This window comes from Sturnira hondurensis, unplaced genomic scaffold (genome assembly GCF_014824575.4).
Source record: "Sturnira hondurensis isolate 20B ecotype Veracruz unplaced genomic scaffold, ASM1482457v3 Scaffold0008196, whole genome shotgun sequence".
Classification (NCBI taxonomy): domain Eukaryota; kingdom Metazoa; phylum Chordata; class Mammalia; order Chiroptera; family Phyllostomidae; genus Sturnira; species Sturnira hondurensis.
The window spans coordinates 21,131,827-21,203,104 of NW_028080827.1; the positions used below are offsets into that span (position 1 = coordinate 21,131,827).

General features: G+C 46.9%; 1 protein-coding gene and 1 pseudogene across 2 annotated transcripts; one reads left to right on the forward strand and one right to left on the reverse strand.

Moving 5' to 3' along the window:
* Nucleotides 1-10,630: 10,630 nt before the first annotated feature.
* NOX5 (NADPH oxidase 5) lies at nt 10,631-52,569 on the forward strand. Of its 2 annotated transcripts, none has more exons than XM_037054232.1 (17): nt 10,631-10,994; nt 14,847-14,970; nt 16,322-16,472; nt 20,683-20,893; nt 22,145-22,379; nt 26,609-26,762; nt 26,984-27,162; nt 28,232-28,414; nt 29,943-30,075; nt 35,281-35,423; nt 37,673-37,867; nt 39,562-39,606; nt 39,966-40,090; nt 40,386-40,470; nt 41,159-41,258; nt 48,087-48,253; nt 49,303-52,569. In XM_037054232.1, the coding sequence occupies exons 1-17, from the start codon at nt 10,975-10,977 to the stop codon at nt 49,432-49,434; spliced, it is 2,382 nt and encodes a 793-aa protein (XP_036910127.1). In that variant the 5' UTR covers nt 10,631-10,974; the 3' UTR covers nt 49,435-52,569. The 2 variants fall into 2 exon arrangements, with proteins under 2 accessions (XP_036910127.1, XP_036910126.1); XM_037054231.1 differs by having other exon boundaries at nt 10,631-10,947.
* On the reverse strand, nt 17,236-18,150 carry LOC118992361 (nucleophosmin-like; annotated as a pseudogene).
* Nucleotides 52,570-71,278: the final 18,709 nt, after the last annotated feature.

The window sequence follows — 71,278 nt, forward strand, 5'->3', positions numbered from 1 at the left end:
CCAGCAACCGTCCCTTGACATGGTTGGGATGGTTGAGATGCATCTGCAAGGCAGAGGCAACTGTGGCTGGATTCCCTGTCTATCTCTCTTTACATGTTTGTTTCAGTGGTCAAAAGGTGGTGAGATCGTTAGACACCTGTATTTCAGGTTCATTGATTCACATAATTCCAATGAAGTTGTACAAAATAATTTTTTGACCAGAGAACAAAGTTCCCTCTAATGAAATAGCCCCTGAATGTCTAAAAGTTGTTGGAGTAACAGCTCCTCCTTTACCTTCAATAGGAATATATATCAATTAGAATTAGACAGGCAAAGAAATAAGAGAAGCTGGTTAGCTATTACAAACTAACAGGTAGAAACAATTACCAGGGAGTCAGAGTCCATAGTACACAGAGAAACATTTTAGAAAAGATAGATGGCTAAGTTAGACATCACAAAGACCTTATAATAAATTCCCTATAACCTCTATTCAATCTAGTATATCCTTTTGCCCCATGACAAATTCTGAGAACTTAATAAACAATAAGATATTCAAACTCTGTACATACAGCTATTTCTAATTGTCTGATTTATGGCTTACCTGGTCAAAACAATCTTTGTTTAATATAACTGAATCTATAGAGACTTTCGTACTTTTCCTGGTTACCTTTGTATTGATTTTTCCTACTTAACTGATCATGCTATGACCCTGTTTCCTTGATGATATGTAACAATGTTTATAAAAATAAAGCCTAAATCAAACTCTGCGAGTTTGGTCAGTCCCACAGAAGCTGGCTGTTCTCCGGTATCCAATTGGGTGTCTGACTCATCATTCGTTGCCTGCACTGTCTATCCTTCAGGGACCCTGAACCCTGCACCCTGCCGAGGCTGGACCCCGGCAATTGGGAGCCCCACTCATAAAAGGGTCGGAGCCCTTAGGCCCTGTAGAGGTCTGCAGCTTACCAGGGGAAGCTTTCATGGCACAGGTGGGGAAACTGAGGCACCCAAAGGGTTATGGTTTCTCTGGTACTGGACTCGTAGCACAGGGCTCTTTTCTAGGACCCTACTGAGGTATGATCTCCTGCTAAAGACAAAGACTTGTGAGAAGGGTAAGATGGGAGTGGAGGAGGAGGATCTTTTTTGCATTGCTTTCCAGAACCACACTGGAAATAAAAATAATGAGGGCAACAGCCACCCGAAATTAACAACCAAAAACTACCTGAAGAGGAGATTCTTGATGAGGATGGGCAGAAATCACCTCGAGACTGAGACCGGTAGGAAGGGTAGGGACGCAGAAAGGGCTGGCACTTCTCCCACAGGCAGCAGGCTGAGGTTGCGGTACTGCTGTGAGACTTCACCCTAAGAGGAGAGAAGCCTGGACCCCAGATGGGGCTCCAAAGCACAGGGTGCTGGGATCAGCCATACACATGGCATCTGGCAGTGAAAGGCCCNTGAGGTATGATCTCCTGCTAAAGACAAAGAATTGTGAGAAGGGTAAGATGGGAGTGGAGGAGGAGGATCTTTTTTGCATTGCTTTCCAGAACCACACTGGAAATAAAAATAATGAGGGCAACAGCCACCCGAAATTAACAACCAAAGACTACCTGAAGAGGAGATTCTTGATGAGGATGGGCAGAAATCACCTCGAGACTGAGACCGGTAGGAAGGGTAGGGACGCAGAAAGGGCTGGCGCTTCTCCCACAGGCAGCAGGCTGAGGTTGCAGTACTGCTGTGAGACTTCGCCCTAAGAGGAGAGAAGCCTGGACCCCAGATGGGGCTCCAAAGCACAGGGTGCTGGGATCAGCCATCCACATGGCATCCAGCAGTGAAAGGCCCCAGGGTTTTTGTCTGCTGGGGAGAGACGGAGCCTGCTGGAGACAAAGCCACAGTTTTGTCTTTTTTTCCTAAGGGGCCAAAGCACAGGTTTCCAATTCGCAGCCACCCATCTTGGGCTTGGGCAAAGAGGGTGCGGTGCAGACTGGAGTTTTCTGAGGAGAGTCTGGAGTAGGAAGGTTTGGGGAGAAACATCGGGGAACAGCTGCTGGGCTCCCTGTGCCAAGACACAGCACAGCACTCATTTTCCTTGGAAAAGAGCAAGCCCCTCCCAGGGGAAAAACAATTGCTCCATCCTGTGGGAAACTGCTCATCTGACCTCTGGAATGCCCTTCACCCAACCCTGCATCTTTTTTTTTTTTTTCCACTTTTCCCCACCCTGCATGTTAAACACTGTAGAGGAGACAGCCCCATAGGCAGACTCATCGGGGTGTCAGAGGATGATTTTAGGGTGTGGGCATTCCATGCAATTTCCAAGGAACTAGGCTGGCTCTTCCCCCTCATGGCAGAGACGTAGAAACACCCTTCTGGTTTCCAGCATACCCGAACACTAGGCGATGGTTGCCCCATTTACTTTCTACTACAGTTAAAGGAAATAATCTGGACAGACCCAGACATGTGTCACAGGGATGGAGGAACACATCCACCATCTTCCCTGGAGTCTGAACAGAACCTCCCAAGGGAGATCCAAGGGTCCAATTCTCCAAATTCTGACAGGAGCCCTCTCAGAAACAGTTGGGTGAGTGGCGGGACTAAGGCCGACAGCAGGCCAGCAGATAGAAGCTGGTGGATGCAGATCCTGTGGTGGCTTTGGCCATTTGCTGACCCACCCCTGGGCCCTGTGCTGATAAAAGCAAGCCTTACAATGCAGTGTGGCTCATCCTGGGCACAGCCAACCTTGGAGGAGACAGCTGCAAACAGTGGATTGCTTGTAGCTTCAAACAGGCTGCAAAGGCTAGACATGGACAGCATCTGACTTTGGCTTACACCAGCTTCAGACAACGTCAGAGCCATATTCAAAGGGAGAACCCAACAGGCAAGCACTAAACTTTGCTGAGCTGAATTCTGCTTTGTTCTTTTTCATTGCTTTGTTTTGTTTAGCCTTTTTATTATTTTTTCTTTTTCTTCTATTTTTCTGACATATTTCTTACTTTACCTGTCCCTGTTCTTACTCCATTTTCTCTTAAAATTTTTTTCTTTTCTTTTTTGACAATTGCCTCCCTCTATTCCTTACTCTTATTGTCTCTCTTCCTTCTCTCATAATCATTTTTCTTTCCTTTGGTCTTCTCATACTATTTTTTCTTTTACTATTTTATTACTCTTTCCACTTTTATTTATTATTCTTTGCTCTATTGTCATAGATTTTGCTGTTGATTTTTTTGTTTGTTTTGGTTCTGGTTTTTGTGTTGCTATGTTTTGTTCTGTCAGCACCTGTACAACAGCTATAAAATGTGGCAGAGGGGGTTGGAAGTTGAGCCTTGCAATCAGCCAGCCAGAGAGAAGAGCCCATGAATGAATGGGCCAGAAACAATCAAGACCCAAATACAAGAGCAGAGCCCATAGAACTCACATAAATGACATTCCTAGAGCATCCAACTCCTGAGATCAAGGAGGCTGCACCACTGGGTCCCACAGGACTCCTACCACATAAAGTCACACCACAAAGAGAGCAAAGGCAGAACTATTTAATATGTAGAAACAAAAAGAGTCAGCTAAAATAGGGAGACAAAGAAACAATTCCCAAACTAAAGAAAAAGAAGTATCTTCCCCCAAAGAGTTAAATGTAATTGAGACAAGCAATTTATCAGACATAGAGTTCAAAGTGTAGGGGACTGGAATATGCTTCCACAGACACTTCCCACGAACTCCCAACAGTCACTTCCACAGACACTTTGAGAGATGTCATGCAAATGCTGATGCTCACTGTAACTCCAGGGCTCCCTGAGAAACCTGTTGCTTGAGACAGGCACAGGGTCTGCTCCCTCCATGTTTTCCTCCAGCTGAGGAGCAGGGACCCTGGGCACAGGGGACTGATGAGGACCCACTCGGCCCACACTGATGGAGCAGCACCCACTGGTGGGCTGAGCCGTTCAGGAAACACAAGAGGAAGAAGACGGGTCCCAGCCATCTGGGGCTTAAATAAAAGATACAGAAAACTGGTGAAACTTAATGTCCTGAAATTTTATATATTAGTGACCTTAACTGCCCTGTTTTCCTGAGAAGTTCATTTCATCCCAGAGGGATGGGCAATGATAATATTTAATTTCATTAGAATAAATCCTAGTTACATCAGCATTCTGCTTGTTTTTATGACTCCATGGATACCAAACTGATGGACAAGCCTCTAGGGGGAAAATTATCCTTAGCAAATGGCCTGTAAACAGCTCCTTGTGAGCCTTCCTCCTAGACATGAGTTGCATAGTGTAGAGGACAACTTTTTTGGCTTTAGAAATGCCTATCCCTGTCTGCTCTGATATTATGTCCTGAGGCAGGGAGTACAGGAAAAAAGATCTCCATCGAGCAGACAAGAGACTAGGTCCTGGAGAGAGGAGGTGACTTTCCCAGGCCCTGTAGTGAGTTAGGCTGTGTGTAGAGGTCACCTTTCCTGATTAATGCCTGGAGCTGGTTGGTCCTCTGTTCCTGCTGACATCGGGACTCGCTGACTGGAGTGTGGAGCTTCCTCTACGTAGCCAGCCCACTTCAGCCATTTACTAAACGTTGAGCGGGTGACTATTGTAGTTCAGGCACTCTCCTAGGATCTTGAGATTCATCTGCTAATAAAATAGACCTAAGTCCCTACTTTTACAGAACTGACATTCTAGGTGGGGAGGCAGATATAGAACAATAAATGTAACAAAGAAGCACATGATACAGCATGTTAGAAGACGATTCATACCTGGAAGAAAGAAAGGAAAGCAGGGTAATAGGGATCAGGAGTTCAGGGTGAGGTGAGACCCAATTTTAAAATACAGTGCTCTGGGCAGACTTCATTGAGGAAGTGTGAGACAAGCTTGAAGGGGGTGAGGGAGTTAGCCAGGTAGCTCTCTTGGGGGACAGTATTGCAGGCAGAGGGAATAGCCAGTGCAAAGACCCGGAGGCAGAAGTGTGCCTGCTCTAATAAAGAAATGAGGGAGCCAGTGTGGCTAGGCCTGGCTGCTGGAGGGGAGAGCAGGAGATGGGGGCATCTGGATGGGGATGGGGCCAGCTTGTGGGGGGACTGTAGGGGGCACTATTCTAAGTGGGATGAGAAAGCATATGATGTTAAGCAGGGGAGTAATCTCAACTAACTAGTATTTGAACAGAATTGCCAGGGCAGCTGAATAAAGAACAGACTATAGAAGGTTAAATGTGGAACAGCAAGGTGAGTTAGGAGGCTGTCAGAATAGCCCAGGTGAGTGGAATATTCTGGCTTTGGCTGGGGTGGCAGCTGCAGAAAGGCAGTCAGATTCTGAGTATTTCTAATATAGAAACCCCAGGATTTGCTCGCAGATTGGACATCAGGCAGATGGGGGAAAGGAATCAATGAGTACTCCATGATTCTAAAGTTAGGTGAATGGGCAATGGGTCATTCACTGAGATGGGAACACAAGGGTGGTTCAGAGTTAAGGACACCATGGGTCCAGTTTGGGGCATGTTGAGTTTGAAATGCATATCGAATTTCAAGTGGAGATGGTAAATAAGCAGTTGGATCTATTAGGCCACAGTTCAGGGCCAAGGCTGGGGTAGGAGACATGTTCTTGTTGATGCACTTGAAAACCATGGAGATAAATGAACTTAATCTAGATAGGGTGGGGAGGGGGAAGAGGTCTAAAGACCAATTTCAAAGGTTGGATAAAGGAACGGGATGTATCAGTAAATCAGGACACTGAAAAGGAGTCAGTGAGTTAGAAAGGAAACCAGGAACCTGGAAATCAAGTAAAGACAGGATCTAGAAGGAAGGAGTGCTCACCTTTATCAGTGCTGCTGACACTGAGAGTGATCACTGGATTTGGCCATGAGGAGGTTACCGATCATCTTATTAGGAAAGGTTGCTTTGGGGGGTAGAGGTCTGATTGGAGTAAGTTTTCTCCCAACCAAAAAAAGGAAATGAAGAAGTAGACACTGAGTTTAAGTAACACTTTCCGGATATTTTACTATTAAGGAAAAGTTGGTCAACAGCTGGAGAAAGGATGATTGAGCAGAGAAGGGGAAAATAATGCAGAAAATGAGGGGGTAAAAGCAAATGAAAACTGCAAGGTATAGTTTCTATTTTAGCCTAATTGACAAATATTTTAAAAGCTATTTCTTAGTATTTGGAAGTGTTTCATGAAACAGGCATTCTCTTCAAAGGTCAGAGTGAAAACTGGTTCAAGATTTTAGGGACCCAGTTTGACTATATTGAAAGACTTAGAAAAATTTGTACTTTTGGGGCTCAGTAATACCTCTTTTGGGAATCCAATCTAGAGAAACCACTGAAAACTTGAAAAAAAAAGGTTTAATCACAAGATTTCTCACAAACGTGAGAAAGTTACAGTTAATAAAATAAATATAAAGAAAATTAACTGTCTAAGCATAGAGGACTCATTGATAGCATTTAACACATTCATATTTCATATTATGCTTAAAATATGTTGGTAAGTGTTGGGAATCGCCCTGCCTGGTTTCAGAAGCTGTAACCCCCCATGGCTAAGGCTGAGTGAGAGACCAAGGGACCATAAGCCACTAAGGAGACAAGGCTTATCTCCCTTGCAGGGGTACTGCCTTTGCTCCCTTTCACTTCACCCTGCTTGGCCCCAGGCAGATGACTGGTTAGCCGATGCTGGATAAGATTCCTCAAGGGAGGGATGACCTAAGACAAGCATGGTCACATAGAGGCCCTTAGGGAAGGGCTTGGGGGGCTATAGAAAAAGGGGGTGAGGGACCCTCACCCCTCAACTTTGACATAACCTGAGTCCTCAAGAAGGAGACTTCTGTCTGCAAGAAGTCTCCTAATCTCTTGGCTGCCTTACTTCCCCCACTTAACTTAAACTGGAAACAATGCCAGAGGTGGGTGTGGCCCTGTGTTGGAAAGGGCGGGTTCCCTGGGGGTGATCAGGGAAAGAATGCATAAAAGAAAGAATGCATAAAATCCTGTGAAATCTGCTTTGCTCTGAATGTCCCCAATTTTCTAATAAGGGTCCACGCATGAAATGAGTTTGCTTCCCAAAGTTTTATGGCCCTTTAGCTATCTGACCTTGACTCAGAATAAGCCTTCAGAGTTCTTTGTATGTTATCCATTGTTTGATCCTTACTGCCTGACAATGATTGATGAGCTTTATCTGTATTCCTGTGCAAAAGCCCATTGAAGAACTGGCTCCTGGCCCTTCTCCTTTGAGAGATTGGCCACCTTTCCTCCCCAAGCAGATCATGTCTTGGTAGACTTATTCTCATCCACAGCAGCTGGGAGGGCTCTGTGGGCAGAGCCCCCCCCCCCAGATAAGTGAAAAAAGTTATAAAATTATTCCAAGTGAATACTATCTTAGGGATTGTACAACCACTTTTCAACTATGTCTAGTCCAAAAATTATTCTATTTATTGAATTATTTAAAAATTTTAAGAATCATATATTTCTCCACATGTGTAGTTTGGGTTTTCTATAAGACCAGCTGGAGCTGGTTTAATTTCTTCCCACTTTTATTTAAGTTCTTATCCTTTTTTAAGTGGATATTTTTATTTCCTTTCTCTCTTTGAAGATTCTAAATACATATGCTTGAAGTCTATTATCTTCACTTCTTAGAGAAGAAATTCTCCCTATTATTAATTTGATTGACTATAGCCCTGGCATTCATTATTTTTGGTCTTTTGAAGTACCAGCTTGCTGGCTCATCTCGCATAGTGTAAGTGTGTGCGTGCTTGCACATGTGTGTTCATGTTCAGCCCATCTCTAGAAGTTTTGTGGTTGCTTCTACTCAGCTTCCCAGTCCCCTCAGTTCAATATGAGCCATACCTTGGTGGCTTGAGGCTCCCATCCATGAACATTTGAGGATATTGTGGGTTCAGTCACCAAGGAGCAATGGTCTCTTGTGCATTTAGGTATTTTTATAATTTTTGAAATAATTAGCCTTTTTTGTACTTTTAGGTATTTTTCTAATTTTAAGTATATTTTATTAATACACTTTATTAATTAATATAATATTAATTTTATTAATATAACTTAAATTTTATTAATTTTAAGTATATTTTATTATGTTATTACAGTTTTCCCAATTTTCCTCCTTTATCCCCTCTCCCTGCACCCTCAATCCTCCAGCACTCCCCACCCTTAGTTCATGTTCATGGGTTGTACATATAACTTCTTTGACTTCTCTGTTTTCCATACCATTCTTAACCTCTCCCCGTCTATTTCATGCTTACCAATTATGTTTCTTATTCCCTATACCTTTCCTACCATTCTTCCCCTCCCCTACACTGAGAGCCCTCTGAGTGATGTCCATTTCTCTGATTATGTTCCTGTTCTAGTTGTTCACTTACTATTTGTTTTTGTTGTTCTTAGCTATTTTTAAGTTTAGTTGTTGATAGTTATGGGTTTGTTGTCATTTTACTGCTCATAGTTTTTGATCTTCTTCCTATTCTTAGATAAGTCCCTTTAACATTTCATATAATAAGGACTTGGTGATGATGAACTCCTTTAACTTGACCTTATCTGGGAAGCACTTTATCTGCCCTTCCATTCTAAATGATAGCTGTGCTGGATAGAGTAATGTAGGATGTAGGTCCTTGCCTTTCTTTCCAGCCTGCCACGTCTGATACTAACCAGGTCGGCTGACACAGTCACGGCTTGGAGATGACGGCTTCACAGAAGCATTTTCCAGCAGGACGGACGTGGCATTAATGGATATATGGTGTTGCTTTTATTCTTACTGTTTCTTAGTATTCTAACCTTTATACTTCTGATAATTTGGAATCTCCTAGAATTAATGACCACTCTCAGAGAAAAAACAACAGTTGGCTCAAGTCCTAAGCAATATCACCCTGGCTGAATTAAGGCATCATACTTTACTTATTTGTTCCTGAGAAAGCCACCCAAGAAAGAACAGTTCAGGGAAAAATATGTATTCCCACAGAACTGCCTCATAGAATAGCAAAACCCCCTTTAGAAAATAGCCCCTGATTGTTAAAGAGTTGTTAGAGTAACAGCCCCTCCTTTACTTGGAATAGATATCAATTAGAATTAGACAGGCATAAAAACAGAAGAAGCTGGTTAGCTATTACAAACTAAGCACTTAGAAACAACTACCAAGGAGTCAGAGTCCTCAGTATACAAAAAACATTTTAGACAGCAAGATAGATAGCTAAGTTAGATATTACAAAGGCTTATAATGAATTTCCTAACCTCTGCTCGGTCTAATCGTACCTGTTGCCAATGACTATTTCTGAGAACTTTAATAAACAATAAGACATTTAAACTGTATACATAGAACTATTTCAAATTGTCTGATTAATGGTTTTCCTGGTCAAAATAACTTTTGTTTAACATAACTGAAACTATGGGAACTTTCGTATTTTCCTGGTTACCTTTGTATTGATTTTTTCTGCTTAACTGATCATGCTGTACACCTGTAAATGTTAATCTATGCCAAAAATGAAAATATAAAAAATCAGCTTGTACTTGCAATAAACGGAACAGTGCTTCACCTGCCTTTGAGCTGTGTAGTTGCCTGTTACCCAGCGCCGACGCCTACTCTCACCTGAGGACCCTTAGATGGGCTGCGGCTGGACCGCGGCACCAGCCCCTTCTAGCCTGTAAGGTTTCTTTTGAGAAATCAGCTGAGAGTCCTCGGGGAACTCCTTTGTAGGTAACTGTCCCCTTTTCTCTTGCTGCTTTTAAGATTCCCTATCTTTAGCCCTTGGCATTTTAATTATGATGTGTCTTGATGTGGTCCTGCTTGAGTCCAACTTGTTTGGGACTCTTTGTGCTTCCTGGATTTGTATGTCTATTTACTTCACCAAATTAGGGAAATTTTCCTTCATAATTTTTTCAAATAGGTTTTCGTTGTCTTGCTCTTCCGTTTCCCTTCTGGCACCCCTATGATTTGGATGTGGGTACATTTGAAGATATCCCAGAGGCTCCTTAGTCTATCTTCATTTTTTTTGAATTCTTTTTTTCTTCTTGCTGTTCTGATTGAATGCTTTTTCCTTCCTTATGTTTCAAATCACTGGTTTGATTCTTGGCTTCATCACCTTCACTGTTGTTTCCTTGTAGATTTTTCTTTATTTTGCTTAGTATAACCTTCATTTCTGCCTGGGTCTTCTTTATGTTGCTGTACTCAGTTTTTGGAGCATCCTGATAAAGCAGTGTTTTGCACTCTGCATCTGATAGGTTGTTTGTCTCCATTTCATTTAGGTCTTTTTCTGGACTTTTCTGTTATTTCATTTGAACTATATTTCTTTGTCTCTAATTTGCTAGCCTCTCTGTGTTTGTTTCTGTGTATTAGGTAGAGATGATTTGACTCAGTCTTAGTAGTGTGGTCTATTATTGAAAAGTGTACCCTGTAAATTTTGTCAGGCAGAACCTTAGGTAATCCCAGGGCAGGCAGCCCATGTCACTGCACTGTGGCTTTGTGGGGGGGAGGACTGAGAGAGAGGACAAGGCTGCAATATTGCACAGTATGTGTAAAGTCCTTAGCACAGTGCTCAACTCGGAGTAAGTGCCTATTGCTTAACGTTTTTGTTGGTAATTGGTGTTATCATTGAAGTCTCAGGTAGCTCATTGGTACCAAGCAGTGCCTGCCTCAAATTGTTGGTAAATTTTTTCATTGTAAAAATGAAATTTTTTACATTTCCAGGTCTCTTGTTTGTACTCTCCCCTTGAGAGAGGGAGAGTAGAAGACACTCAGCCAGAAAGCCAACATTCTTCCCAGTGAAAGTCTTGCCCCACCCTTGCACCAGGCTTGCTAGTTGGAATTTCTTATCACATGGATGACAGAGGGACTATGGGCGTGAGCAGCTATTTAGGAAAGTCGGAAAAGGAGGAGTTGGGGAGAGGTGAGCTGTGGGCTCCACCATACAGGCTGCTGTGTGGACAGCAGCTTCTTTGGCACCTGTTGTTAAAAGACAGGAGAAAAAAATGAGCATGCCAGGAAAGCCAGCCCAGGCAGATTCTGAAGGCTGCACAGGGTGAGTGGCTCATTTGTCAAGATTTCCATGCCAGAGACAAGGGAAAGGTAAGGGTTCATTGCCTTTTGGGGGACCAACAAAGGGTGACTGTGTCTGCCTGGGGACAGAAGTTGGGAAACCTGAGCTCTGTTCTTGCCTGGTTACTAACAAGGTGTGCAATCTTGGGTAAGTCACTAGTCCTCCCTGGTCCTGTTTTCTCATCTGTAAAATAAGAAATTGGCCAAGTCAGATTAATAAAAGGAGCTAGCATTTGTACAGTGTTTGCCAGCTGTACTTTCCCAAATAGCATTGCATTTGGTCCTTAGGGCAGTCCCCTGGTTGGAGGAATGCTTGTCACATTTTGTAGCTGAGGAAACTACAGTGCAATGGAGTGAGTTATTCAACTGGTGCAAAGCAGTGCTGGGCCTAAAATCTTGGTCTCCTGGGGTCAGCTCTGGCTTCTGGGAAGACATTATTCCCTGGAACTCTGGACTCTGAAGATCTTCAGTTCCTTGTCAGGACTTTGTCTTCCTCGGTGCTGCCTTCTTTCTCCCCACACCCTCACCCCCTACCTAAGGCCAGGTGTTCCTCTTCTCCATCCCCTTCCCAGAGTTACCTTTCTCATTCCACAGGCTGACACACTAACATTTCTGAGAAGAGGGAGGTAAACACCAGATACCCCATCTCCATCTTCCCTGGGTTAGGACTTGCATGCAGTTAATTTTCTAGAGCTCACTGTGCTGTGTGGAATGTTTTCCTATGGGGTCTCAAGAGGTGAAGAAAGTGGGGGTTGATTAACTCTCAGGGTAGCATTTCTTCAGGTGAGAGCAAGGACTACCTGGCATGGGTCATAAACCCCCCAGGGTATTGGTTAATTATGCAGATTCTTGGGCCCCAGCCCAAAGGTTGCGTTTTAGCAAGCTCTCCCTGTTTCTGACAGGTACTTATCAGTATTGATTTGGAAACCAATACTCTTTTTTATTTTTTATGGGCTTTTGTTTTGTTTTTTTCTTTTTTGGGGGGGATGGCAGGGGACAGTTTTTAGTTGACAGCACTGTTGGGCTGCAGATGGCCACTGATAGATTTCTTAATAGTGACTATCCTCATATTCCTGGAGTAAGCCTTTCCTGATCCAGGTGGATTATTAGTTTTTAAAATAGACTTCAGGATTCATGTTGGCTATATTTTAGTTTGAGTTTTGCATCTCTGTAAGTTAAATTTGTGTAGAATTTTCTCTTTTATTATTATTTTTGTATGCAATCTTCATTGGGATTGGGTGATTCTATCTTTGTAATATAAATTGGAACTCGTAATATTATTTTCTACAATTAGAGATGGTTTGATATTGAACTTATTCTTTGAAGATTAGATAGACCTCAGCTATAATAACAAGGTGGGCCAGGCATTATTTTAAGTCACTGGCATTTAAATGCATATCTAATTTCTTAAATGATTATCGGTTGGTTCAGGTTGTCACTTCTTGAAATTAATTCATTTCTCTAATGTCACCAAACATTTGCCCTTGTTACTTACTCTTACGTCTTTGTGCCCCTCCATTTTGAGGGTTCATTGTCTTTATCAGTGATAATATATGTTTTTCTTGACTTTTTCTTTAATCATGATTTTTTATTTAGTCCTTTCAAAGAACCAATGTAACTATATATGTAAAACCATTGTCATAATCAAAACAAATGGATCACTTGGACCATTCTTAAAGTTTTCTAGTTTTTTAATAATCTATTCCTTTATTTGTATATTTTATTCTTTTTCTAGTTCCTTAAGTGGAAGTTAGCTCATTTATTTTTAAACTTTATTTATAAATACAGTCAATCCATTTTTGAATTAATTTTTCTGTATTGTTTAAGTAAGCTCCAACAAACAAAGCCATTTTTATTTTAGGAACAAAGTGCTAGAAGAAAGCATGGGGACGTTAACAAATCATAATACTCAGGTTGTGGTGACAACGCTAGGAGCCTTTTGCTCACCCAGCCTGAGAGCCTGTCAGTCAGAGGGGAATAAAAACGTCCTGATCGTTTAGCCCAGTGCGGCTCCTTTCCTGAACTGGCATTTCTTCGTGTGCAACTGCACCGGTTCTGATAGAGGAAACTCCTAAGCTCTGGGTCCCTGGAATTTACCTGCACCTGGGTCTGCCATGTATAAGCTGTGTTCTGTTGGACAGAGAACAACCCCCATGGGCTCTTTGTTTCGTCATGGGTAAAACTTCTCATTTTCGTAGCTGAGAACATTCATTGCTGAAAGACCTGGGCTGAAGACTCAGCTTTGCCTTCCTAGAACCTCTAAGGGCCTCGGACCTCGCAAAGCTCAAGTAAACCAGGGCCAGAAGTGGTGCACTTCGTAGCCGGGTATCCAGTCTACATGGTGTGCTCTGATAAGTCGGTCAATTCTTGTTGTTCATGTCAGTTATGTTCTATAAAGTCACTGCAAACAGTACAGAATTCTGAACCATTACTGCTAGGGAAAATACAGGCTTTGGTTTTTGTCATCATCTGGGCACAAGTTGTCATCCCACAATCAATACATAACCTTGTTTTATGTGTGTTTCTATTTAAAGACTCCTTTGAAAATATAAATTGTTAACTCATTTACACAGAACTCGCAGTCAACAGCACTAGAACTCATGTCTGAACGAAGCTTACCTAACATGTGTTTTCTCCGTAAAGCACATCCCAGCCTTTTTGCGCTTAGGAACAGAACACCAGGCAGCACCTTAGCACAACTCTATGGGGCCATTTTAAAGGCCAAAATCACCAGCAGAAAGCATAAAAATGTGACACATGCAGTACTAAATAGATCATAAAAAGGACACTCCTTCCCTGAGGGCTGAAACAAGGTGGCAGAATGTTGCCTTGTTCGACCTCAGCTGGGAAGGTGTGCATCCGGAGACTCAAATTAGTGTCTGCTCTGCCCATGTCCGTGATGACGACGGAAGTGCTGCAAATATTGATTTGGGGGTTACAAATAACTTTTACCAAGTAGGTGAATTCACAAATACGGAACCTGCAACTAATGAGGATCAATTGTAACTAAATCATTTAAGGTTACACTAAACTCATGGGGTATAGACAAAGCCACTCTCTCAGAAGAAAATTTATAGCAACAGGATGCTGTAAATTCTCACTTACTGCCTCATTTCAGTTGGCTGGGTCCTGATGTCCTCGTTGCACTACTAATCTCTGTTCAGATCTCTAGACCACTAGCTCCTCTGGGGGCGTTTTAGACAGCTGATACCCTTCGGGTATCGTAGAAGATGCCCTGGACCTGGAGAGTCCAGGCCCGAGGTCCGAATCCTGGCATGACTTGTACTGGAAGCATTCAAGCAGAGGGTGGAGGTTCGGGGGTATTATGGAAAAAACACTGACCTTGGATTTGAGCTCTGTCTCCCACCTGCTGAATAAATTTCTCTGAATTATTCAACTACTCCGAGCCTATTTCTTTCCTGTAAAATGTCGTAGTCCACCAGATTGTCACAGAGGCCAAAGTAAGAAGTGGGTAGGAAATATTTGGAAACTACACAGTTGTGTAAATCTGAGTGGAAAGGTCATTGTCATCATGTTAAGAGCACTCTGGGAGTGTGTCATTCCCAGACACACTGTGCCCAGTGTTCTGTGTCACCCCAGACCTTATACCCACAGTCTGGGGCTCATCTCACCGAAGCCCTATCATTCCAGGATCTAAAGAGGCACGAAGCTGGGCCAGATGATGCTAGATATGCTAGATGGAAAGAAGAGACAGGTTCTTAAAGAGATAAAGCAACACCTGTGAGCAGGCTCCTCTTCCATGGCTGAAACCGACTCAACCCCATGGGGGACCTGAGGTCCTAGTTAGAGGAAGGCAGAGGTTCTGAGACCACTAAAGGGCTAGACCATCCCACCCATAAACCTGTCTCCTTTGTCTCTCAGCACCATGAGTGCCAAGGAAGATGCCAAGTGGCTTCAGTGGGTGACACACCAGTTTGAGACCATTGCAGGGAAAGACCGGGTGATCAACCTGCAGGAATTCAAAACAGCCCTGAATGTGAAAGAGGCAAGTGTCTACTCCGGAAGTGGGGATTCTGCATTTATAGAGGATGAGCGACCTGGTTCCCAGGACACTGTGGATTCTCTGGGTTTCCTCTGGGCCTGAGGCCCCACTTCTAAGCAGCACTGGGGGGTATTTCTGTTTCTGTTACCAGGGCCCTTCCACCCCTCTTGGTAGCCATGCATCATACGATCTTCAAAACAACACATGAAGCTGGGAATCAGTATCTTGTCAAATACTAAGAAATGTTATTGATTTGATCTCACAATGTCCACTAGCCTCGTGGGTGGAGTTGATGTTCTGCTGTAAACCTCCCTCCAGGAAATGAGCTTCCCACGCTGCCACACCATTCTCGGTCCTCCGTCAGTGCTGTGGGGCCTCTGCCCACCTTCACAACAACCTGCATGCCTGGCAAACAGTGGTGACATTAGAGAGAAACAGCAGGAGTGAGCCTGCCAATGACAACTTCTCCCCAGTTGTGCCCTGGGCTACCATCTGTGGGTGGCCTCTGTTCTTGATAAGGGCCCGCCCATGAGCATTTGAATGCTCCTTTTTTGATTGGAGAGTACCTCACTTGCTGGGTGCTTCAAATTACCCAGGATACTTCAGAGAACTCTAAATGCTCTGCCTCCTTCCGTTGCAATTATGGAGAGGGAAGAGGAGACTTTCTGCCTAACAACATGTTACCATCATAATAGGAGGCTGTAAAATGTTTTATGATGAAGGGCATTTCAGGAGGGTAGAAAGTGATAAAGGTATTACTCAATGCCTGGTAAGCAGGGGCTCTGCAGTACTTGATTGTCAAGTGAATGAATGAATGAACTGGCACTTAAGAACAAGCCTTAATTGCAGGCTGTAGGTAGCCTAAATATGTAAAGGAGAAAACAAATGACATTGAGCCCTTCCTGGGCTCACTTATCCCTCCTATACCCCAAAGGGAATGGAAAAACCTGGGAGAGCCTTTAGGAGGACCCTATGTCTGACCCTTTTTCCATTTTGAGTGAGGCGCCACTAGAGGTCTGGACTGCAAGGCTGATGGGGGTGATGGCATGTAGGGACAGAGAGCTTACCACAAATGACCAGGCCCAGGGGCCAGAAGGGGGCCTGAGCCCCACACACAAGTCCATTCTTGCTGCGGGGCTCTGAATGGTTCTTCCCCTGGAGCGCAAACTTGCTCTCAGGAGGCTGGAAGGGCCATGGACACTGCACCCTGGTGTGGCCTTGTGGGAAGATGACAACTAGAGCCTGCCTGAGTACCACCACCCTGTGATACCCGCACACACATGCACAGCGAATGAGTTCAAAGCTCAGGCCCTGTATCCATACTTGTGCTTGTCTCCACCCTTCTTGGCCACAGTCCTTCTTTGCTGAGAGATTCTTCACCCTGTTTGACTTGGACGGAAGTGGCACCATCACCCTCCAGGAGCTGCAGGAAGGACTGACCCTGCTCATCCACGGCAAACCCATGGACAAACTCAAGTTCCTCTTTCAGGTGTATGACGTCGATGGTAAGAGCTCTTTGTAGGGAAAGGGGGGACTCAGTGGAAGGGGATAAAGAGAATCAGCTTGTCCCAGTGCTGTGACCAACACAGGGCAGTTTTCCTCAGGTGAGGCTGATGTGTCTCCCTCGCCCCATCTTTCTGTCTGGTCCCTGCCTCCCACATAAGGGGGGTGGGGGAGAAGGAGAGACTCTGGCCCAGGAGACAAATGCCCTTGATTCAGTTCACTAGAAACTAGAAATTTCTTTTGTCTTTTTCTGTGTTTGAAAAAAAACTGTTGCCTTTTTCTTATAATAATAATTATACAAGCCCATTGTGAACATTATAGACAATACAAAATGGCTTAAAGAAGAAAGCAAAAACTACCCATAACATTTTTCTGTACTTTCTTCTAACTGATTACACATATGCACCACACACACATTTTTTAAACAAAATGGGGTTATATTATACATGCTGCTTTCATCACTAAACAATCCGAACATTTGTTCAGGAGAGACTACAAAGCTTTATAATGTTATAATGTAAATATACACAACATTAAATTTATCACCTTAACCATTGTAAATGTACAGGTCAACAGGATTAAGTGCGTCCATATTGTTGCCCAGCCATCACCACCATCCGTGTCCGGAACTTTTCGGTTTTCCAAACTGAAACTGGAATCCATTTATCAGTCACGGCAGGGAGAGTCCCCACTCTGCTTTATAAAAAGGACAGCCAGGGAATGAAATTAAATGGGAAATTTTAACAGGCTGTTTAAAGTATTTTCTTAAAGAGACTTCCTCCATGGCCAGGGATCTGGAATGGCCTCCTGGTCAGTCATCTGGAAGCCATTCTTCACATAACTGACGAACTTGCCTTCTAGTCTGGGAAGTGAGCCACCTTTTCCTACGCTTACATTTTTGCTTTAATATCTTCCACAGAATCAGGGCCTTTGGGTGTCTTTGGAGTTTTTTCCTGATTTTTGAAGGATTCTTGACCTTTTGTTCTTGGTGTGGTTGGTTTTGAGTCTTTTCCATTCTAGTTTGATTTTTGTGCTTTTTTGGCTGGAGTATCTCATATAGATTCCTTTATTGGAGCTTTTTCATCAGCTTCCTAATCCTCAAAATCCTCATCATCTTCTTCATCATCGTTGTCTTCACCATCTCCTTTTTTTTTCATTTATTTTCTCAATGTGTGCATTTTATTTGTTTCATAATTCACCATCTTCTTAAGCAGTGAGTTTTATTTTCTCTGTGGAAGCTGGCTACCACCTCCAGGGGTAAAATGCCTCCCAGACACACTTAGGAGTTTCATGTCCTCCTCTTCTTCACCATTTGACTCTGCATCATCCTCCATAGCTACTAAGTGCTGCGCTACGCACAGGCCCTGAACCACACTTCCACCAAGACCACAGGTGGCGTTATTTCAAAGTCACCAAGGGAAACCATTGTCTGTACAGGCATTTCAAGGTTACCAGTGTTACTTCAATTGGACTGCCTTCACAATTCATGGCCTCTGCTGCAACAATGTGCAGTTCATCCTTCGCACCAGCCCCTAAACTGACTGTTCATAAAGATAATTGGCGCTCATTTTCACCATTATCCATCTTCAAGTGATAATCTTTGTTAGCTTTGAGTTCACCACTGGAAGGACAGCTCTGGGGCCGCAGAGGGCTCATGTCCATGTCCATCACGTCTTCCATGGGGTGGCAGCATGCACGTAGGTGGGAGAGAGGGCAGATGGAGGCAAATGACTTCTGCTCTTCAGAGCAAACATGCAGGACAGAATCACACCCTATTTTTTTTTAAATAATAGCTACCCTAGTAGTTTTGAAGTGGTAACTCAACGTAGTTACAGCATCAGTGTAGTGGCTGTGTCATATTCCACCATACGCATGCGATCCTAGGCTCCATATGGCATAGCAGAGTGGTAAAGATCTCTGACCCTGAGGCCAGGTTACTTAGGTTCAAGTCTCAGATCCACCAGTTACATACTCATGAGGTTGATCTGAGGTTTAAATTAGTTAACTTCTCTGAACTCAGAACAGTGCCTAGCACAGGATACGCTCTCTATAGGTGTCAGCTGTTACTTATTATTATTTACTCAAGCCCTATTACCAAAATGGAGAATTCCATTCTGCATTATGAATGACACTGCAGTACACATCCTAGGGTTTCCATCTTTGGTGACTTTGTAGCTTAAAGCGTTTCTGAAGGCCTAGAATCATCAGGACAAAGGAGGCTGAAGTGGGAATAAGGAACCCAATGAGACCGGAATGTTGAGTGGAGCCAGACTCTGCTGGCCCCGGAGGCCATGGTTTGAAGTCTCAGTACAATGAGCAATGGGGAGCCATCAGAGACTGTTAAGCAGAGGACTCACAAGGCTGGATTTCCAATCCGAGAAGCTCAACCTACCTGCAGACTTGCAAGTGGGCAAACCCCTCTGGCCTGTGGGGTTTCTTTCACTCCCATTCCCACCTGACTCAGTCTAGCCACACCTCATTCCTGGAACCTACTCCCCAAGCTGACCTGCCTGTCCACCCCATGGGCAGTTGGCCATGCTGCTTCCTGGGATTCTCCTCAGACCCCAATGCAATCATCATGGGACCCTCTTCACTGACTGCTTTCTGACCACCAAGCACTGGTCGCATGTGGGATATTTTGACAACTTCAGATGGAGAGATTGGCCTGAAACAGGAGGAAGCAACACACTCCTCCTCTTGCAGATGAGGTGGGGAGGAAGACAGGGCAGGGCAGGTTTAGGAGGTTGTAGTTTTACAATAAGATCTAGAGAGCATTCCTTTCCAATGGCTCCCATTTTCATTGAGAGCTTGGGAGAGGTTGATTGGATGGGCATGGAGGTGAGAAGTGGTCCTTGCTGATACTAGGAGCGACCTCGCCGAGGAGCAGGAGAGGACTGCTGGGCAAGTTCAAGATCTTGCCGTGGCTGGGGATCAAACAATTCCCACCCTCTTGGGCGATTTTCTTGAGCAGTGTTCACTTAGTTGCCCTGGTGCAGAAAAGGAGAAAACCGATGGTTGTATTCACCCAGGGATGGGATATTTTTAGGGTCAGTGGAATAGAAGAACAGATGAGTGAGGAGGAAGAGTGTGTACGTGGTAATAATTGTGAAGGGGGACTCTGGATTTGCAAATGGCCAAGGAGAGAACAGAACTGGATGAACGAGAGGGTCTGAAGGGGAGGGACGAGCTCTGGATGCAGTTGGAAACCCGCTGCATGGAGGCTCTTGACTAGGAAAGTGGAGGAGAGGATGAGTGGTGGAGAGGGATGTTAGCCTCTGCTCTGTAACATGATCACAGACTTCTGCTTTGGCCCCAGTGATGATCACAGCCGATAAGACTTTTCATTTATACGCAGCTACCTCCTTTTAGATACTGTGTTAAGTACTTTATAATTAAATCACTCATCCTTGAACATAATTAATTCTGAAAGGGAGGATTTATTACCCCCCTCTTTCAAGATGAGCAACATAACATTCACTACTCTAAGGGACTGACAGCTCACCATCACAGGTAGAAAGGGGCAGAAGCATGTTGCTGCATGCGTGTCTACATCCAAAGCTGGCCAACAAATTGCTAATCGATGGTCCTGCTGTTTTGAAGAATAAAAATATATATGGAAAAAATGCCCCAAATCTCATCTTAGTTGATAGTTTGGGCTTCCTTTTCACATCACTTCACTCATGTTCACATAAGGCCACACGCTGGATTGAGTACCCAGCCATGGCCTCTCAGGACACTTGGATGAGCAGAGCCTGCCACAAGTTGGGGAACAACAGGGACCTCACCCCTCACCATCACCTCATATAATTTGCCTCTGGATAGTTGAGACTCTGGGCACACGGCTCCTTGTAGATTAAGCAAACAAGTGCATCTTTCATACGGCTGGTCTTGGACATTGAGTGGTACTTAAAGAGGAGGCTGCAGATCCTGCAGCCAGGCACACATTAAGGCCAAAGAGTCTCCATGCTTGGGGAGGGGTTTGTCTCTGTTGAGCTTGACACTAGGAAGCCATGGAGGGTGTGAGAGCTGAGGGTGACACATGTCCTTCGTTGGGTCTATACCCGGAAGGCAGATTGGTTAGCAGGAACATTGAGGGGATGAACAGGAAAAGGTCACCACTCTATTCAATGACTGAGCAGGGCAGGGGTGTCTGCAGGTCAGAGTGGGTTCCTGGAGCAGGTGCCCACTTGGCCCCATCCTCTCTTGTGACAGGCAATGGCTCCATCGACGCGGATGAGCTGCGCACAGTTCTCCAGTCGTGCCTGCAGGAGAGTTCCATCTCCCTGTCGGATGAGAAGCTAGACCAGCTGACGCTGGTGCTCTTTGAGTCTGCAGACAAGGACTGCAGTGGCGACATCACCTTCGAGGAGCTCCGAGATGAGCTGCAGCACTTCCCTGGGGTCATGGAGAACCTGACTATCAGGTATGGCCCTGTCTCTGGCACCGCACGTGCTGGTTTGGGGCTCCAGGTAGGAAGAGTGGCCTGAACTCCCCTGTGATTCCCCGAGATCCCTAAGCCCCTCAGCCCTGCCTAGTCCTGCCCCAAGTCGGTCAGGCCCCAGTTCAGCCCAGCAGAGACCAGCCACAGTCTTGCTCACTCTAGCCCACCTCACCACGCCCTAATCCAACCCAGCCCAGTCTTGCCCGCTTTCCCACAGAGGACAGCCGTAGTCATGCCTCCATGTTCTACTGTCTTTTTAGAATCAACTCACAGTATTAAGCACCTACTATGTGCTGGACCTTTTACAATTATAGCAGTGCATTTTACAGCACTGGTATACTTGTAAAAGGAAATTAAAGGTTATTTCACCTGAAGTAACATACCTACTAGGATCATACAAGTAATTAGCAAAGGCAGTCATTTACTCGACTCAGCTGAGCAGCTGCTGTGTACCAGGCACTGTTCTGAATAAGGGCATTGCCCTGGTGGGGTTGCATTCTGGGGGGAGAGATACAAAATTTATACCAATAAACAAATACATAAAGTAGAGAAGTACAAATGTAAAAAGGGCTGTGGAAAAATAATGTAAATAGGATGTAACAGAGCCAGGTTTCTCCCAAGCTCTGAATTGTGCCAGTTTTGTAGTTTATTCTTTTGGTGTATTATTAGCTTTCTTGTGGGTTATTCAATGCAGCACATTTCAGATTCTTTCTTTTTTTTAAAGATTTTATTTATTTATCTTAGAGAGGAAGGGAAGGAGAGAGAGAGAGAGAGAAACATCAATGTACGGTCGCCCCTCGTGGGTCCCCTGCCGGGAACCGGGAACTGGCCTGCAACCCAGGCATGTGCCCCAACCAGGAACCGAACCGCGATTGTGTCGTTCGCAGGCCTGCGCTCAATCCACTGAACTACACCAGCCAGGGCTATTTCAGATTCTTTCATCCTTTCCAATTCCTGGCTTTTGTTTTTATTTTGTTTTTTTTCAACTGGGAAGTAAGGACAGGTGATAGAAACAGTCCCAGATGTGGCATCAGATAGACCGGAGTTCCAACCCAGCTTTCCCTAGTGTGGGACCGTAAACAGGTCTCTTGTCCTTTGTTTCTTACTGCAAAAGGAGGCTGGCCTGCTAGCCACCAGGCTCCAGAGCATCGGTGGGCTGCGGTGGGGTTCCCATCACATCCCACATGGATTGCTCCCCTCCCCAGCCAGTCCCACCACGTCCTTCTTCTGTAGTGCTGCCCACTGGCTGACACCCCCCACCACCCAGCGGCGCCTTCACCGTCCTCGCCCCCTGACTTCTGCCTACTGGCACAATCACCGCAGCCAGCTCTTCTGCCTGGCAACCTACGTGGGCCTCCACGTGCTGCTCTTCGCACTGGCAGCTAGTGCACACCGGGACTTCGGCATCAGCGTCATGGTGGCCAAGGGCTGCGGCCAATGCCTCAACTTCGACTGCAGCTTCATTGTGGTAGGGATCCGAGGCACGATGCAGGGAAGTGGGCAGGGGGATTGATGTAGGCTCCTCATAGACTAAACGACCCACACGTGGATGCCTGGAGTGCCAGGGCAAGATGGCATCCTAGAAATAGGGTCAATACTCCATGGTGGAGACTGAGGCCCAGTTAGGGGCAGTGACTTGTCTGTACTCACACAACCCACAAATGACATAGCCGGCATTTTTGTGTCCTTTACTGTGTATCAATCAGTGTGCTAAGTACTTTTCACTTGATCTTCACAAGAAAGCTGTGGTGGATCTGGAGGAGGTGGGACTAGATCCAGGGCAGGGCTTCAACCAGAGAGGACCTTTCAAGAGCCTTGCATGCCAGACTAAGGAGTCAATGTGATTGATTCTCTTGGCCAGGGAGTGAGGTCTCCAAATGTTTTTGCACACTGCCACAATTAAAACAAAACAAAAGACCCTTCCAATAACCCAGTATATTCTCACTTACTTATAATTATATATATGCCCTATTATCATTAGCTAATAGAATTATGGCGCAATATAACAATAAGACAAGGTTTATTTTTTGTTTTTTTAAAATTACATTATATTATTTATGCTATTACAGTTGTCCCAATGTCTCCCCCTTTGCCTCCTCTCCATACAGCACCCCCACTTCAGACAATCCTCACACCATTGTCCATGCCCATGGGTCATGCATATATGTTTCTTGACTACACTATTCCCTATACTGTACTTTACATCCCCATGCCTATTCTGTAACTACTAATTTGTACTTCTGAATCCCCTCACCTTTTCACCCATCCCCCCAATCCTCCCTCCCATCTGGCAACCATCAAAACATTCTCTGCATCTATGATCTGTTTCTGTTCTGCTTGTTTGTTTATTTTATTAGATTCAGTTGTTGATAGATTTGTAAATATTGCCATTTTATCACTCATATTTTTTTCTTCTTCTTCTAAAAGAAGACCCTTTAATATTTCATATAATACTGGCTTGGTGATGATGAACTCCTTTAGCTTTCTCTTGTCTGGGAAGCTCTTTATCTGTCCTTTGATTCTAAATGATAGCATTTCTGGGTAGAGTAATCTTGGTTGTAGATTGTTGCTTTTCATCACTTTGAATGTTTCTTGCCAATTTCTTCTAGCCTGCGAAGAGTCTTTTGAAAAATCAGATAGCAGTGTTACGGGGGCTCCCTTGTAGATAACTAACTGATTTCCCCTTGCTGCTTTTAAGATTCTCTCTTTATCTTTAACACTGGCATTTTCATTATGGTGTGTCTTGGTGTGGGCCTCTTTGAGTTCATCTTGTTTGGGACTCTGTGCTTCCTGGACTTGTTTATTTCCTTCACCAAGTTAGGGAAGTTTTCTGTCATTATTTTTCAAACAGGTGTCCAATTTCTGCTCTCTCTCTTCTTCCATCGCCCCCATGATATGAATGTTGGTGTGCTTGAAGTTGTCCTGGAAGGTCCGTATACTGTCCTCATTTTTTTTTATTCTTTTTTTCTTTTTGCTGTTCTGATTGGTTGTTTTTTGCTTCCTTATATTCTATATCACTAATTTGATTCTCAGCTTCATCCGCTTTATTGTTCATTTCCTGTTAATTGTTTTTTATTTCAATTATTGCATCATTCATTTCTGGCTGGATATTTTTTATGCTGTTGAGCATCCTTACAACCAGTGTTTTGAACTCTGCATTTATTATATTGCTTGTCTCCATTTTTTAGTTTGTTTTCTGGAATTTTGATCTGTTTTTTCATTTGGACCATGTTTCTTTGCCTCCTAATTTTGCCAGCCTACTTGTGTTTCTATGTATTAGGTAGAGCTGACATGCCTCCCAGATAGAGTGGCCTAAGGTATTAGGTGTCCTATAGGGTCCAGTGGCATATCCTCCCCCATTACCCAAGCTGGGTGCTCAAGGTGCATACCCTTGTGGGCTATGTACACCTTCCTATTGTAGTTGAGCTTTGATTTCTATTGGCACATGCAAGATCAACCACATCCTGTGTTCTATGTGGGGTCATACAGCATAAGCTACAAAACAATCTGTAGATGGCTGCTACTTGTGCTGGGCTTGGAGGTGTCCAGGTGAGGCCAAGCTGTGAACCAAGGCTAGATGCTGCTAGTCCTGGGTCTGGGACAACTTAGCACCTGAATCCAGATTCTGCTTGTTTGAGAGAATTTAGGAAAATCTGAAGCCTGGGTTAAGATTAGCCATTGGTATGGAAAAGCCACTGGAAACAGCTTGGGTAAGCCCAAAAGTTGGGTGAAGCAGCAGCTCAGGGAATCATCAAGGTGGAGCAAACAGTGTGAGCCAGGTTGATGGAGTCTCAGATATGGCACCCACTTGCTCTGTAGCTCTGTGGGTGGAAGGCTCAGAAAAGGGAGTTTGGCCTCTGCCAGCATTTCTGTTTGGGAGAAAGCTGCCCCTCAGCTCTCACACTGATGCTAGGCAACTTATTTCCTGCCCATATGTCTCTGATGCCTTTCAATCTCCCCCTACACTGGAGCTCAGAGGGAGTGAGTCCAAGTAAGTCTGTGTGTGAGCCCTTTAACTGCCTGGGACTCTATAAATTTCTGTCTTCCACAGCCTCAACCCCCACTGGTTTTTACAGATAGAAGTTACGGAGACTTACCTTCCTCACACTAGAACCCTGGGTTGGGGGGCCTGGTATGGGGCTGGGACCTGTCACTCCTGAAATATCCTTCCTGGTTTTTATCTGCCACATGTGGATGTGGAACCAGACTGTTGGTTGTGTGGAAAGGCGAGTTATGTTTACATATGCAGACATCTGTCCTAAGTGGGGTGTCTGAGGATGGCTGGCCCACCAAAATTCCAATCTATGGATGTGGATCAAGATTTCTGGTTGCAAGAGCAGTTGCACTGGCCCTCTTCTCTGAAAGAGGTTGTTGAGGGCCAACTCTGGCCAGCATGAACTCTGCCACCAGGAGCAGGGCCATTCTACCACCAGCCCAGTCAGTGCAAACTTGCTCCTGCTGTGCCCTGCCTGTGCCCTGGCCTTGGCCCAACCCCAAGCTTCATTTTTTTAAAAAGTAGAAAGCCAAAGAGAGTTTTTAAAAAATTATTTAGAGGAGAAGGAGAAAGAAAAAAACATCAATGTGTGAGAGAAACATCGATTGGTTGCCTCTTGCACACACCCCAACTGGGGATGAGGCCAGCAACCCAGGCATGAGCCCGGACTGGGAATCGAACTGGTGATGTTCCACTTTGCTGGACGACACTGAACCAACTGACCCATACTATTCAGAGCAGCCAAGGTTCATTTTTAATGGTCAGAAATGTACATTTCCAGTCCAAACACTCTTCTTCTTTTTTTTTTCTTTTTTCAAAGATTTTATTTATTTATTTTAGACAGAGGGGAAGGAAGGGAGAAAGGGAGAAAAACATCAATGTGTGGTTGCCTCTTGCATGCCACTGCCCTCTGGGGACTTGGTCCACAACCCTGGCTTGTGCTCTGATTGGAAATCAAACCAGCAACCCTTTGGTTCCCAGGTGGCATCCAATCCACTGAGCCACACCAGCCAGGGCCAAACACTCTTCTTGATAACATCAGCTTCTTATTAGAGTGGATTGTAATTTGAACCTCATAACTGGGACAGAGTTCCTATCGAGGGTGGGAGATACGTGATTCATTTTCTTGGTAACTTGCTATTGCATTATCAGCACTGTTTTCAATCTTCATTTTCTTTGCAGAAAATCTTTTTAAGCTACTTGTCACTTCTATGAAGAGTAGTTATCTTAAAGTTAAAAATAGATAATGTAATCTGCAAGTCCACATATCTGGATGCACATAACTACATTGAAAGCAATTAAGCAAGTGAGGGAGCCCTTGTCAAAAGTCCCTTGGAAACCAAGTCTTTCCCCAAGATACCTTGAGAGCCACATGTGACATGTACCCATCTAACATACAGACTAAAAGGGAGCACCGTGTCAACATAGATATTCAGTGTTAATAAAGCCATATGTGCTTCTCATGTGTTTAGATTAAAGTAATGCCAGTAAGCATTCTGTAACATTTTTTCTTCACACCCCTGGGGTCTCAGAGACCCCAGCTGTGGACCCAGAAGAGCAGGGAAGGCTTGGGGGCAGGGCGGATGGTGATGGGGCCTCTTCGGGAAGCACAGCTAGGTCAGAGGGCGGCGGGGAGATAACTGCTGGAGAAGGTGGACAAAGCAGAGAGAGCCAGATGGCTTTCCGCCCCTTGTACCTGCCAGGTGCTGATGCTCAGGCGCTGCCTCACATGGCTGCGGACCACGTGGCTGGCTCAGGTCCTGCCACTGGACCAGAACATCCAGTTCCACCAGCTTATGGGCTACGTGGTGGTCGGGCTCTCCATCGTACACACTGTGGCCCATGTTGTGAACTTCGGTGAGTAGCCTGGGGCTTGAGGATGGTGGGACTGAGTCTTTCAAAAATCACTTAGTTATCCAGCCCCCATGTGTCCTGCCTGCCTAGTGGGTGGAGAAGTGTTGCCCTTGATAACCAGAACTCTGGACAAAAGTCCCTGCTTGCATGGGTATATGATGGGGGGACTTGGAGACACAAAGGGAAGGTTAAATGGGAAGAGCTTGTCTTGTGCTTGCCTCCAGCGCTCAAGGCTCAGTCTGAGTCCAGCCCCTTCCAGTTTTGGGAACTGCTGCTCACCACAAGGCCTGGCATTGGCTGGGTCCACGGCTTGGCCTCACCGACCGGTGTGGCTCTCCTCCTGCTGCTGCTCCTCATGTTCGCCTGCTCCAGCTCCTGCATCCGCAGGAACGGCCACTTTGAGGTGCGCAGTCCTTGCTCCTCTGCCTCTCCCAGTCGGGGCTCCCACCCTCAGTTCGTGGCATGTGCCCTCTAACTCACTCCAGAGTCCAGGAAGGTCCCAGCCAGCATGCGCATTATGTGCATGTGATTTGAGCTCTGCCATTCGGCTGTAGCTGATGTCTGCCACATGCAAATGTTTTGCTCTAGAAGATTCTCTGGCTCATCCCCTTGACCTAATTGGATTCAACTGGGCTCAAAATGGCATAGAGAGGGGAAGGAACATAGGCCCCCAGGGTTCTACTCCTCACCCCTCTATTTTCAGGCCACTCAGCTTCCTCAACAATAAAATGAAGATATACTCTACCTTTGAAGTTTTTTTAGGAATCAAGTGAGATAATATACGTGAAGCCAGTAACTCCCTACCCGGAACACAGGAGCTCCAAAAATGTTATACTAGTTTCATTTTTGCTTCCTTCTCTCTAAACCTCCTCAAGACACAGGAAGTCATAGAGGATTTAGTCTGGAGACCCTGGCTGTCCCCTGGACTGATCTCGTCACCTCAGAGATAGACATACACCGAGCACCCACTCTGGGCCAGTGACAATCCTTTCAAGTAGGAATCAGCATCCTCACTCAACCGACAAGGAATCTAAAGCTCAGAAAAGTCATTTACTAGGACCGTCCCAAGCTAGCCGCAGGGCACATGCTAAACCTCACTGCTCAGCTCTTTTCTTTTCCGTTCCCAGGAAACCGCTGCTGTCTTTTCTTTCTTTCCCATGAGGAAGGGTCTGTGTGATGAGACATTACTGTCGATGAGCCCTTTGGGGGTGCTCTACTCTGCTCAGAACATCCCCAGGGGAATGTTCCAGATGTTCGCCTGCTGGCACCAGGAATCTTCCCTTACAGGCCCCCTGGGTCAGGCCCCCAAAACAAAGAAGCAAGGAAGCTTCCCCCCTCCAGCCTTTTACTCAGCCAGGTGACCAGGAGAGGGAGTGTATGTCCAAACCTCTGGTTTTAAGGATGACCCGAAGCCCTGGCTCTGTTCCACCCCAGGCTTTGAACCCCAGCAGCTGTGTCCCCCACCCCCACAGGTGTTCTACTGGACCCACCTGTCCTACCTCCCCATGTGGATCCTGCTCATCCTACATGGGCCCAACTTCTGGAAGTGGCTGCTGGTCCCTGGCATCGTGTTCTTCGTGGAGAAGGCCATCGGGCTGGTAGTGTCCCGCATGGCAGCCCTGAGCATCGTGGAAGTCAATCTCCTCCCCTCCAAGGTGCAGAAATGGCCTCAGTAGCCAAAGGGAGATGCAGGTGGTGGTAGGGTGCAGCGGCTGGATACCCTGTTCTACCCCTAAGGAAATGGGGAGCCCCGGCACAGTGGGGAGGACAAGCGAAGTACATGACCCAGTCCAGCCCTTCAGGAGTGACACTATAGGAAGGGGAATGACAGGATACCACTAAAGGCCAGGTATGCATAGAACATGCTCAGACAGCGTATATTAAATGCCTATAAGGTGGGAGGCCCTGCGCTAGGTGGCAGAGACACAGGGAGGGCTCAGGCACTGTCTTGCTCTTCGCAGATCCAGAGGCTAGCAGGGAATCGGCCCTTTCACTGTAGTGCAGGGCTGCGTTGGTGAGAGAAGTCCGGTTCCAGGGGGTATCAAACTCGTTGTCTTGGAGACGTCAGAGGAGACTTCTGAATGAGGGAGGAGATGGCGTATCAGGGTTTCCAGAGATGTGGAGGAGTTTGGTGGATAGACAAGACAGGAAAGGGTATTGCTGCAGGCGTGGGCAGGGCCTGGTGGTGAATGGAGCCTCACTTGCAAGCCCCAGGGAACCCTGGACCAGGCAGGGGTATTAAGCTGCTTTATATTCCACACAGATTTCTTTAGTTTCTCTATGGAAGGTGGCTTGGAGAGGATCGTTAGGGAAGCTGTTGCACATATGCAGATGAGAACTCATAAGGGCCTTAACCCTGAACTTAGGTAGTGGCTTTGAGGTGGGAAGGGGGGCCTATTACAGTAAGACTCAAAAGGTAACTGGAGGCATTTTAGGGCAGAGAAAGGAGGCTAGGACATCTGCCAGGTAGTTGGGGAGTGACTGGGGCCATTTAGGGAGAAAGGGAGGGCAGTTCTGGGTAGGCAAGACTCTGGACAACTGGAGGACATGGAAGTTAGTAATGAGGCTGTGGTTTATGTTCAGGCTCTGGCATCAGACAGCCAATACTGGATTTGAATCCCATGGTTTCCTAGCTGATGGTCTTGAGCAAGCTATTTAACTTCTTTGAGCCTCAGCTTCTCATGCAGAAAGTGGAGAAAGTATAACATTAGTCTCAGAGGGTTGCTGTGAGGACTAGAGATAGCACTCAAAGTGTTGCACACAGCTCGGGCACACAGTAAGTGCTCAATAAACTGACGCTATCACCGGGGTTGTGTTATTGTTACAGGGGAGATGACCATTAGTGGTTTCAGTGCTGGCTGAGTGCTACAGAAGTACCAAGAAAGGGGCTAGAATAGTCAGGGAGGGCTTCACAGAGGCGGGGGCCACTAAAAAGCAGCATCTACACCATAAGACATGGCATCAAGCTATGAACCCCTTCCTGACTCCTCCCTTCTCTGATAGTTGCCTTGCCCTAGTTGGAAGATATGCTCAAGGGTGGCCACCACTTGCAGGCACAGAAGGGTCTCATGTCTGAGCTGGCCTGGTTTATGGCAGAGGATAGCCTGGCCTCTACCCTCTGGTCCCAGGGCGGCTGACAGCTTTGGGTCTGCACAAAAGATGCTGATTTCCTCCTTTCCCCAGGTGACTCATCTCCTCATCAAGAGGCCCCCTCTTTTCAACTACAGGCCTGGTGACTACGTGTATCTGAACATTCCCACCATTGCTCGCTATGAGTGGCACCCCTTCACTATCAGCAGTGCCCCGGAGCAGAAAGGTATGCCAAGTGGTCCAGTCATTCAGGCATTTGCTGAGTTCTTCTGTGTGCTAGGCACAGGCTGGGAGCCAGGCACAGAAAGGTGAACAGAACCAGAGGTGCAAAGTTGACTTCCAAAATATCCCTCTGAAACAAGGAGGCAGACGGGCAGACACTCACTGAATAGTGTGGTCAGGGCTGACCAGCTACTGTGAGGGTAGCAAGGGAGGGCCCCGCATGGAGGGATAAGCGGGCCAGACTTCGCAGATGCGTGGCATTGCAGCTGAACTTTGAAAGGTTAGTAGTTTCGTAGGCAGGGAAGGAGACGCAGGAGGAGGCAGAGGGAGGACCAAGGTGAAAGCATAAAAAACTGGAAGTGTGGGACATCCAATGTTGTTAGAGCTAAGTGTGGGGGTGGGGTAGAGAGAACGGAAGGGAGGGACAGAGAGAGAGTGATGAAAGGCAGTGGCCGGAAAAGATGGTTAGAGCCCGTGTGAGACCATGAGGACTTTGAGTGCAGATTTAGAAGCTGGATGGCACAGGCCGTTGGCAGCCCATGAATGTCTTAAGCAGAGGAGTAGCCAGCACACAGGAAGGGGTGCTTGGACACTTTCAGGGGGTCTGTGACAAGAAACCAGGCTTTCTTGCTCCCTGTGGGCAAGAGCCCAGCGGAGCCCCCGGGCAGCAGACTCCCTCTCACCCTCTGCCGTCCGTCCTACACTACCCCCATTTCTCTGTGGGTCCCCAGCACCCATAGAACTGCTCAGCCAACCCTCCCTTGGCCCAGCTGTCCTCTGACCCCCACCATGCCCGTGCCTTCCTTCCGGTGCTAGGCTGTTGTTGGAACCAGCACCCGGACCTCTGCCCTCCTGGCCAGGCCAAGGATTGGCCTTCCCGCCTCGGGTGGTGCTTCTGACAGGAAAGACATGGCGTGGCAGGTCATAATGAGACCCTCGCTTGGCTTCATGAAGGGTAAAGGGGTTCTCTGACACATCCCCTTAAGAGACAGCTTCACATAGGACGCCTCCTAGCCTGGGCCCAGCAGGACCCAGCTCCCACAGCTTGGGGTGCAGACCCCAGGCCAGGGCTCCTCCCACTCAGGCTGCACACCACCTGCCCTGGAATGTCCTGGTTGGTGGCCTGGACATACAATGGGACAAACACAGGGACAAGGTCTGAAGAGGGTGGACTGTTTCCTTTCTATTTTTCTTCCCTTTCTGTTGTTTTAAATATATTTTATTGATTATGCTATTTCGGTTGTCCCATTTCCCCCCTTCATTCCCCTCCACCCTGCATACCCCCTCCCACCCACATTCCCCCCCCTTTAGTTCATGTCCACGTGTCTTAAGTTCTTTAGCTTATACATTTTCCATACTATTCTTGCCTTTCCCCTGTCTATTTTCTACCTACTGTCTATGCTACTTATTCTCTGTGCCTTTCCCCCCTCTCTCCTCCTCCCACTCCCCTGTTGCTAATCCTCCGTGTGGTGATCTCCATTTCTGTGGTTTGGTTCCTGTTCTAGTTGTTTGCTTAGTCTGCTTTTGTCTTAGGTGTGGTTGTTAATAACTGTGAGCTTGCTGTCTTTTTAATGTTCATATTGTTCATATTTTTATCTTCTTTTTCTTAGATAAGTCCCTTTAACATTTCACATAGTAAGGGCTTGGTGATGATGAACTCCATGAACTTGACCATGTCTGAGAAGCATTTTATCTGCCCTTCCATTCTAAATGAAAGCTTTTCTGGATAAAGCAATCTTGGATGTAGATCCAACTTGCATTTCATGACTTGGAATATTTCTTTCCAGCCCCTTCTTGCCTATAAAGTCTCTTTTGAGAAATCAGCTAACAGTCTGATGGGCACTCCTTTGTAGGGGACTGTCCCCTTATCTCTTGCTGCTTCAAGAATTCTCTCCTTCATTTTAATCTTGAATAATGTAGTTATGATGTGCCTTGGTGTGTTCCTTCTTGGGTCCAACGTCCTTGGGACTCTGAGCTTTCTGGATTTCCTGGAAGTCTATTGCCTTTGCCAGATTGGGGATGTTCTCCTTTATTATTTGTTCAAATAACTTTTCCACTTGTTGCTCCTCCTCTTCCCTTTTTGGTAACCTATAATTCGAATGTTGGAACATTTAAAGATGTCCTGGAGGTTCCTAAGCCTCTCCTCCTTTTTTTTGAATTCTTGTTTCTTCATTGTTTTCTGTTTGGTTGTTTGTTTCTCCCTTCTGGTCCACTCCATTAATCTGAGTCTCAGTTTTTTTCCCATCACTATTGGTTTCCTGTGCATTTTACTTCATTTCACTTAGTGTGGCCTTCATTTTCTCATCTAATCTGTGACTAAATTCAACCATTCTGTGAGCATCCTGATCACCAGTGCTTTGAACTGTGCATCTGATAGGTTGGCTAACTCTTGGTCACTTAGATGTATTGGCTCTGGGACTTTGATTGTTTCTTCCCTTTGAGCCTTTTTTTTTTGGTCTGGTCACATCTGTTACATACGAGGGGCAGAGCCTTAGGTGTTCACCAGGGCGGGGCAACCCAGTCACTGGGTTGTGACACTGTATGTGGGAGCGGGGTCAGAGAGGGAACAATGGTGCTTGCTCTGCTCAGATTTCAGTCCCTTCTGCTGCTTCCCACAAGCAAACTGGGCCCTTCTGGTGCTGGTTCCCAGGTGTGTGGGTTTGTGTACATTCTAGGACCCTGCGGGTCTCTCCAACAACCTCTCCTGTGAGGCTGGGAGTCTCTCCTGGCACCTCAACTCCCACAAGTGTTTTCAATCAGTGCTTTTAGGCTTTATTTCCCTGCGCTGGGGCCCTGAGTTGCACGGTTTGTCTCACTGCTCGTTTTTTGCCTGGTTTATTTGCACACGAATGTGTGGCCACGGTCAGCCAGCCACCTTGTGCACCACACTGGGTCTGCCTGTTGCCACCTTGCGCCCGGGGTCTGCCAGCCACTGCTTTTTCCTGCTGGGACCCCTCTCTGCCGGCCAGTGACCCACCCCTCTTACCGGTCTGGATGAATGTTTGTCGGACTTGCATACAGTTCAATTTTCTGTCTGTTCTGGTTGGTTTTTTGTTTCTAAATTTTTGTTGTCCTTAATTTTGGTTGTGCGAGGAGGCACAGTGTGTCTACCTACGCCTCCATCTTGGCTGGAAGTCCCTTTCTGTTTTTTTGATGAAGATATAGGCTCTTGGAAAATTCAGGCAACATAGAAATTGGTACAAAAGAAAATTAAAACGCCTCAAATAATTCCATGCAAAGAAAAGTATTGTCGATCTTTTGGTGAGCGGTGTCCAACCTGTACACCCACGTGGGTAATCGGATGCAGAGATGGTTTTACATGCGTGGGATCACACTGTTCATACTGTGTTGCAGCCAACTGTTTCTCAGTGAACAGTATGTCATGAAAATCTTTCCATGTTGGTTCTTTTAGAAAGAACTTACCCTTCTCATGGCCGCATAGTATTCCAGTGTGTAGCTACTAGTCTGATGATAAAGACTATGTTTATTATATGGACAAGTCATTTATTTGACCAGTTTTTAAAGGGGTTTCTTCAGGGTCTCAGCAGGATCTGCCTATCTCTTGAGCCCTGAACCTCCGGCAGTGAGGTGAGTCCTTATGGGGAATGGTAAATGCTCTGTTTACAAAGCTGGGTTACAGAAACCAGGAGTGGGACTTGGGCTGGCAGCTGTAGCTGGCTGAATGCAGCTGACATTTAGGAAGGCTTCCTTTGCATGAGACACTGTGTGAAGCACCTCAGGGTGCATTTGTGTAGAGAAGGCATAGCCCAACCCCTACAGACTCTCTCTCTCTCTCTCTCTCTCACACACACACACACACACACACACACAAAAGCACACACACACATCAGAAAGGGGGAGGAAGGTTGAGAGAGAGGCATAGGAGCCAGAGTCTGAGGAGCTGAGCTCTGGTCCTGACATTTTAGTTCCTTCCCCACAAAGCAGTGAGAGCAGGTCACATCACCCAGGTTCTCTGCAAATACAGGGTTGAACCAGTTTATTCATGAACTTGGATGGGGGAAGATCTACATCTTTATTTTCACTAACCTCTAACTGAAATCTAGCCTTTTCTTCAATTAGGAACGCAGATAACAACCCAAGGTAGTGTTAGCAATACCTGCGACTTTTTCTAAATAAGAACTGTATGTTCCTTTATATCACACAGCAGCCGTGGCTGATACCTCATCACTACTATAGAATTCCGGTGGCCATGCCACTCCCCACTGTTACTTCATATGGTAACAAAGAAGCACACGTATTTCTAAACCACACATTTGGGTTTTTAAAAAGATTTTATTTGTTTATTTTTAGAGAAAGGGGAAAGGAGAGAGAAAGAGGAAGAGAAACATGAATGCGTGGTTGCCTATTGAGTGCCCCCTACTGGGGACCTGGCCCGCAACCCAGGCATGTGCTCTGACTGGGAATCCAACTGGCAATCCTTTGGTTCGCAGGCCGGCACTCAGTCCTTTGAGTCACACCAGCCAGGGCGTGCATTTGGTTTTTTAAAATATTTTGATAACTTTCTCATTATGACTGTTTTCACTTGTAGTGCCAATGTATGTTACTTTATATATTAAAAATCTTATTTTGAGGAAAAGTCTATTCATTTCCTTCACAGAACTGCCAAAATAGTTCATGGTTTAAAAGAAAAGAAAAGAAAAAGGAGATCTTTTAGGGGCCTCCTCACTCTGATGATGTGGATTCTCTCTGGTCCCCTCAGCAGAAGTTTGGCCGCCCCCCACCACCTTACTGCCAGTCATCCACTTAATAAAGAACCTTAGTAAGCACCAAGCACTGGGTGAAATGAAAGTCTTTGGTCCCATCACATACTGTGTGCAGAGCCATTAATAGGCACCTGGCTGAATGTGGGAGGGAAACGATTCCCTCCTTGGTGAGGTCCTGGCCTGATGGAGAAGGCAGGGACCCCACAGACCCTGGGGAGCTCCTAGTGTGCTCAGGGCAGCTGTGACCCTGCCTTGGCAGAGGAGGCTGGACCCCTATTGTGTAGGCTTAGATTGACTCCACTGAGAAAATTTGCAAGAGATTGATCAGATCTTCATGTTCTGTGGCCGTGGCTGCTGGTTTGGATCTGAGGAAGGACATTCAGCCCAGGACCTGAGCAGTGGACACCCAGCCCCAATCCCTCAGATGAGAACCCCACTGGAGTCCAGCACTGACAACCCACAACCCCCGCCCATCTCTTGTTCAGATACCATCTGGCTACACATCCGGTCAGAAGGCCAGTGGACAAACAGGCTCTACGAGTCCTTCAAGGCATCAGACCCAGTGGGCTGTGACTCCAAGAGGTTGTCAAAGAGTTTGAGAATGAGAAGGAGCCAGCAGAGGCCCCAGGTAGGTGGTTGTGGGAAGGAAGTGTCCACCATGGAGGCCAACACATGGGGACCAAGATGCCCCCTTCTCGGCTGGTGGGCACCGATCACTGAGCAGCAGTGTGTACACTGGCTGAGCGCAGTGCGGGGGCGAAGGCAGCTGAGCACTGTGTGGTGCAAGAACCTCCCTGAAGCTTGACCCCCAGGTGCTCCCAGACCAGGCTCTCTGTTAGAAGGTGGGGGATAATGAAAAGAGAGGGGAAACTGAGATCAGGAAAACTCACCTTGATGTCTGCTCTACCACTTGCTAACTATATGGCCATGTGCTCATCCTTTGATTTTACTGAGCTTCAGGTTGTTCATTTATGAATTGGGGGTGATTCCCATCTTTTGCTTCCCTTTCTCACACATTTCTTTTAAGGACCAGGGGAATGAATGACTGCAAAGTATCGAGTGACCTGGGCTGCATGGTCCAGGTGGACCATTCATTGTCACCATCAACACCATCAGCATTAGCATCAGCATCATTGTCTTTTGAGCCCCAGTGAAACCCACAAAACTGACAAGTGCCTGGAGTGAATACAGTGCCTGTATTCCTCAGTGCTTGGAGCGGAGGAAGACACAGATCAGAGAAGCACCTGAGGAAGTAAGAGTAGATGAAGGAGGCTGAGGGTGCCTGGAACTTAGTGGGCTGTACCAGCAGGCTGGGAGACAGGTTCACATGTGGAACCCTGCTGAAGGTCAAAAGAAGAGAAGCCCTCAGGTCTGACTCTGCCCTACCTTGCCCTAGAAGAATTTAAAGTCCAGTGGGAAAACTGGGTGGAATCCTGCCTAGCCAGACCAGAGGACCCTTCTAGAATGCTGCCAAGAGCAAAGCTTTAGGAAATGGAGGGCTAGGTAGAAACAAGAGAGCGTTCTCTGACGTTAACCAGGAGATACTTCCTGAAGGAGGAAGCTGACTTCCGACACCAGGAGAGCCTTGGCACACCGGCAACTGTTAAAACCCGTGTTTCCATGGGGCCTTAAGCATTGCTGCCAAAGAATAAGTTGGCACAATCTTTCTGTTGGGAAGTCTGGCCATATGTGCAGTATACCCACTGGCCCCGCAATTTTATTTTTAGGGGTTTATCCTAAAAAAGCTAATTAGACAGGTGCACAAGAAGTATGTTCATCACCTTGTTCATTCATTCATTTAGCTAATGTGTATCGAACACAGCACCTACTGTTTTCCAAGTACTGTTCTGGGTGTTGAAGATACATCAGTAAGCAAGATAGACACAGTCATTGCTTACATTCTGAAGAGATAGACAATTACCCAACAAAATAGAGACTGTGTTGAATGATAACAAATATTATGAGGAAAATAAATCAGAGTAAAGAGGTGATTTTCAACCTTTTTCATCTCACAGCATGCATAAGCTAATTACTAAATTCTGTGGCACATCAAAAAATACATTTTTTGCCATTCTGACAAAAATAAGTATAATTTTATTGATTTACAAAGAATAATAAGAATAGTAATTACCTACCCTTTTTGTTCCAAAGTGACATTAACAAATATTAGGTACCTATACTTGTGTACGAGTATATCTGGTACCAAGAATTAACCAATCAGATGCAACCTTATTATGCGACATGACCAAGACGCAGCTCTTTGAGATGACCTATATATACGTGTTTACAGTTCAAGACAGGGCGTTCACATCGGACGTCCGTTGTTGTGTTGGTTGTGGTCATTATTTTTATTTGACAGTCTAAGGGAAAAGAGGTCAGTGCCCCAACTGAATAGTCAGGTGTTTTGCGTATTTTAATAATTCTTACAGCACACTGGTTAAAAATCACTGGGGTAAAGCATAAAGATGGAAAAGGTGCAATTTTGTGTGTGGTAGTTGTTAACAGAAATGAGGATAATCAGAATTTCACAGCAGGGAAGAAGCTAAACAAGTTCCTCTCACCCTGATAATGGAACAGTAGGTCACCTACACAAAGATAAGCACTGGGAGGCATGCAAACCTAGACAAGAGGGAATACGTGGAAAAGCCGGGTCACAGAATAGTATGTTCCATTTGTGTAAAAGTGTGTGTGTGTGAGAGAGAGAGAGCCAGTGAGAATCTGGAAGGACATGAGAAAATGTGTAGAGAAATTATACTTTCTGACTCAGGTACTTTTTCACTTTATTCATTACGGTTCTGTGATGTCTCAATCTTTAAAACTAATGTATTGATTCTGTGATTTAAATAATAAAGTGATTCCCATTTTGAAACCAAACAGGGATTGCAACCCCAGCCTGACGACTCCAAGACCTTGGCACAGGGGCTGGTGGCTTCCAACAAGGACGTCACTGTGGAGCTGACATCCTTCAGACAGGAGGCTACTCCATGGCAGGGGGACGAGGGCCTGGTGCACGCAGGGACCAAGGACAGGACTCAGGCACAGTGGGGAGCCTCGGTTGCTGACCGGGTTCCGGTAAGGCTAAGGAAGCTGGGCTAGAGGCTGGAGAGCCAGCGGTTTGTCTCCCCAGCAGTGGCGGGTCCTCGGAACTTGGAAGGGGGGGCCTTAAGGACAGTCCACCTGCAGGGAGCACCGCACATTTCACGGTGTTTCTGCAAGCGGCCATCTGCATCCCACCTTGGTAGCTTTTGCCATATGCACTTCCCACCTAACATTAGGTATTTCCTACCTAGCATTTCTTCTTATATCCCAATTACTTTAAACTTAATTATATTCAAAAAGGACTCTTTCGATGGCTCTTGTTAATGGAAAACCAGTATCCCATGCCATAAACAGAAAGTAGCTGTAAAAGTAAAAACAATGAAAACCAGCCGTTATTAGATTCTTGCCAGATGTTTCCCCCTGCCAAGGCCTGGAGCTGGAAGCTGCACTCCGCTGCTCTGCCTGTATTTGTTCGCTCTCTCTCTCGCTAGTAAGTGTTAAAGATGTAGAAACTATAACGCAAGGCTTTCTCTCTGCCATCAGAAGAATTTTAGAAAATGAAAAGACACAGGTCACTCACACAGCACTCACACTGCTGAAGTCACCATAAGTGGCTCACGTGTAACCCTGCAGGAACACAGCACTCCCCAGATGGAGGAGCGGCGTGGGGAATGTCAGGAACACTGGGCAGGCAGGAGACCCGGCTCTGCCCCGAGCTCGGGAAGGGTTGAGTGACTCACTGGTGCACTCTCAGACTCAGCTGTGAAATGAGGGCTTGGCTTGGCTGACTGTGAAGGTCACTCCTAATTCTGCCTGTTGGCCCCAGGGAGGGAATTAGCACAGGGCCCTGTAGCCTATTTGTGAGTCTGTTTCCTTTACCTTCCAGAATCTGAACTCAACAAATCTAGTCCCTTGCTCAGTCCTGGAGGAGACAGGCAGGCCTGCTCCCTGACCCCAGGTAGCGCTCCGTCAGGCCGGCCTCTGGCTTTTTTTCTGTCTGGTTCAGCTGAGCAATGCTTTGAGGAGGAGGGGCAGCTACTTCCAAGGAACTGGACGCTGAAGGATGCACAGGAATTCGTCAGCTGGAGCAGGGGAAACACTGCTCTAGGCTGAGGGAAAAGAATGTCCAATTTCTGACCGGTGCGGCTGTTCGCTAGGCATTGTCCCACAAAGAGAAATGTTGCTAGCTCAATTTCCAGTCAGTGTACAGGCCTGGGTTGGAGGTTCAGTTCTCGGACCCTGGTTGGGGAGCATTTGAGAGGCAACCGATCAATGTTGATGTTTGATGTTTGTTGTTTCATGTTGATGTTTCATGTTGATGTTTCATGTTGATGTTTCTCTCCTTCTCTTTCTCCATGCCTTCTCCTCTCTAAAAATAAAATAAATCTTTTAAAAACTGTTCAAGGCCAGGGGACTTGTCTACAGGCATGAAACTGGGGGTGAGTGTCACCAAACACAGACCTCGGTGCAAGCCCGATGGCAGTATCTACAACAGGAATCAACAGACACCACAATCCGAAGTTTGGGTGGTGATGTTGAAAAGTGAATTTTCCAGAACACCACTGATGTTTTCCCTTTGAAGGGCTCTGTGGTCCCTGGAATGGTCGGGGCAGAAAAAGCAATTCCCTTTTTGTAAAGTTGCTCAGACCACAAAGGCTAGGAGGCCTCAGAGATGCCTGACATGCCCACTCCCAGAGAACCAGAGCTCACTACTGTACTCCTCACAGGTCTCTGAGCTGTCCCCTGAGAACCACCAATTCTGTGACATCAAGGTAAGTGGTTCCGGAAAACCCTGCCCCCACATGCCTGTAGGGAAGGCTTGCTGTGGCCCTTGGTGCCCAAGTCCGGCAAGTCCCCATGGGCCGATTTCCAGGTATCCAGGTGATGGAACCAAACCCCCTGTCCCAGCTGCACACAGGGATGCTGTGAGCCCTGCTCCCATTGGCTCCACATTCTGGAGTCCTAGGGCTCTCCCAGACAAGTGCTCGGAGCACAGGAGTGGGAACCCCTTAGACCTGGGTCCCAGGCCAGGAGGCGACTGCCTGTGTGTGACACAGGTCCTGAAGTCTCGGGGTCCAGCTCTCCTCATACCCACTCACCCTCTCTTTCCTCCATCCTCTCCGGTGTGCAGTGCTACATCAGTGGCCCTTATGGAACCCCCACCCGCAGGATCTTTGCCTCTGAGCATGCGGTACTCATCGGGGCGGGCATTGGCATCACCCCCTTTGCTTCCATCCTGCAGAGCATCATGTTCAGGTAGGTGGACAGGCTGAGGCTCCAGCCTGCTTCCTGGGCAGAGTCCTGAGACAGCCCTCCCCTCTTCTCTCCCTCCCTCCCTCCCTTCTCCCCTTTCACCTGTCTCCCTCTCCCCTTCTCTGTCTCTCCTCCCCTACGCCTCCGGCCTCTCTTATTGGGGTCTCATCCCCCTCCTTCCTCATAGGATGGGTTCTGTCACTCCCCCTCCCTCCCTGTTCCCTGCCCTTTTCTCTGGGGTCCTGAAAAGTCTCTTACTCACCCTGCATTCAAAACCCCTGCCCCCACCTCCCCTAAGGTACCAGAAAAGAAAGCGCACTTGCCCCAGCTGCCAGCACTCCTGGATGGAGGGCATCCAGGACGATGACATGAAGCTCCACAAGGTGAGCGTGGCCTCCCATACGCAGGCCTGGAACCCTCTCCCTGGGATGCCATCTGGAACAGGAGCCAGGCCCTCCTGTGCCAAGATAGGGGAGGGACAGATGACTTCTTCCCTGCTGGGGTCTGCTGGTCCCCAGACCCCTACCCCCTCAGTGCTCCACATTTTCCTGGTGCCTCCTAAGCGTCCAGGCTGCCCCCTGCCATCACCCCTTGTCACCTCTGAGCGGTTCTGTAGACAGCATCTCATTAGACACCAAGGAGCTTGAAAGTCAGGTAGCCTGGATTCAGCTACAGCCACAATGCTTACTAACATCACCCAGTGATGGTTTTAAAAATGAAAATGTTTGCCTTTTGAACAGTTATTTTGATTGGGGCACTTCCAAGAATCCCTTCAAAAATAAGTCACGTTTTTTGGCTGTCCTCTGTTTAAGATCTCAGAGTGCTGTGTGCTGGCTGTAACAAGAGAGTATTGTTACATAAAACCTGACCCAGCAGTCAGGACCCTGGCCTGGTCCTCTGCTGCTCAGTGACCTGGTCAAGGCCCCTCCCTCTGTGAGCCTCAGTTTTCCCTGTGTTCCAAGGGGATGAGTGTGTGTGCCCTGCTCACACTAGGGTAGCCTCGCAGATCACAGGTACAAGCATGCTGTGAACAGGTAGGCCCCAACTCAGACCGAAGGCCCCTCTCCCTAGGTGGACTTCATCTGGATCAACCGACACCAGCGGGCTTTCGAGTGGTTTGTCAGCCTGCTGACCAAGCTGGAGATGGACCAGGCCCAGGAGACTGGAGAGGGTAGGAGAAGGACAGGGCCGAGGGAGTGGGCGGGAGGTGGGGTGGCCCAGGGTCAGGGTCTTTGGGGAAGGTGTTTAGATTTTTCCATTTCTATCAAAAATACAGGGGAGAGAGGGTTCCTTTTATTTCCTACTTAAATGTAACATTTTGTGAAACAAAAACTAAAGGAGGAAAAAGTCATTCATAACCATACCCAGCCAGCCAGGCTATTCCAGGCTTTTAAAGGGTTCCCTGTTGGTATTTTCTTCTCATTCACCACTGATGGAAATGTATGCCCTTCTTTTTCCTAATTTCTCTTTTCCATTTCGTTTCTTTCCTTTTATTTTTTTAAATCCTTACCTGAAGATACATTTGATTGATTTTTAGAGAGAGAGGAAGGGGGGGGGGAGAGAGAGAGAAACATCAGTCAGTTGCCTCCTGCACAGGGCCAGACTAGGGTCTGAACAAACAGCCCGGGAACGTGCCCCGACCAAGGCCAAACCCACAGCCTTTGGTGCACAGAACGACACTCTAACCAACTGAGACACCCAGCCAGGGCTCACTATATATTTTTTAATACAAAGTGAGTACTTGTTAAAAATTCAGGTTTCCAGCTCTAACTGGTGTGGTTCAGTGGGTTTGGCATTGTCCCGAAAAGGGAAAGGCCAACGGGTCAATTCCCGTCAGGGCCTAAGCCTGGGTTGCAGACCCGGTCCCACGTTGGGGGCGTGTGAGAGGCAACCTATCATTTTGCACTTTACATCAATATTTCTCTCCCTCTCTTTCTCCCTTCTTTCCACTTTCTTTGCACTAGATAAATAAATAAATAAATAAATAAATAAATAAATAAATAATCTGAAAAAAAAATTTAGATTTCCAGGTCTTACCAACAATCTTCCAAAGCAGTTTGTCTGGGTGAGGGTCCTGGAACATACACTTTAACAGACTTCTCAGATGACTCTTGTTCATCCCTTTTTAAAAAAAGTTTTATTAGGAATAATTTACATACAATAAAATTCATCAGTATTGTTGGGAACCACTCTGCCTGGTTTCAGGAGGTGTACCCGCCCCCCATGGCTAAAGCTGAGTGAGTGACCTCCGGAATGTGAGCCACTAAGGAGACAAAGCTTGTCCCCTGCCCCCAATGCTTGGTTGGTTAGTCTATGACAGGTACGACCCCTCGGAGGGAGGCAACCTAAGCCTGATACAATCACTTGGGAGGCCCTCATGGAAGGACTTGGGGGGGCTGCAACAAAGAGGGAGTGATGGACCCTCCTCTGTGGCTATTCTGACTAGTCTGAGTCCCCATTTCCATCTGGGAGAAGCACTTCCTGGCTCTAATCCACATATGCCTAAAAACCTATGATGGGGAAGGTGGTGCAGCCCTTTGCTGGTGAGACCAGAGGTGATCAGGCATAAGAAAGAATATGTAAAATCCTGTGAAACCTGCATTATTTAGAATGCTCTCATTTAAATGATAAAGGTCCAAGCAAGAAGTTTGTTCCTCAAATTTTATGGCTCTTTAGCTATCTGACCCTGACTGAGAATAAACCCTCATGGTTCTTTGAATGCTATTTATTGTTTGATCCTTACCTGTGTTCTTGTGCAAATGAAACCAATAAAAGCCCCTTGAGGAAGGGGCTCTTGGCCCTTCCCCTTTGGGGGATCAGCCACCTTTCCTCCCCAAGCAGATCATGCCTTGGTAGTTACATTTTCATCCATGGCAGATGGGGGGGGGGTGTGGGGGGCGGGGAACGGATGACTTTGCAGGCAAAGTCACCCCACACAGTATAATCGTACAATGAATACAATGACATTTTGACTAATGTATACAGTTGTGTGACCATCAATCAGCACAATCAAAATAGGAAACATCTCTATCGTCCCCCAGAGGCTCCCTCATCCCAACACCCTCGCCCCCAACTTATCCTCAGCAACCACTGATCTGCTTTCTCTCATTTATGGTTTCTATAAATGGGATCGTGTAATGTGCAGTCTTTTGTGTGTGTTAGTTCTTTCACTTAACCTATCTTTAAGGTTTATCCGTGTCGTTGCACGTACCAGTAAGTGGTTAATCCCTTTCATTGCTGAGTAGTATTTTATTTTATGATATATCACAGTCTGTTTTTCTATCCACTAGGTGATGGATATTAGAGTTGTTTTCACTCCTTGGCTATTTTAAGTAGAACTGCTATAGATGTGTGCATCTAAGTTCTTGTGTGGACATATGTTTCCATGTCTCTTGGATAAATATTTAGAAGTGGGGTTGCTGGGTATGTGTTGGGTTTAACTTTATTGAGAAACTGCCAAACTGTTTTCCAAAGTGACCATGCCATTTTGCATTTCCATTGGCAATGGATGGGAATTCCAGTTGTGCCACACCTCATTAAGATTTGGTGTGGGTGGTCTTTTTTATTTTAGCTGTTCTAGAAGGGGTGTAGTGGTATTTTAATGTGTTCTTACTTTGCATTCGTCTAGTGACTAATGATACAAGACATATTTTCATGCTCTTGTTTGTTGTTTGTACATCTTTGTAAAGTTTCAAATATTTAGTCCACTCTTTAAACCCGGGTGTTATCTTCTTTTTATTAAGTTGTAAGCATTGTCCCTGGAGTCTGGAAACAGGTTCTCTTGCTCAGGTGTGCATCTCAGAGACACTTGTCTCCAGTCTGCTGTTCATCTTTTCATTTCCTTAAACTCTTTTGAAGCACAAAATGTTCAAGCGATTAATTTTTAAAATTCTTCATGCTTTTTGGTCCTACCTAAAATCTTTGCATTACCCAAGTCTTGAGTATTTTCTCCTTTGTTTCCTTATAAAAATGTTGTAATTTTAGCTCTTCAGTTGCGTCAGTGTCACAGTGGGTTCTACAAGGTCAGGATGTGAGGTCAACATGCGAAAGTCAACTGCATCACTATTTACTAACAACAAATGATTTGTAATTGAAAAATTTTGAAAAACATGAAATACTTAAGGATGTAAGTGTAGCAAAATATGGGCAAGATCTGAACACTGAAAACTACAAAACACCTCTGAGAAGTGGTTTTCTTCACATTTCTTGTGCTTGGAGTTCATTAAACTTCTTGCATATATGGGCTTACAGTTTTCATCAAATTTGGATAAATTTCAGCCATTTGTTCTTCCCATTTTTTCTTCTTCCTTTTCCTCCCTGTCATTTCCCTTACACAGACTTTAGATGGTTTGATATTTCACAGGTCTCTGACACCATCCTTTTTTGGTTTTCCCTTTCAATCTGTTCTTCATTTTGGGTGGTTTTCTTTTCTGTGTTTTCAGGGTCACTGATTTTTCTTCTGCAGCACCTTTCCTATCATTCCCATTTGAAGCAAACTTTGAGCAGGTTTTAAAAAAATGCATGTTGAGAAGCTGATACTAAAATTTATTTGGAAAACCAACAGACCTTAAATATCTGTTAATCCTATCCAGTGAGCTTGTATTTTTCTGGGTCTCTCGTGCCTTTCATCTCTCTCCTCATCATACGTGCTTTGTTTTGATTTTCAAACTTCCTCATACTTGTGAAGCATATTTGTCTAAGTCCATCACACCTGTTGTTTCTGGGTCTGTTTCTAATTACTGATATTCTCCTTGTTATGAATCGCCTTCTGCTTCTTTGCATGCCCAGTCCTTTTTTATTGGCTGCTGGGCATTGTGAATTGCATGTTTTTGTTTTCTGGATTTTGTGGTATTTCTTTAAATAGTATTTAGTTTTTGTTCTGGTGCACAGTTACATTATTTAGGATAATTTCATCCCCTCAAGACTTGCATTCAGCTTTGGTATGGTGAGTCCAGAGCAGACTTTACTGCGGGGCTAATTTGGCCCCACTACTAAGTAAGACCTTACACCTCTGAGGACTCTACCTACTGCCCTGGGTATTACAAGATCTCCCCCCTCTTGCTGGTGGAAGCCCAAATTACCTGCACTTCTGTCTGAGCTCCAGGCACTGTTCAGCCTAGTGTTTTCTGGAATTTTCTTTCATACATGTACAGATTGATGCTTAGCCAGAGGCTGAGGGGAAGCTTTATGCAGATTTCCAGAGCTAGCTCCCTCCCTAACTCCCTTTCTTCCTCCCCTTCTCTTTCTCTTCTTCCTTCCCTCTCTCTATCTCTCTGCAGTTCCCCTTTTCTGGCATTGGGTCTGCGTGTTCTAGTTGTCCTGGCCTCCTTGAACCCCAGTTTCTGTCTTCTCACTCGGTGAGACCAGCTCTAGGCTGGGGCAATTACAGGTCTCACTTCATTTGCTCCAGTGGCACTTCCGGTCCCGCAGTACCTGTTGACTGTGGTTTCATGCATTTTGTCCATTGTTTAAGGTGAGAAAGTACATACAGTTCTTCTTACTCCAACCATGTGTTCAATGCACAGAACCAGTTAGTAGAAATGAACATGTGAATACACATATATATTTATTGGGATGGAAACTTCAATATTTTTTCTGATGCAGTGGCAATAAAAACACCTAAAGAGCAGTCTAAAATAAGCATCTTAGCACATATGAGTTCTTTTACTGTGTGGTCCCTCCTTTTACATCTTCCTCTGAAATGAATGTTTCAAATGCTGTCCTCCAGCCCCTGCCGTCTGCCCCACCCCACCCCTCCCCGTGTACATTCTACACTTTTTACCAAACCAGTGCTTGGTATATATGACAACAGGCTTCTCTGAGTCACATCATACGGGACATCTTCGTGGCACACAGAGGTTTTGTCCTACATTCCGAAGTTAACCTGTTAGGTCCATTTTTTTTTGCTGTTTCGTTTTGCTTTCCTTGTGGAATAACTTATACAGGGAGGAATATCTTTAGATATGTTTCGAACTTCAAAAGAATTGGTATTTTTTTATGCTGGTTGAATTCATTGGAAGTAGATCATCTTTGGCAGTTTAATTATCACAGGGTTGCCGTGAGTAAATTGAAATTCCTATAATAAACATAGTTTGTAAGTTCAAGCAATCAAACATAGTTTTCTACAAGAAACATTCAAACTGATGTAATTTACTACTACAACAAACATTCAAAGCCTCAAAGCCCAAGTCAACAGTCTTTGGAAGATAACTGTTAAGCCTTAGAATGTTACAGGAACTCTCCCTGCCCTTTCTTGTAAATAACATTGTAGCAAATATTTATATAGTATCCACTTTGTTCTAAATAGCTTTATGTATATTAATTCATTAGAGACTGAATTTTATGATGACAAGGGAGGGGAACAGTACAGATTTAATTAAAATTTCTAGTTACTGGTGTGCAAGTGTTTGCTGCTTGCTTCCTCCTGGTCTGGGTAAACGAAGGGTAAGCATTAACCCAATGCTTCCTGCTTTCAAGGTCACTTGAGGTAAATTGTCACCCAGGTTTTACATAAACTGCAGCTGAAACTTGTAGCCTCTGATTTTAATTTTAATTTTGATTTTATGCGATAGTTTGAGGTAAAGAATTTGTGACTTGTTTTGAATTTTCATAGCTTAAGCATCAAGTCATTCTGTTTGGTTGGAAATCTTTATCCTTCGATAGCTGTAGAAGCTTGGACACATTTTTAACTGCTTTGCTTCTGTTTCCTCATCTGAAAAATATGGCTACGACTTGTACCCATCTCATCTGTTGTGGGATTAAATGAGATATCATCTGTACAGCACTTAGAATAGTGGCTGGAGCTTAATAATCGCTCGATATATTTAGTGGTAATAGTAGTAGTGTTCATAGTAACTGCTCAATAAACTTAATAGTGGCAGAAGTAGTAGCTACTCAATAAAACTAGCAATAGAAGTGGTAGTAGTATTTAATGGCTATTAGTGAATGATACAGTTAGTGGTTTGCCACAAATTATTTAATCAAGCTCCTACTACTAATCGTATTTTTAATTCCTGGTTCTCCACTATCATAAGTAAAGCTGTTATTAATATGTACACACACATAGTTTTTTTCCTCCTTCCTTGGATGATTTCCTTAGGAGAGCATTCCAGAAAGGGCATGAGTGTCTCAACCTCAGCTGTTTTGGAGAGTGTGAAACTATGACAGGTCAGATCTTTCTCCTCCCTCCGTCTCCTCCTCTTTCTCTTACCCCTCTCCAGGGTGCGGTGACTGCAGGAGGGAGAAGAGGGACAGGGCTCTCTCAGGCAGGCATCCCTCACCGTCGCTCCCATGCCTCCCAGCACTGCTCAAGTTTCCTGATATGAGAAATAAAACGTGGTATCCCTTCTCAGGCCATTTGCATTTAAACAGTGGCCAAGACCTTAAGAAAAAAGGGAAACTGGGCTACTGGTACCTCATAAAACAGTGAAGAGCTAGTTGAGAACTTTCATCTCTTCTTTGACCTTGCCTGTCTTCCAAGACCTAGCCCAGTCCCCGCGCTTCCAGGAAGCAGCTCTGTCTGCTCCAGCCCTTCCCTGGGCACCAGTAGCTCGTGCACTCTGATCCACTCACTCAACCCTTCGTCCTCTGGTCCCAGTGACCTTCCCATGTGTGCGTGCCTTGTGTCCCCAGCTTGACCGAGCACGCACCATGTGGAATGGAAGATACACACTTTAGAGCCCAAGGACTGCCCCGCTGCCCTGGGATTAATTCCCCTCTGGAACTGGAACTCCTGGGTAATTGTGAGGCTCGCGTTGGATAACGGATAAAAACCAACCCATGTGCACCATGCACAGGGTGGGCCTGGCCCAAGCAGGGAGCGCCGCTCCTCTCTACTGCACCGGTCACGTGAGGGTCCTGGGTGAACACGGTGGCTGTGGGTGTGAGTTCCAAGCCCTCTTGGTGTCTCTCTAAGCCCCAGAGCGAGGTGGCTGACATTCTACCCTGTCCCTGTCACTGCTGCTGGCCCTCAGTGTCACCCTCTCCCCCCACCACATAGACCGCTTCCTGGAGCTGCACATGTACATGACCTCTGCACTCAGCAAGAATGACATGAAGGCCATTGGCCTGCAGATGGCTCTCGACCTTATGGCCAAGAAGGAGAAGAAGGACTCCATCACAGGCCTGCAGACGCGCACTCAGCCTGGGCGGCCAGACTGGAATGAGGTAAAGGCCAGTCGGAGACACTCGGCCTGCAGGGACCAGTGGGGACGAGAGCCTGAAGTGGGGGCTGGGCAGACTAGGGCCAAGCAGCCAGTGGCAACGCATGAGGCCAGCATCTGGAGTCCATCCAGTATCTCAGGGCTGGACCTGCGGCAGGGAACCTACGTTCGGGTCCATTGCTGGTTCGTTTTGTCCACCTTGGCCTCAGTTTTCCCCTCTGTTTAGAGAGGAAGTTAGCCTATACGACTTCCGAGGCCTCTCCCAGCCCTGATTCCTACAAACCAGAGTCAGATGGCCCAAGCGAACAGCATCTGGTCTTATCCTTTCCTGGTACAAATGTGGGAACTGAGTCCCAGGGACACAAACTAGTGTGCAGCCTTCCCATTTTATTTCTCAGATTGGTTTCATTATTCTCCCCTGTGCTTACCAACTGGAGTCCAGAGTTCCACAGAATGACCCAGAAGTATTGCTTCCACACTGCCGTAGATAACCCAGGCCCACGTGGTGGGAGCTGAGAAGGGAACGGGATGCCAGTGGAGCTTGGACACCAAAGAGGACTTTCTGCAAAGGCGATTCTTAAGCAGAATTTGGGGTGGAAAGGGACCCCACAGTGGCGGCGGGGGTGCCTAACTTCAGGAAAGGGATATTTCACTGGAGGCAGTGGCCAGCTGGGCGCCAACTGGGGTTTAGGCAGTTGGGTTTGGCTGGCCGTGCCGTGGTCCGCCAGCCCAGCAGTTAGCGTGGTACGCACTCCCCCACAGACACAGCTCCTTGGGCGAGGGCCTGGGTCTTAAGCTTTTTCTGGCCCACCCCCTCTCTTGGGGTCTGGGTCAGGTTATGGGTGGAGCAAATGCCCCCTGGACAAATGGCTGCATGTTGGACTTTCTGCTCTGAAAAGAAGCAACTGAGTCTCAGTGTTCCTCATGGGGACAGACGGCCATCCCTGCCGCTGCCCACCCATTACACTGTCAGCTTCAGGTGGGTGTGCCCCTGGGCGGGTCCACAGTCCCACCTCTCCTCACTCTGTTCTCCCCCAACCCCGTGGACTCCAGGTGTTCCAGAAAGTGGCCGCGGAGAACAAGGGCAAGGTGCAGGTCTTCTTCTGCGGCTCCCCAGCCCTGGCCAAGGTGCTCAAGGCCCACTGTGAGCAGTTTGGCTTCAGATTCTTCCAAGAGAACTTCTAGCCCCTCCTCTCCGGGCTCTGCCCCAGTCGACACCACCAGCCAGCTGGATGGCATGGCTGCCAGTACCCCACAGGGCAGCCCCCGAATCCTGCTCCACATGCAAAGCCGGAGGCCCCAAGGGACGGATGGACTCCCCGCACCAGGGGGGGTTCCGGGGCAGCTGCTCCTCCAGAAGCCCCCCGAGGGGGCTTCCCCCTACAACAGGGGTCCTAGACTCACTGAATCACCACAATCACTTGGGAAATTTCTCCCTTGGTGTTTTGTGAAAATTTTCAAACATACAGAAAATTAAGAGAATTGTACAGTGAACAGTGTTATCTAGTTTCTAGAGTCCTCAATTAACATTTTGCTGTATTTGGTTTATGACATGTTGTCTGTCCCTCCCTCCCTCCACCCACCCAGCAGTGTGCCTTGCTTTGTGATATATTTCAAAGCACACTTTGCCACTCAGAGTAGATTTCTGTAGGTGCTGATTCTTGGGTTGCACTCCCAGAAATTCTGATTTTGAAGATATGGGAAGAGACTTAGAATGCATATTTTCTCTGAAATCTATTCCTGTAGGGAGAGATAAGCACCATATATATATATTTTTACCTTTCTCCATGTCATTGTCTTCCCATCATCTCTGTTCGTGCCCCTTTTCCTCTCTCTCCCTCCCTCTCTGTCTTCTCTCTCCCTCCGGGGGTGTCCCTCAGTGCCCCTCCTCTGCTCCACCTGTCAGTGCCTCCTGACTCCTCACTCACTGAGAAATAGGATGTAGACAGTGCTCCTGTGTCTGTAGGGTCACAGAAGGGCCTTGTGCCAGAAATCAAGCAGGTTGCCACCTGCAGCTCAGCTCAGCCACACGCCAGCTGCATGGCCCTGGCAAGCTCTCTGAGCCTGTTGCATCCTCTGAAGAATAGGACTGATGACCTCTCCAATCATGACTGAAAGTGCAATGAGACCACTGTAAGTGCTCAGGGCGTTCATCTTCTATGCCTGGGTGGTTCTTTATCATTGCCCCTGCACCTTCTGGCTCTGTCAGGGCTCCCTCTTTTTCTGCATCCCAGCCTCTGTTTGCATCTGTCACTCTCTGGGCGGGAGTGGATGGAAGAGACGGCAGATGCGAAAGCTCTCCTAGGAGACACTTTGGGGAGCAGAGGCCCTAGGCTGAGGGCAGGGGTGGGAAGGCTGCCTTCACCCCTTGGATATGAGCTGTCACCTGTAAACCCCATGGTTCCTGGGCACCCTCCACCTTGCAGCCAGTCTTGCCAGGTTGTGTCTTTTCTGTGACAGTCTAGAACATCATTCCCCAAGCTACCTTCATGGGGTTGGAATCCGGCACTTCCCGACGGGATTGTAGATTGTGCCTTTTCCACGGGTTGGGCTGGAGGTCCCTGGGCCAGGAGAGGAAAAGAATCAAGATCCTAAAATCCACGTGTTTGATTTGTGACCAAATGTGTCCAAAGGCTTTTTTCTCCAGACATATTCCAGTTGCCCACTGGAGGGCGATGCTGAATCAGGGATCCCAGGAACAATCATTTGCTGGGAAGGAGATTGCTTACTGAGCAGCCCCGAATCAGAGACAGGTTAGAGAAGACCGCAACTCACTCCATAGCTCCTGGCTCAAGGCAACATGTCCAGGCCCAGTCTCAGGCACAACTATGACATCAGAGAGTTCATTTTCAAGTTCAGAGTTTCTCTAGCTGCCAGCCTCTTGTCCCAACACATAAACATGCACATGAGCGCCCACACACACCTTCCTCGCCCACACCTAGTGTCCAGATTCTGGGATTTTCTCTTGCCCATCTGCAAGGTCAGGATGGGCCTTCCTGGGAAGAGTTTGTAGGCCCAGGCTCTGCCATCTCATATGATCACAGGTGGCAGGATCAAATATGTGGGTGTGCAGATCACTTGGTCTGTCCACCCAGATGGTTCCCAGGTGTCCAGAAGGGGCCATCCTGCTGTCAACAGGAGTCAAATGCATCTGCACGGCTGGCTGACTTTTCTCTTTTCACCCAGATGTTGGCAATGCTGTAGATACACCTGGGCCCAAGACACCTGACACACCCACCCACTGAACAGAGGAGCACAGGCCAACTGCAGACAGACAGGGGATGGGTGCTGTGAGCCTCACAGGGTCAGGCCTGGGCCCCGAATCTAGCACAAAGGGAGGGGCAACATGCCTAATGCAGACATCAGTTACGACCAAGCCACGAGGTTGCTAAAAAGGGAACTATGCTTGGGAAGGGCTCTCTGCATGTAATTGTCATTTGTTAGCTGGAAACAAAGGTGCAAATGCTAGCTCACTGAGTGAGTCGCTTCACCAGGTTCTGTGACGGAGGGCTGCTGTGACCACAGCTCTGATGGATGCAGCAGGCATGGTGAAACAAAAGGTCAGGCAGGTCCCCAGATGTGCAGCACAAGTCCATTAACACACTGAGAACCTATAGTATTCCTGGGAGGGGAGGGCAACATGGGCAGTAGTGAGAAGTGTCACCACCCTGCAGACCAGGTCAAGGTTAGGAAGGGATTAGAGACACCAGCCCAGACTGGCTGTGTGAAAACACCTTGCAGACATTCAATGGAGAGGTCTTTGCCCTCTGAGGTCGGGGTACTGGGCTTCACACTTTCCTCTGCTCCAGTCAGCTGTGTGACCTGGATCTGCCCGTGACCTCTCTGAGCTCTCACTCCCTCATCCATAAAATGAACAAATGATGGATACATGTGCTTAAAGGCTAGTGTAGGCATAATCATATCTTCAAAGACACACAGAAACGTGGGTTTATCTGCTTGCTCTGAAGAGTGGGAATGGAGGGAATGTATAACTTTATTTTTTAAATAAACCCAAAATAGGATGGTAAGTAAAAGAAGTACGAAATTTGGAGATGATTCTATTCGTGCAACAAAACATGAACTGCATATGTACCATGCACAATATAAATAGGTAGCAATGCATTGGAACAGGGTGAGAAGGAGGAACGCCATGTAGCTTGCGGTGGTCAGTGGTGGCGGGGGTAAAGGGGGACTTTGGCATTTTTCTGTTTCATGTACTTATGTATTTCTCATGTGATGTCTCACAGTATAGAATTTTTACACTATGTATTTTATGTATTACTCATATTTTACTTTTTTATCATACACTTATATTACGGCCTGTGTATATTTTTAAAAGAATAAAATAAAATGGAGAGATTGTCTGAGCTATCATCTAGAATCCCCTCGTATTAATTAGCCCTCAAATGGAAGTGTTCCAGGCACATCTGGGGCAATGGGACTACCCCTTCCAGCTGTGGGCTGCTCCTGAAAAGTGAGGCTGTTCCAGCAGCCCTACTCAATATACAAAGCTGCCCTTTAAAGGTCTAAATATTAAAACAAAAGGCCTCTTCCAGGCCTGGGGCTGGTCCAGAGTGACTGCAGAGGCCACCGGCATTCAGGGGGAATTCTGCACACAGGCATTCAAGGGAAATTGCACACAGAGCCGGGCCAGCGCCTGCCTAGCCTTACAGCCTGGAGGCCTCAGGGCACGCTGTCTCCGCTAAACAAATCCTCACATTAACCAGCTTTCCTGACAGATTGGTGCATCTTTTTATGGCCTGTCTTTACAATATGATGACTTTCTCCTTTTAAAAATAAGATTAATTCAGACAAGACATTTATTTTATGAGGAAATCTATCCCAGGGGGAAAAATACCCAAGTTGAATGGCAGAGGTGGCTGGAAGGAGACTTGGTTGTCAGGGAAGCCTCCAGCCACCGGACCTCAGCCTTGCAGGAATGGCCCCAAAAGGGCTGCCCTAATCCTGCCCATGGACAAATGGGGCCGTCTTGAACCATCCCGATGTGACAGGGGAGAAAAGGGTACATTTTTTAAAAAATCACCCAAGGATATGGGGGCAGGGCGGGGGTGGGAGAAACATCGATGTGAGATAGGTTGGTTGCCCCGACCAGGGATTGACCCTGAAACCTAGGTACGTGCCCTAATCAGGAATCGAACCCACAAGCTTTTGGTATAGAGGACATATAACAATCAATGAGCTACCCAGCCAGGGAGAGAAAACGGTGCATTTCTTGGTAAAAGAAAAAAAGTTCTGAGATTCACCCCAATTTGTTTGGATATGAATTTATATATACAGATGAAACTTGTCTTCGAATAACCTGAAGAAGTTTCAAGGGAAATGAACTCTTTGTCACTGCGCGTCTGTGACCGGAATAGTGCGACCCCCAGTAGGTGCTTGACAGTGTTTCATAAATGTTTCTATTCAGCTGGTGGCACCAGGAGGTACCCTCGACTCCTCTACCTCCCCCGATCTCCCCGCTTCAGTCAATCGCTAAGCCCTTTCAGTGTGAGACTCGACCTGTTTCTCAGATCCACTCCCTTTCCTATTGGCCCTGCCTTGGTTCAGCACACACATTGCCTTTTGCCTGAACTCTTGCATTGCACCCACCTCCCAACTGGTCTTCCTTTCTCTGGCTTCTTTCAGCTCCAATCCATCCTCCACGCTGTTGGGGATCTTACCACACAACTTCCCGTTGGACAACTGTCCTGTTGCTGTCATCAAACTCCTGAGACTCACACACAGGCCTGCCCCACCTAAGCACTCTGTTAAGATCTGCTGTTATTAAAACCAGTAATAATTATTATTAACCCCGCCCTTGTCTACTGCTCATGCCTTGCCAGTGTCTACCTCACTCTCCATCCTCTGAACATCGAATATACCAGTAACTCAGAATTCCCCGTAACACCACCCAGTGTCACAACTTCAAGCCTTCGCCTCTTCAGTGTCTGACATTTGCAGCCCACTTTTCCACCTTCAGATTGAGATTTCAGAACATTTTATCATCAGCCCATCTGTGCAGGCTTCCTTGCAGGTCCTTGTCATCACGAAATAAAGAGTCTCCCCCATGGGATGGCATGCGACCCACACTGTAGCTACAGCACCTACTGCAGGTATTGTATTAACCCATTTACTTGTCTGGGAACAACCTGAGGGCAGGAACACTGTGTTCACCTCCATCTCCCCAGTGCCTGCCACATAGGTGATTAAAGAAAGTGTTGGTGAGCTGACATGACTCCTTCAGACCCCATTTCTCCTTCCTCTTTCTACCTTCTCTGCTTCTCCTGTTCAAGGAGACAATGCCAACATCCTGCAGGCAGACAGGACCAGCTTTACATGTGGACAGAGTGAGCCTTCAGAGTGCAACTTCGGGGGCCACAGGAGTCCTGCCCCCCGCCACCTCCCACACCTCTCTTCTCTTCTTCAAGCCGAGGTCAGGTTTAACACAGATCTCCTGTGGCTGAGCGCAATCTGTCTCCAGCTCCAGCTGTAAAATGAGGAGGTGGGGCTAATGGTTCCTGTAACTGTGACACTTTTTTCTCCTCTTCCTCATTCTTCTTCCTTGAACTCAAAAGAGATGAATGAGTTAGAAGGAACAAACGAATCAGAAATAGGGCGAGCAAAGAAAGACAGAGAGACAGAGAGAGTAATTTTGCCAAGTTATTATTCAAAGGAGCGTTCTGGGACCCAGAGCGAGAGCAGCCCCATCAATCACCCCAACAGAGCTCTGGGGGCAGGTGGGTGGGAGCGTCTACTGTCTGTAGACAGCTCTGTGCATAAGAGGCCAGGCCAGGAGCCCAGGGCCCTCTGCCTGCCACCAAGGAGAGAGGGAGAAAGGCCAAAGACATTGAAAGGGGACAGTCGGCCCAAAGGCCAAGGGTAAGCCTGTCTGGCCTGCCTTCTCCACAGGCCAGAGTGCCTGGAGGCCCCACTCTGGGCTGGGCCGACCCTGGGGAAGCACCCCTCAGAGCCGAGGAGAGGGACTGGGGTTGGGCCTCAGGCCGGAAGCCACTCTCTGGGCTGCTCTCCCCCAAGCCTCTGCTATGCTGACCGAGGCAGCCACTGCCTCCTCCCACCAGAAGGGGCGCCTAAGTCACGTTCAGCCCCGTGTCTCTGGGCTTAAGGCATGGATTCTCCTCAAATGAGTGACCGGGGATGGATGGATGGATGGATGGACAACAGAACTATGACAGCACATTGTTGGCTTCTTTTTCTGTTTTACTACTTTACCATAGTTTTTATTCACGGTTTATCCCTGTTTATTACCTTGTAAGTATAATCTACTTGGGCCACGAGCTACACCTGATGCTTCTCTGCACACACAAGTTCTGCGTCTCGGAGGCCCTTAACAAAACAAGTGTGGGAGAAAAGAGTGTGGGAGGGATGTGGGGAGCCTCGGTCCATCTTCAGGTCACACTATGCCACTTCCTGGCAGGCTGTTGGTCTCTGGGCTCCACACTGAAGCACATCGTGGTGTCAAGTAGATGAGTTTGTTACGTTTCCACTGTCCCGGGTGCTGGAGTTCAACCATGGACGGAAGAGTCAAGGTTCCCGCTCTCAGTTTCCTCATCTGTAAAGCGGGGACAGTAATAAAATGGTACCTACTAGGATAATGAGAAGGATTAAATGAGTTACTGTGAGAGAGGAGCTTCAAATAGAGCTTGGTGTGTAGTTAAGTTTCCATAGATGTTGGTTAGTTCTTAGTCCATTTGGACTGCTATAACAAAACACCACAGACCGGATGGCATATAAACAACAGAATTTATTTCTCACGGTTCCAGTGGCTGGGGTCCAAGATCAGGAGGCTAGCATGGTGGGGTTCTGGTGAGGAGCCTCTTACCGATGGCCCCACTGCCACCAGGAGGCATCTGTGGCCCCTTGTCTTCTGGGTCTTTGTGCTCAGCCACATTTGGGGATCAATAAACACCCTCCCTCCCCTAGGGGGACCACGAGACTCCCAGGAGTCAGCAAACACCCCTGCCCCCTCCTTCACACCCTGGGGGAAGCCCTGGCCATGCAGTGCAGACATGCTGGAGCAGACAGCACCCCTACAGGCTCCTTTCCGAAACCCGCTAGTCCTGGGCTGCAGGCGGCAGGAGGAGATCAAATCACAGCTCCCCCAGCTCATTAGTGCTGCATTGTGAATTCCGGGGATAATGTATGTTCTTTTCTTCTCTGATTGCCTCTGAAATCTCCTGCCTGTTTATCAAATCTGAGCCACACTTCCCCCACCCTCCGGCTTCGGCTCTGGCTCTGAGCTCTACTTCTCCAGAAGAGGAAAACAGGGAAATGCTCCTGGTGAAGAAATCCTCGGTGCTGGTGATGGAGAGGGAAAGCTAATTTTCAGGAGCCCGTCTCCAGGGGTGAAGGGAGATGGAGGGCTTTAAGGAAAGGAGGCTGGATGGCCTCAAAAAGCACCTGACCCCCCTCCCCTCCCCCAGGCTGGACTAAGGCTGATCTCCCCGAGAGGAAAGCCCCTTCCTCATGCCCCCACTGTGCCCAGCGAAGTCTGTCAAGTGATCCGAGGCCCACTAGTTCACCATTAGAGAATCACTCATTCATTCATTCACTGCACAGCATTTGTTGAATGCCTGCCTTACGCCAGGTACTGTGCCAGGCGACAAGGACACCAAGGCTTGTGCCAGTACAGTCAGGTAGGTGCCAGTGCAGGGCCTCCTGAAGTGGGATGGTAGCTGAAGGATGAATGAGTTAAGGTCAGGTTCGGGTGAGATGACCCCGACCCTGGTCGTGAAGGAGTGGGAAACAGGGATGCATGGTTGGGTGGCGGGGTGGGGGGCAGATATTTGTGGACACAAGTCTGGACACCATGACTGTTTATCTCGGGGTAGCTGGAGGAAGTGGGGGTGGGAGACCAGTGTGGGGAGGAGTACAGGGGCAGGGGTGGGCCTGGAGCCTGAGCTCTGAGGAGCCATTCAAAGGTTTAAAGCAGGAGTGTGATGGGTCATCTTAGAAAGATGTGGCAAATGGAACGGAGAGGGGAGAGAAAATGCAGGGAGAGCATTTGGGGGAAGAGGACCTGGGCTGAGGCTGAGGCAGGGACAACCTAGGAAAAGGGTAAGAAGTAAGTGAAGGGGAGAGGGGGCAGTGGGGAGGATGAAGGCTTCCACACCAAGACTGTTCAAGTGAGACACAAAACCTCTTCAAACCAGCCCCATTGAAAGGAAGGCTGACAGGATGCACAGGCAACTCCAACCCCAGGATAGGATGGACCCAGGTCAGGAGTGAGGACCTGCGAGGCCTCTTGACATGGCCCCACAGGATGCCAGGGCCTTTCACACTGGGCAGTAGACTCTGTACCTCTTATTTCAGATTCTCAAGAGAGCATCTGAGCAGCCCGCTCCTCTCGTGGCTGCGGCCTTTGGCTCAGGGACATCAGCCACGGCTGGGGCCGGGGCGGGGGCACCAGACACCATGGGACTACCCCTTTAGAAGCTGTCACGTATTCTCCAGAAGGGGTGTGAGCAGGACAGGCTGAGAGGGCGCCTCTTAAACTGCCTTTACCTGGGGCTCTGCTCGATCCCCACGCCTTCCAGGCTTCCCCAGGCCTTTTCACTCTCTTGTGGTCACAGGCTGTTTCCTGTGTGCGGATGTGACCTCCAGCCCGTCTGGAAGTTCCCCGAAGCTGGGTCCTGTCTTCCCCCTGCAGGTTTCCTACAGAGCATTTGAAAGACAGTAGACAGCCGGTACTCCATAAAGATATTTTGCCAGATCTTGGATTGTATCTGTCATTGCTAAATTTACAAAGATTTGCAATAGTGTATTTGCCCGTGGAGTGTTGGCCTCTGCCAGGGTCTGCCTCAGCCTGTGAACAGGGCAGGAGCAAGGCCACCTGACCCCAATACCTTTCCCCTTCTTCTGTGCTCACTGCTGACTGTTCTGGGCAACCCCGGGTGATAAATAACGACCAGATTCAGTCATGAAAATTCTGATGTAGCCAAGTGCCTGTTCTCCTTGTGATTATAAGGCAGAGTCTGCTGCTGGGGGTTCTGGGAAAGCTTTGCTCTCCTGATAAAGGTACAGATGAGGTTGGTGCAACGGTATCTCCTGCTCTCAGTCTTGACGGAGATTCCTGGACTTCTGAGCAATCCGAAGGCCGTGAAGCAGAAGCCGGTAAAGAGTCAAGGGAGGAAAAAGACAGAGATCGTTCAGACATTCGGGGTAGGGACAAGGCCCTGCCCTCACCTGGACCAGAGCACTCGGCACTTGGTCACCTCTCAACACTTCGTTGTGGATCGAGGGAATTCTTTATTGCTTAGGCCACTGTCAGTTGGGAGATGTATTACTTACAACTAAACATGTTCCTAACAGATTCATTCAGTACCTATAAAACCCATTAACAGAGTATGCTGAGATTATAAATGCAGTAAACTCGTGGACCCACGAACTCCCATACCCCCCCCCCCAAATTTGAAACAAGATGCTGTGTTGAGGCACGTGGCCTCCTAACCCTCAGCCTTTTTCTGCCTAGAGTGAGCACCACCCGTCCCTCTCCCCGCTCCAACTTGCACTTGTACCCCTCCCTGTTCTACGGGGGGAAGGGCAGCAGGACTCATTTTCTTGGGAGGTGCTGTTTCTTGGCGCTAGCCCTCTGGCCTGGCCCCGGCGCCCAGAGCTGAGGAGGCAAACAGGACCCAGTTCTTCCCAGGGAGGAGAGTGTCAAAACATCTGCGGGGAGAGAAGCAAAGAGGGGGCACTTAAAGTCATTTCTGCCACATGGCTCCAGCCTCGCATTATCCCTGATGTGAGCCATTAACCTGCTAATTACCAACCAATTAGCTCTGGTTGAGGCTGCTGCTTTCACAGTGTTTTAAGCCTCCAGCTCCGTGGAGGGGCCCTGCCAACCTCACTTCCCACCCCCCACAAGCTTTCCTGGGGAGGGGGTGGGGAGACCCGAAGGGCTCTCTGCAAACAGGCTCTGCACACCCCGCTGAGCTCCCTCCAGTGGGTGCTGAAAAGGAACTTTTCCGAAGGAACTTTTCCTCCAGAGACTCCACAATCCCAAGACTGGCATGTATGATTCAGCAGGAAAGAGATGCTGCCACTCGCAAGTTATATTTTTACCTAAAGGGAAGGAGACTGGGAAGATCATGAAAGAACCAACTTTCCTGAGGTCCCTGCTGCAGGCCTAGAACCTGACTTGGCAAGATCTCTTTTTAGCTCCATTTCCTGATATTCAGCTAACATCAAATTGGAGTTTCTCCACTCCATCTCTCTCCGTGCTCCTCATTTTCTTGCCATGTTGCTATCAATGCCCCATGCCCTGCTCTCAGAAATGTCATCCAATGTCATCTGCCCTTGCCTTCAAAATCCAGCTCAAAACACTTTCTTCCTCCCGAAAGTGTTCCCTGCCTCCCCTTCCCAACCTCATCGCTAAACAGCCTGCTTATATCGCGCTTCTGAGGACATTGTTTGTGTAAGAAGAGTCTCCTTGCCCAAAGTAAGTTCCGGAGGGTGGTCCCTCAGTATTCCTCATAATGAGAGCACACGGTTTGGTCCACAGTGAAAGCTCAGAGGTACACACTGGCTGGTGTAGCTTGGTGGATTGAGCATGGGCCTGCGAACCAAAGGATTGTGGTTCAATTCCCAGTCAGGGCACATGCCTGGATTGCAGGCCAGTTCCCAACAGGGGACACACGAGAGGCAACTATACATTGATATTTCTCTCCCACTCTCCTTCCCTTCCCCTCTAAAGGTCGTAGTTCTCATGAACCTTGATTTGGATCAGCTGGGCAATTCTCTGTTTGCATACGATACCAGCTGGGGCCGCAGCCATCTGGGAGCTGGTTTGGGCTGGAACGTCCAGGATGGGTCACTCATATACCTACCTGGTGCCTTGGAGAGACGGTTGGAAGGCTGGGCTCACTGGGAACAGGGACAGGTAGGACTCTCTATTTGTCCAAATGTTCTCTTTTACCACATGTTCTGTCTACAGGGTCTTTCTAACACAGAAAAAACAAGTCTCGCACATGTTGGCTCAAGCCCCACAAAAGCACAAAAGTGTAAGCTTTTAGGATTTCTTAAGGTCATAGAACTGTTCCCGGGTCACTTCTGCCACATTTTACTTGTTAAAACAAGTCCTAGGCCAGCCCAGATCTAATGGGGAAGGGGAGCACACAGGCCAGGGTTATGGAGAGGGGCTGGTTTGCTAGACGATGTCTCTGACACTCGTATTTGACTGAATCCCAACAGCAACTGGTGGAGGCCAGGGTCTGGTTTTCTGAAGGGCTCAGGTGTTCTCTCCCTCAGGCTGTTTTCATCAAGAATAGGAGACACACACGCACACACACACACACACACACACAAAATAGCCCTCCTGGGATACTGCTGCTTCAACCTATAAAAATTACAAAGTCTTGGAGAGGGTGAAGTTGTGTGTATGTGATGAAGGAGAGATTAAACACCACTAGTTTTTAGCTGCCTAGTTATAAGATATCTTAGATACATTATCCCATTTGATCCTAATCTCCATCCCCATTTTAGAAATGAAGAAACTGAGACTCAGAGACATTGCATAATCTGCCCATCATGGTGGTCAGATTACGTAGGTCTAACACCATGACTTTTTCATCAAACCAGAAGGAATCGTTAGAGAATGATGTAAATGTGTCTAGTCTAAAGAAATGAGACCCTGAAGGCAAAATTGCCCAGAGTCCTCCAGCTAGGGCCCTGGTCCCCTTTAGAAAGAAACAAATGCAAAAGCAAACAGCACAGGCCCAGCACATAGTAGGTGTTCAGTGAACACAAGCTCCATGGTTCCTCCCAACCCTTGTCTCCTCCCACAGCTCCCTGTCACTGGTCCCGAGAATGCAGCATGAGGCTGTATGATTGGCATAATCACAGGCATGACTGACTACTTCTCTGATTGGTGGGAAGTCTGAAGGGCAAACTTGGAAGGGCTCAGTTCACTCCACCTCACTCCTTTTCCTACTCCAATTTCACCCAACAGTCGTTTGCTTTTTGAGCAATCTGTTCCTGGAAAGCAGAGGAAAGTAACAGATTGATGCATTGACTGTGTGTGGCCAAGTGATTTATTTTTAATGTGACTAAACAAGACATACACCTGCCTATGGAAATGTAATCACATTGAATCATCAGGGATTCAGATGGCCATTTAGGCAGGGAGAGACAGAAAGAAAGCAGAGGAGAGAGGGGAGAGGAGACAAGACAGGGGGGTGGGGGAGAAGAGGTAATCGGGACCAACTCCCTAAAAATTATGATTTCAACAGCATTAGTGAAGCACCCCCCAACCAGGCCAAGTGTCCCTCGTTTAGCTATGCTGATGCCTGAAAATTCATCAGTAAATAACAGTAGGGGCTTAAACAAGACAGAATTTTAATTTTTCTCTCATACAAAAGTCTGAGCTGATAGGAAGTCCTGGAAAGAAGGGTGGTTTGCCTCCAGAAGGTCATCCAGGGACCCAAGTTCTTTCTATGGCCACCCCACCATCCCCAAGGGTGCTGCCTTCATCACGTGGTAGAAGCTATCTCCTACCACATCTGTTCTCCAAACAGCGTTATGCAGGGGGAAGGAAAAGTAGGCTAACAGCCTCTTTAAGGGCATGACCCAGAAGTTTCGCACATTACTTCCCTTTGGCTAGAAGTTGGTTATGTGTCCTGTGCAGCAGCAAAGGAGCCTGGGAAATATAACTCAAAATGTCCAGCAGAAATTCAGGAGCTCTGTTTTGAAAAGAAGAGAGACAATGGAGATTGTGGGACAATTAACAGTATCTGACGCAAATAGGAATTATCAAGATGAAAAGTGCCTATATCAATTGACCTAACAATCCTGGTCCTAGAAATCTATACTAAGGAAATATTCATACAACTATATAAAAATTATGTATCAGTGTAGTACTAGTGGTTTTAAAATAGGCTCGAACATTTTTTGACAAACCACCCTTTAGAAGGGCTGTATCTCACTTCTAATGCATAGGTATGACATAAGTGACAATGTGTGACTTCTGAGGCTGAGTCATAAAAGGCACTGCTAATCCTGCTTTGTTTTCTCTTGGATGACCCACTCTGGGGGAAGCCAGTGAAGCCACTCCATGCTGGTGAGGAGGCCCACAGGGGAGGAGCAAAGGATCCCCGCCATCGGCCAACACCCAGCCCCCAGCCCCCAGCCCCCAGCCCCCAGCCCCCAGCCCCCAGCCCCCAGCCCCAGAGTGAGTGGACCCTCCAGTCCTAGTCACACCTCAGTGACTGCAGCCCCACCAACAACTGGACCACAACCTCATGAAAAACAGTGAGCCCAGAGTCACTTGGAGGTTAAATAAGCCCTGAGATTGCCATGGGCTGGAGGTGCAGCGGTTGGAATGAGGCAGGGCTATGTGCAGAAGGCCCGTCTGTTCTGTCATTGATGGCTCCTGCAAATGTATTACCATGGGAAAACAGGAATTTGCTGAATACAAACGATGTGGCCCCAATTATATAAAAATAAAGTTGTATATACATATACGTATATGCACAGCTGTAATAAAGCCTTTTGTGCATATACCCACATGCATGTGTTTATCTGTGTGTGAACAGGGATGGAACAGTGCACAGCGAAGTGCTGGCAGGTGTGCTACCCGGGTGGGGGAGGGAAGTGGGAGTGCAGCAGGGTGGCCTTTTGCTTCCTAATCTCATGCATGTATTGTTTCAACCTCTCACTGTGAAAGTGCATTTGTGTGTGCCACTGTGTGATAAGACAAGAAAATCCTAAAAAGAGAAAGAGAGGCAGGCAGACAGAGGAGATAGAAGAAAGGGAGGATGAGTGAGAGAGACATGTGACAACCCACTGAGTCTTGACTACAGGTCCCTTATCTAAAAACAACAAGAAGGAACTGCTTCTCTGTGGCCTTGGATTTGCTTAGCGTCGGGGCTGGGGTTGCTTTTAAGCCAGAGGAAGATGGTAACTACCTGATTTGATCCCACCCCCTTGCCCCACCCCCACCCCTGTGCCCCACTTGTGGGATTTGAGGCAGTACAGGGTTGGAGAGGGTGTCTACACCCTAAAGGACAGGGCGGCAGGCTGCACAGAATGGCAGAGGGGGAGTCAGGGGAGAGGAGGTAAAGGGGTCGCAGGGTGAACCTGGGACAGGGTGGGTGTCAGAGAGCTTTTGTTCTCCTGGGTGCTCTGCTGTGCGCCACCCTGCAGGGGACAGCCCTGGAGCCTGGCTGGTTATGCACAAAGGCCTAGGGAGGGAAGAATCGGGTTTGGGCACAGAGAGAATCGATTTGGTTTGCACCTCTATGAGGTTGTGGTGGCACCGGGGGCGAACTGGGCCTCCTTCTCTGAGATTCGGCCACCTGGTTGCCTGCTTGTCCCCACCCCACCTGGGTTGACTTAGGCTGTGTCTAGGAAGAAACCAAGTATAGCACCCAACTCTTCTCTGCTTTCCTCTGGGAAGGCTGGGCCTGCGTCCAGGAAGCCAGGCCTATTTGCTTCTAAACCAACTTCCCTTGCACCTGAGATGGAACAAAGAGTAAGGTGGGCTTGTTACTATCCTCTTGCTGCTGTAGTCTTACCACAACTCACCATCAGAGCCTCATGCAGACTTTCAGAGACCCCAAACATTACGCAGCTTATGGGAACCACCACCAATGTAATTTAAAATAAGAGCAGTACACAAATGCAACTTTACCTAAGAGCTGATTTATCCTGATCAAATTATTTCCACAACAGCAGCTATCACCATTTTGCCCTGCCTTGCGGCGCACTCACCTGTGCACCAGATGACCTCAGGGAGGCTTGCACCACTGCTGGAGTGCCCCTGCCCCACCTCTCTCCATCTTGCCTCCTCTCTGTTCCCTGCATCAGCCCTACTTACCAGTTGTCAGTTCTTCAGAAGCTCAGCTTTCTCCTCCTTCCAGGCCTTCTCTAAGTTCCCACTGCCTGGCAGGCTCCTCTGTTCTCTCCACCTAGCTAACTTTCACTCACCTTTCCTAGCCAGCTTATATTTCCATTCCTCCAGAGGAAACCTGTTTCCCTCCTTCCCAGCTTCCCTCCTTCCCAGCTTCCCTCCTTCCCAGCTTCTTATCCAGGCGGGGTTAGCATCATGGGACTTATCACTGTAGGGTAATGTCAAGGACTGAATGACAGCCTCTCCCCACTCCTCAGTTTCATATGTTGAAGCCCTAACCCGTACGTGGTTATATTTGGAATAGGAAGGAATTCAGATGGAATGAGGTCATAAGATGGGGCCCTGATCTGGTAGAATTAGCATTTTTTTTAATTGAAAGAAGGGAAGGGAGGGAGAAAGAGAGCAAGAGAAACATTGATGTGAGAGAGAAACATTGATTGGTTGACTCTTCTACTTGCCCCAAGAGGGGACTGAACTTACAACCTAAGCATGTGCCCTGACTGTGAACCGGCAAACTTTCACTTGACCGGACAAAACCCAACCAACTGAGCCATGCCAGTCAGGACAGGATTAGCATTCTTATAAGAAAAGACACCAGGGAGCCTCCCCCTCCCCGTCCCCCCTACCCCCCACCCACTCTCTCTTAATCTCTCTCTCACGCACATACTGAGGAAACACCTTATGAGAACATAGCCAGAAGGAAGCCAGGAAGAGAGCTGTCATAAGAAACTAAGTCAGCTGGACCTTGATCTTGGACTTCCAGCTCCCATAGCTGTGAGAAAATAAATTGCTGTTGTTTACGGCACCCAATCTATGGACTATGTTATGGCAGCTGGAGCAGACGAATACAGATAAGATTCCCGTTCCCTTTTTGTCACCCTCTCTGCACTGAGTGGTCTCAGAAGCAGAGAGATTTTGTTTGTTTTGTTTACAGTTATATCCTGGAACCTAGCATGAGTTCTGACATACTGTTGCGTACAAATAAATACATCAGTATTTGAAATTAGCCATTTATACATAGCAAATAGTACAGAATAAAAATACCTAGTTCATTTTGGCCTGTGCAATTAATTCATTCATTCATTCACATTATTCAGCTTGTTAATATTTTTTGAGTTTCTCCTATGTGCCAGGCATGTAATGTTACCAGATAGGACGCAGGCCCATAGTGGGTCTGCCTCAGGCTGGCCTGTAGTGTGTGGGTTCTTGACTGCACGCAGGAAAGATTTCACAACACGAGTCCAGGTGAGTTTGAGAGTGTGTTTATCAAAGCTAGGGACAGTGAAGCAAGGAAGGGCTTAGGGTAGAAGAAGCAACAGGAAAGGGCCTGGGTGGGGCTGCTGTGGCTCTCTAGAAATGTCATAGGAAAGGAATGAGTCCAGGCAAGGCTCTTTGGGCTCGTCGGAAAGTCAGAGAACAGGGAGCTTGGAGACACCTTCAGGGGCTTAGCCCAGGAGGAGCGGCAGCTGCCCTTTGCTCCTCTGGTTGCAGGTCTTATGGGGACCCTTAGAGTTTGGGAGGTCTGTGGCTGTGGGGGAAGAAAGGTGTGGAGAGAGTGCACTGTGGGTCCTTTGGCTTGAGGGTTTCAAAGGCTGTCAGTTTAGGGGAGGGCCTCAATAGATTACTCATCAGTTTGATGGTGATGTGCCAAAATGAGATTTATTCCTCTGACTTCGACAGTCCCTGAGTGTGGCTCAAACAAATGGCACTAGTTGGATTTCTGCTATCTGTCTCAAAACAAGAGTACAAATTCAGGTGCAAAAGTCTAGGGTGATCGAGGACATTTGCCCTCTGGTTGGAGAGGAGAATTACAAACCATTTACTCTTAAGTTAGGGAAGAGAGGATCTTGCGCTTTACTGGATGGCTGTAAACTGCTTGGCCAATAACTATTTGTCTCAGCCTCCCTATTCCACTTGTCCCAGCTTACTGGCCCTTCTCAGTAACACTCAATATGTTAGTTTCCTTCATGCTAAAATAGACTTGGTGTCCACCTAACTTCACTGAAACCAATTATCCTGCCCTTTCCCCGGTGTCTGTTGAACTTGGTGTGCCCGTCATAGCCATAGAAATATCACTAACAGGAAATGCCAGCAGGATTAGATCTGCAAAGTGTTTAAAGTTTAGCAAGAAAGCTTTCTGCAAATGTCAACACTATCGCTCAGTTCCCTGCAAACCAGAATTTTAATCAGCAGGGCTGCCATTTCTAGCTTATTGAGCAATGACATAAAAATGTCCCAACACAGTCAGTTCTGTAGAAGAAAAACACCAGAAGACAGAAAAGAGGTCATAACAATCACAACTACCTACTATGTGCAAGGCGTACTGCTTGCTGCTTCAGTTACATTCACTGTTGACTCTTAAAACACCGATGGATGGGGAAGCCGAGGCTCACAGGGACCACACAGCTGTAACTGAGGCCATTGGGGGGCTTCCCCTTCAACCTCATGTCCGAGTGGCGTTGGGGGCGGGGGGGAACTTCAGAGGTTAGACACAGGAAAAGAGCATACCTGTGCTCCTCACACAGGGTGGGTAGGGGTCGGCTGGAGCTCCCACCTTTTCTTCTCCCTCTTCAATTTCCCTCAGAGGCCAGGTGTCGGGATGTAATGATTTTGGAAATTTTGAGCTGAAGGAGGAAAACACTTTTTTTTTTAAAGAGGGAGCTGTTAGGTTGTTTGATTACGGGGTTCCTGGCATAACACCTGGTAGACTTGATGAGATTTCAAAATGAAGTTACTAATGGAAATTATTCACTGGGGACTTTCTGAAGAAACTGATACTAGAGAGCGAGCAGCTTGCACCGGTGGCTGCAAGTGCTGCTCCAGGTTGTCACAGCTGCGTGCAGAAGGGATTGGACCAGGCACGGCTAAAATGTCGTGGTGGGGACACCTCTCACACGTAGCTCTGCACAGGAAGTGGATCCGAGGAAAAGCCAGAACAAAAGTGTAAAAGCAGGTGCAAAAGACAGTCTGTGAAGTAGCCATGACTCTGTCTCTGGGTATAGATCAGACACATTTCATCTTGGACACAGGCAGGCGTGTTTCCCAGAGCGTAATTCCTGGTAGGGATGGATAAGCTGGAGGCAGAAAGTCCCTCACTTTGATCTCTAACCATCCCTGAGACAGTATAGTCCTTGGTTCTCAGCCCTGGCTGCTCACTAAAGTTATCTGGTAAACTTTTAAATCAATACGAAAAGCTCAGGACTCACCCCTAGATGGGTTAAGTTGGAATCTGTGGGGCAGCAACCTGGGCAAAGTGATTCTACTATGCAGCCAAAGTTTAAAATCTCTGATACAGCCTCGGTAGCCAGTGATACCGAGAATCAGCTAGAGAACTCCTCCAAGTAATTTTGCCCAGTCTTCTCCCCTGTAGCTCTTGATTCAGTGAATCTGACATGGGCCAGTGACTCTGTATTTTGAAGGTCTCCTTGGTGGTTGTTATGATCAAATAAGCTTGGGGACCCACAACTCTAATAAAATGCTATTTTCTCATACTATCATCACTTTTGACATGTTATATTTTCATTTGTGTGCGTGTTATTGTTTTACACCCATCATTAGATTATAAGCTCCATCGTTTCTCGGCCTTTTGGCTAAGATCAAGTGTAGATTATAAACTCCAAGGGGGGGAACTGAATGTTGTTTACTGTTTATTCTCAGCATGAAGAGGAGTACAGGAAAATCATGGGGAGTCTATGGGTGTTTGTTGAATGAATAAATGTTCTCTGTATTTTGTCACTTCTAACTTATGAACCAAGTCAAGCTGGAAATGGAAACTTTGAAAGAAAATAAAACTATAGACTTCTGGTCAAGATGGAGACGTAGGTGGAAACACCGTGCTTCCTCGGACAACCAAGTTTAAAGACAACAAAGTTTTAGTAACAAAAATGCAGCCAAAACACAGAAAATTGAACTATACGAAAGTCCAACAACGACGAACCATTCAGCCAGACCAATAAGAGGGGAGGAGCCAGCGTTTGGCGGAATGGGGTCAGGCAGGAAAGATCTGCCAGATTGACCCGGGCGCGCAGGCAGCAGTTGGCCAATGCCAGACGAGGGGTGGCAATGGGTGGACCCAGTGGGGGCCCAAGGCAGCTGGCTGACAGTGGTCACACATTTGTGTGAAGATAAATGAGGCAAAGGAGTGAGCAGTGAGACAGACCTCTCAGGCTAGGGTCCCAGTGACGGGAATTAGAGCCTGAAAGCACCAACTGGAAAAACTTTCAGGGTCAAGGTGCTGGGAGAAGCTCCCAGGCTCACAGAGAGTTTGTTGGAGAGACTCACAAGGTCCTGGAGGGTGCACAAGCCCACATACCCCGGGAACCGGCACCAGGGGTGCCTGGTTTGCTCGCAGGAAACAGCAGAGGGGACCAAAATCTGAGAGACAGTGGAAAAAATGCCATTGCCCCTCTCTGACCCCACCCCCACATATAGCATCACAACCCAGTGACTGGGTTGACTGGGTTGCTCCACCCCAATGAACACCTAAGGCTCTGCCCCCACTACGCAACAGGAGTGATCAGACAAAAAAAAACCCTGCTCAAATGGAAGAACAGATCAAAGCCCCAGAGCCAATACATCTAAGCGACCAAGAGATAGCCAACCTATCAGATGCACAGTTCAAAGCACTGGTGATCAGGATGCTCACAGAATTGGTTGATTTTGGTAACAAATTAGATGAAAAAATGAAGGCCATAATAAGTGAAATGAAGCAAAATGCACAGGAAACCAATAGTGATGGAAAGGAAACTGGGACTCAAATCAAAGGAGTGGGCCAGAAGGAAGAAAAAAATGACCAAACGGAAAAGAAGGAAGAAACAAGAATTCAAAAAAATGAGGAGAGGCTTAGGAACATCCAGGACATCTTTAAACGTTCCAACATCCAAATTATAGGGGTACCAGAAGGGAAAGAGGAACAGCCATGAGTGGAAAACTTATTTGAACAAATAATAAAGGAGAATTTCCCCAGTCTGGCAAAGGAAATAGACTTCCAGGAAGTCCAGGAAGCTCAGAGAGTCCCAAAGAAGTTAGACCCAAGAAGGAACACACCAAGGCACATCATAATGACATTAGCCAAGATTAAAATGAAGGAGAGAATTCTAGAAGTAGCAAGAGATAAGGGGACAGTCACCTACAAAGGAGTTCCCATCAGACTGTCAGCGGATTTCTCAAAAGAGACCTTACAGGCAAGAAGGGCCTGGAAAGAAGTATTCCAAGTCATGAAATTCAAAGACCTACACCCAAGATTGCTTTATCCAGCAAAGCTTTCATTTAGAATGGAAGGACAGATAAAGTGCTTCTCAGATAAGATCAAATTCAAGGAGTTCATCATGACCAAGCCTTTATTATATGAAATGTTAAAGGGACTTAAATAAGAAAAATAAAATGAAAAATACTGTTAGCAACAGGGGAGTGGGAGGAGAAGAAGGGGGGAGAAGGTACATAGAATAAGTTGCATAGATGGTAGGTAGAAAATAGACAGGGGGCAGGGCAAGAATAGTATGGGAAATATAGAATCTAAAGAACTTGTGACACATGGACACAAACAAAAGGGGGGGAATGGTGGGGGAGGGGATGTGCAGGGTGGAAGGGAGTGAAGGGGGAAATGGGACAACTGTAATGGCATAGTCAATAAAATATATTTTTAAAAAAGAAAATAAAAATGTAGACAATACTTTACTTCACTTTCCTTTATAGATGTAAAGTCCTACTGCTAGAAACATAAAGATATATTTTATATGGAACTTGATTTCCTTCATTCAGTCATTAAGTTTGGATATTTGAAAATCCAAAGACTGAGAGAAACCAGAAATGTTCTTGAGAAAAAAACCTTTCAGCCTTGACTGTGGTGACACAGTTGGTTGAGTGTCACCCAGCAAAGTAAAAGGTCACCGCTTTGATTCCCAGTTAGGGCACATGCCTGGGTTGTGGGTTTGGTCCTGCTTGAGGCACATAAGAGAGGCAGCTGATCAATGTTTCTCTCTCACATCTATGTTTCTCTCCCTATCTCCTTCCCTTCCCCTCTCTCTACAAATAAATTTTTAAAAAATTTAATAAATGAATAAAGTTAGCTAAATCTGTTTAGATTTATTTTTAAAAACTTTCAAGAGAAAAACCTATTCCTAGCCAACTTTTTTTCTGAAAATTTCTGCTTTATTGCAGAATTTATTTATTGTGTAACCACTGTTTTCCAGCAAGCACCACTGGGCAATCAGTGAAAAATAACATGTGGTCCTGCCCTCAAAGATATCCCCGTCAGTGGGAAGCTGGCCTTGGATCTAGACAGGTACAGTACGGTGCAGTGCGATAACGTGGCTTACCGAACTGCAGGTGCCTTCGGCTACAAGACGCACCATTATCATTTGTGCCACTAATACGAATACTGCCAGTGAAACTGTGACAGGCCAGGGATGGATGTGAAAATACAGAGGGGAAATGTGCATTTTTTTTATTTTTTTTTAAATTTTTTAATTTAATTATTTTTCAAGTACAGTTTTCTGTCTATTACTCCCATCCCATCCCACCCCCCATCCTCCCCCAGAAATGTGCATTTTAGAATAGATAAAATATCACTTTGAGAGGTAGTGATATCACTATCAATATCACTATTGATAAAATATCACTATCACTGAGAGGTAAACTCAGGTCCAAAGGACATTTGGCAAAATAAGGCAAAGGGAGGGGGTGGGGGGGTGGAGGTAGAATACGTGTAGAGGGAGCAGCCTGTGCTGAGAGGCTGGAGCATGGCCCGGTGAGGGTCCCTGGGCTGGAAGGTGAGAGGAGAGGCTGGAGAGGGCAGCAAGGGCCGGAACAGGACTGGCCTTAGAATCAGGTGACCTTTTATTCTAATTTAATCTTCAGCACCTTCTCCACTCAATCTCAAAAATGCCTTCTTGGATAACAATTTCTGTACTGCTGAACTGTTTTGAGACATGTGCTTTTTATCCTAACAGCAATGAGAACAATTCAAGGGTTTGAAAGGAGGAGAGTAAGTCAACAGCCAGATTTGTGGGTGGGTCTCAGTGCTGGGGTGGGGTGGGGGCAGTTGTGGGACTTCTTAATTAGAATTTTTTTGATGAGCTGATGTGTTCACATGAGTCAAACTTTAAAAGACATACAAATAAAAATTCTTTCTTCCACCCATGCCCCCAGCACCCATCCACCCAC

Excerpts from the sequence above, each read along its gene's own strand:
- NOX5 (XM_037054231.1), top strand. The coding sequence starts at position 10,898 with ATGAGCATGCCAGGAAAGCCAGCCCAGGCAGATTCTGAAGGCTGCACA. Across the intron at positions 16,473-20,682 it reads TCAGGTGTATGACGTCGATG|GCAATGGCTCCATCGACGCG; the intron begins GTAAGAGCTCTT and ends CTCTTGTGACAG. Across the intron at positions 41,259-48,086 it reads GGCCCAGGAGACTGGAGAGG|ACCGCTTCCTGGAGCTGCAC; the intron begins GTAGGAGAAGGA and ends CCCACCACATAG.